The sequence below is a fragment of the Musa acuminata genome, chromosome BXJ3-7 (assembly GCF_036884655.1).
Source record: "Musa acuminata AAA Group cultivar baxijiao chromosome BXJ3-7, Cavendish_Baxijiao_AAA, whole genome shotgun sequence".
In the NCBI taxonomy this organism is placed as follows: domain Eukaryota; kingdom Viridiplantae; phylum Streptophyta; class Magnoliopsida; order Zingiberales; family Musaceae; genus Musa; species Musa acuminata.
The window spans coordinates 34,589,879-34,658,830 of record NC_088355.1 but is presented as its reverse complement, the minus strand read 5'-3'; the positions used below and the strand labels follow the sequence as shown (position 1 = coordinate 34,658,830).

General features: G+C 39.1%; 10 protein-coding genes across 19 annotated transcripts in view; 7 read left to right on the top strand and 3 right to left on the bottom strand.

Moving 5' to 3' along the window:
- LOC103992173 (uncharacterized) overlaps nt 1-2,240 on the top strand; it is a 12,716-nt gene extending 10,476 nt beyond the window's left edge. Inside the window, exons 8-9 of the mRNA XM_009411778.3 lie at nt 1,088-1,390; nt 1,900-2,240. Coding sequence (XP_009410053.2) covers nt 1,088-1,390; nt 1,900-2,090 — 494 coding nt within the window. The 3' untranslated portion in view covers nt 2,091-2,240. The remainder of the gene's footprint in view (nt 1-1,087; nt 1,391-1,899) is intronic.
- Nucleotides 2,241-22,711: 20,471 nt separating this feature from the next.
- LOC103992172 (enhanced ethylene response protein 5) lies at nt 22,712-29,457 on the top strand. Its single transcript, XM_009411777.3, has 13 exons — nt 22,712-22,999; nt 23,087-23,223; nt 23,312-23,405; nt 23,512-23,601; nt 25,416-25,481; nt 25,607-25,696; nt 25,803-25,859; nt 26,402-26,463; nt 26,727-26,814; nt 28,594-28,670; nt 28,746-28,820; nt 28,900-29,005; nt 29,095-29,457. The coding sequence occupies exons 1-13, from the start codon at nt 22,832-22,834 to the stop codon at nt 29,224-29,226; spliced, it is 1,242 nt and encodes a 413-aa protein (XP_009410052.2). The 5' UTR covers nt 22,712-22,831; the 3' UTR covers nt 29,227-29,457.
- A 1,277-nt stretch (nt 29,458-30,734) lies between these two features.
- Nucleotides 30,735-32,180, top strand: LOC135643396 (probable galacturonosyltransferase-like 6). Its single transcript, XM_065160278.1, has one exon. The coding sequence runs from the start codon at nt 30,762-30,764 to the stop codon at nt 31,872-31,874; it is 1,113 nt and encodes a 370-aa protein (XP_065016350.1). The 5' UTR covers nt 30,735-30,761; the 3' UTR covers nt 31,875-32,180.
- Nucleotides 32,181-33,468: 1,288 nt separating this feature from the next.
- Nucleotides 33,469-35,103, top strand: LOC135643397 (uncharacterized). The gene is made up of 3 exons (XM_065160279.1): nt 33,469-33,737; nt 33,832-33,898; nt 33,987-35,103. Exons 1-3 carry the CDS (start codon nt 33,663-33,665, stop codon nt 34,844-34,846), a joined length of 1,002 nt encoding a protein of 333 aa, XP_065016351.1. The 5' UTR covers nt 33,469-33,662; the 3' UTR covers nt 34,847-35,103.
- Nucleotides 35,104-38,783: 3,680 nt separating this feature from the next.
- On the top strand, nt 38,784-48,871 carry LOC135643695 (E3 ubiquitin-protein ligase SP1-like). Its single transcript, XM_065160995.1, has 11 exons — nt 38,784-39,100; nt 39,182-39,234; nt 41,160-41,284; nt 41,396-41,491; nt 42,354-42,491; nt 42,575-42,640; nt 42,835-42,947; nt 43,029-43,139; nt 45,330-45,373; nt 45,451-45,559; nt 48,425-48,871. The coding sequence occupies exons 1-11, from the start codon at nt 39,027-39,029 to the stop codon at nt 48,525-48,527; spliced, it is 1,032 nt and encodes a 343-aa protein (XP_065017067.1). The 5' UTR covers nt 38,784-39,026; the 3' UTR covers nt 48,528-48,871.
- A 554-nt stretch (nt 48,872-49,425) lies between these two features.
- LOC108953426 (uncharacterized) lies at nt 49,426-53,123 on the bottom strand. 9 transcript variants are annotated; one of them, XM_065161001.1, is made up of 3 exons: nt 50,602-53,123; nt 50,343-50,463; nt 49,426-50,278 (listed from the first exon to the last, which is right to left on the bottom strand). In XM_065161001.1, exon 1 carries the CDS (start codon nt 53,009-53,011, stop codon nt 52,553-52,555), a length of 459 nt encoding a protein of 152 aa, XP_065017073.1. In that variant the 5' UTR covers nt 53,012-53,123; the 3' UTR covers nt 49,426-50,278; nt 50,343-50,463; nt 50,602-52,552. The 9 variants fall into 9 exon arrangements, with proteins under 9 accessions (XP_065017073.1, XP_065017075.1, XP_065017071.1 ...); XM_065161003.1 differs by having other exon boundaries at nt 49,426-50,255; XM_065160999.1 differs by having other exon boundaries at nt 49,426-50,463; nt 50,602-50,653; nt 50,746-53,123.
- LOC103992251 (vegetative cell wall protein gp1-like) lies at nt 49,697-50,266 on the top strand. Its single transcript, XM_065159396.1, has one exon. It carries the CDS (start codon nt 49,697-49,699, stop codon nt 50,264-50,266), a length of 570 nt encoding a protein of 189 aa, XP_065015468.1.
- Nucleotides 53,124-53,267: 144 nt separating the features above from the next.
- On the bottom strand, nt 53,268-54,719 carry LOC135643696 (1-aminocyclopropane-1-carboxylate oxidase-like). Its single transcript, XM_065160996.1, has 4 exons — nt 54,549-54,719; nt 54,238-54,461; nt 53,812-54,148; nt 53,268-53,742 (listed from the first exon to the last, which is right to left on the bottom strand). The coding sequence occupies exons 1-4, from the start codon at nt 54,651-54,653 to the stop codon at nt 53,452-53,454; spliced, it is 957 nt and encodes a 318-aa protein (XP_065017068.1). The 5' UTR covers nt 54,654-54,719; the 3' UTR covers nt 53,268-53,451.
- Nucleotides 54,720-59,552: 4,833 nt separating this feature from the next.
- Nucleotides 59,553-61,598, bottom strand: LOC135642840 (transcription factor MYB106-like). Its single transcript, XM_065159309.1, has 3 exons — nt 61,346-61,598; nt 61,096-61,225; nt 59,553-60,552 (listed from the first exon to the last, which is right to left on the bottom strand). Exons 1-3 carry the CDS (start codon nt 61,572-61,574, stop codon nt 59,691-59,693), a joined length of 1,221 nt encoding a protein of 406 aa, XP_065015381.1. The 5' UTR covers nt 61,575-61,598; the 3' UTR covers nt 59,553-59,690.
- Nucleotides 61,599-63,574: 1,976 nt separating this feature from the next.
- On the top strand, nt 63,575-64,905 carry LOC135643579 (photosynthetic NDH subunit of subcomplex B 4, chloroplastic-like). Of its 2 annotated transcripts, none has more exons than XM_065160709.1 (6): nt 63,575-63,751; nt 63,853-63,897; nt 63,970-64,132; nt 64,214-64,269; nt 64,338-64,409; nt 64,513-64,673. In XM_065160709.1, the coding sequence occupies exons 1-6, from the start codon at nt 63,656-63,658 to the stop codon at nt 64,537-64,539; spliced, it is 459 nt and encodes a 152-aa protein (XP_065016781.1). In that variant the 5' UTR covers nt 63,575-63,655; the 3' UTR covers nt 64,540-64,673. The 2 variants fall into 2 exon arrangements, with proteins under 2 accessions (XP_065016781.1, XP_065016780.1); XM_065160708.1 differs by having other exon boundaries at nt 63,580-63,751; nt 64,603-64,905.
- Nucleotides 64,906-68,952: the final 4,047 nt, after the last annotated feature.

Below are 68,952 nucleotides of genomic sequence, written 5' to 3'. Positions count from 1 at the left end.
AGTTGTTTTTTCGTAGGATGAGCACAATTGCAGCAGAGAAGGTATTTATTTTTACCAATAAGTCACCTCAAAGGTGATGAAGTTTGTCCACCGTATGCCTAAATTTGCCTTGGCTAGACACCAACTTTGGAGCATCTGCATAGGTGTAAATATGCCTATGTCGATTTATATTGAGTCAAAGAGTGGCAATTTCTGTAGTGTTGCTTGCTTATGATGGTGGTATTTGTTTCTGGCTGGGGGGAAGTTGGTTTGCGTATAGGAGTTGGATGTCTTGAGTAACACATATAGGAAAATGTCGGAATGTTGTTTACTTGTGTTGGCTTTAATTTAGGAGATTAGTAGTGGCTATAGCAGGCCTACAGCTACTTATATCTGAATCTTGTTTAAGATGCAATAGAGCTTCACATCTCAAGGAGAAGAGGGAAGGGAGGCTGACAGGTAGGAGAATTTGGTCAGTTAGATGATAGGAATGAGTGGGTGAATGATGTGTGGGTCCAGGAGGAGGATCATCAAGGCAGACCCTGTAATTTTCTAAAATTTTTGTGACATATCAGGGAAGCTGGAAAGCAAAGGAAAACGAGGCAAGTCTTGAAAGAGGTGGGTATGGCTGGGTCTGACCTGTTGTAAGTTCATATTTACACATTTATGTGATGCACATTATTAAACTTTTACTGTTTGTGCATATTATTCATATACAAGAAATGTACATTTGGATATACTTTATATATGTCTACATGTTTGTATATAGTTTCCACATGTATTCACTTGTGTTTACACATATATGCATGTGTGTATTTGTCTGTGTTTGAAAATTTTTGAATTTTCTTGGTGCTGCTTCACTTTGTGGTGACATATGGGCGACAATTCCCAGACCTCCTAACAGATTAATGGATTGCTAACTAACTATATATTGAACAACTAGTTACTTCATTCTCCTTATGAATATATGTGCTGATTGCCCGGTTCTGAGTATTAAAAATGATTTGTTATGATATTAACTGATTGGTCTTATTGAATATCAGTATGTGGTGCAATGACAGTCAAGATGTTTTTAACCTACGCCGTTCTGTTTTCTCACTTCTTTTAGGTAATTATGATACTGTACCTCTCCTCGAGATGATAACTTTGCATCTGGATGCTACTGATGGGAGGTCTGGCGTATGGGAAGAGTTTGCTTCGTGCTTCCTCAAGATTCTTACTTCCTCGGTAGCCGATTATGAAGACCGTGTATCAGCAAATGGACAAGGAGGTTCAGCTGCTATCATATCTTCTAATAAAATTCCTAGAGTTTTTACCGAGGGTCAAGCAAGAGAATCATGGAAGGTTCGTTGTAGATGGTGGATAACACGCCACTTCAGCAAGAATGCTTATCTCCAAGATATGCAATACAGTAAGTTGTCCAATTAACTCCTAATCAATTTAGGTGTTTTTCTTCTCCTGTGAATGAACATACGAGTAAGAAACACAAAATTGGAGGGCTTATATACTTCTGGCGGTCCAGTTTTGTGGGAGTTGATTAATTTCGTAATCTGTAACCTGATTCGATTCCAGAATACAGAGAGAGATATCATGATTGTCAGAGGCAATCATGATAGCATGATTCGTAATCTGTAATCTTATTCCACCCTCCTGTTCCTTGATAGTTACTTCCACCTTCATGAAAAATAACAAAATGCCATTTACAGATGTATGGTGTGATGCATGTCCAGGATACACGTTTATATGTTTGTTGTTTTCCATTAGTGTTTTTTTTACTTTTGTAGCCATCTTTTCCAAGAGAGATGACCCTTTACCATCTAACAAAACACAACCTGGATCCTTCTAGGTTGCAGTCTAGTTGTAATTTTTGTATTATCCATGTTTCCTGTGCCATATCTAAGCATTCCATTGTTGCAACAGGTGACCGGAAACTCCTTGCCACTAAAGCAGCATGTGCATCTCATATTTATGGCCCAAATTTTGAGTACGTCAAAGCTGCTTTATGCAGCCTGACAAACGAGGTAAATATTGTTCAGGTCTCGTTCTTGCAAGCACACATGGAGAAATCTACGAGGTTACATGAAAATTTGACTGCACTTAGTACCTTGTAAGGAAGGATTTTATGCAGAATTTAATCCTTTGGGTGGGAAAAATCTCTATTGTGGTTTATTCTTTCTCAATGGAATTTGTAGCGTTTATAATTTGCTGCCGCAGCTATGTTCAATAGATGCCTGTGCTGACTATTCCTGTGGTTATTGTTACATTTGTCTTCCTGGATGACATGGATTGTGCATGTCAAAACATATGCTGTAGCATTAAGCTAAACGTTTATATACATGTCAACTGAATAATATTTCTAATAAAGTTTTCTATGATAATAAGATTGTTTCTCATCTTTTCTTTTACGTTATGACCAATTCTCGGGTCGGGATAAAAAGGTCAACTACAATTTAACTCAACTAAGGTTAAGCTTGTTTTAACATTTTCTGTTTTACAAAGATTTGCTTCTTCAAATTTTTGTTGCTTCCTTTCATTTAGTTCAGTATCAAATGCATCAACATAAGTGCTAGAGAGGCTTCACAATTAGGCATATGGGTTAGGATTATAGATGATAATATTTCATATGGGTTAGGATTATAGAAATTTTGACAATTATATAGTCATGACGATCAAGATGCCTTATAGTTAACCATTTGGTTCATGTGTCACCCACTATTCGAGACGCAACGGCACATACCTTTCCACATGTTAGACCAATACAAGATTGAACTTCCCCTTGTCATTGGTTTTTCATTTTAGAAATTTTTTGTGTTATTTTTTCAAAAATTTCACCTATTTTCTCTTTTTTTTTTAATTTCTACCAAAAGATAATACATCCGTGCAATGTTTTCTAACATCTGAGCGTATATAAATGTCCACAATATATGGAGAAAACTTGGTCTAGAAAAAAAAAATTCTAATATGCAATGCATTGTTTTTAAAGAAAAATAGAAAATAGTGCATCGCGGAGATGTACTATTCAAAATGATTTGAAAATTTTTAAAAAACTTTGAATAGATGGACATATGTCACTAGTTTCCTATTTTAGGGATTATTTTGATATTTTTCTAAATTTTTTAATATTTGAACAGTGATTTTTTTTTTCTCCTTTTTTAATTTATACTAAAATCCAATGGATCCATATAATATTTTTTGACATCTGAGCTTCTATATGGTCCACAATATATGGAGAAAATTTGGTTCAGAAAAATAATTTCCTAATATGCTTTTGGAATAAAAATAAAAATAATAATACATTGCATAGAAGCACTTGTTAAAATGATTTAAGATTTTTAGAAAAACTTTCAATACAACACAGATAGACAATATACCATTGGCTTTCTATTTTATTATTTTTTATTTTTTAGTATCACAAGGTTTTTTATTTTCTCCATATTTATTATATTTAGATAATGTTTGATTTAGTTATCAACACTAATTATTTTGGCTTTAAATAAGAATTAATCATGTCATCAAATGCTTATTAGCTTATTATGAAGAGTGTATATAGTGCATGAGGCTCTCCCCCCCGCATGTGCAAAAGGTCAATGTATATAGTTTTATCTTTAAATATTTAAAAAAATTGTTTTCATGACTCGATACCCTAGTTTCCCGGGTCATAAAGGAGCAATCTTACTATTCTGTAAGGCCCATCCTCTTATTAAATATTTATTATACATGTAGAAAATCTAAAGCCATAAGAATGTTGCTTTAAGCATAAATATATTTTTATTTATATTCTTTTAAAATTATCATTGATAATTTTTTAATTTCATTTTATAATTTCATATATTGGTAATCATGGAATAAGTAATTCTGATGACGAAGAGGGGTTGAAAAATAATTTCGATTGGATAATTTTAGAAAGAAGTCTTATGAATTATTTTCATCACTTCCTTATTGCACCTATTAAGCATAGTCAATGGTCTCGTTATCATCAAGGTAATGTTAGAAATGGGCCTGACACTAAGAGGGGGGGGGGGGTGAAATAGTACAACGGTAAAATAATATCTGTTTAAAAACTTCGTTGCAATAAAACATAGTGAAGGAGGAATTCATTTTGCAATAAAGTGGTTCGGTCGTCGTGACCTACATCCACTTCGTTGATTTCTCTTCCGTCGAGACCATCGGCATCCATTATCGATCTTCTTTTAATAGACGAAGATTAACCTCCTTCTTACAACTCGATTCTCCTTTTATCGGGTTTAGGAGATAAATCTTACACCCCCACTTACTCTTCTCTTAAACTATTCTAATACTTAGAACTTTGAGAGGAGTTCACATAAGATTGTAGCAGCGTTTCTTTCCTTTTTTACTCTCAATACTTGTGTTTGTTAACCAGGGATGAGAGGGGTATTTATAGGCCTCAAGTTGATTCAAACTTGGGGCCTAAAAATATCTCATCTCGGGTTTCTTAGGTATGGGCGGTACCATTGTCTGTGTCAGTCTGACACTAACACTGCGTTGGGCGGTACCACCGCCCAGACTAGCGATACCACCACCTAACACCCTGCCAGAGGTGGTACCACCGCCCAGACTGGCAGTACCACTACCTGACATAGTCTCGAAGACTGTGCCACGATGGTGCCATCTCTTGGGTCATTGTTTGGGATTTTCATTGGGCCCAACACAATCCTTACATGGGCCCAACTAGCCCATAATTGGGTTGGCTCAATTCTAATCATAATTACATGCTAACTATGATTCCTAAAACATATTCTAAGCTAAACAAGTCCGTAAGTCTAGTTTCTTCCGGCGAGCTTTTGGCGAACTTCCGACGATCTTTCGGCAATATTCCAATGCACTCCCGACAAGCTCCTAGACTTCACGACAATCTTCTTGGCGAGTTCCGACGAGCTTCTTTGGCAAGCTCCTGGACTTCTCGACTGGTTCCTGCAGAACTTCCGACGAACGTTTGGACTTTCGATGAACTCTCGGACTCCAAACGAAATCACATCCTTAACTCTGAGACTTCATTTTGCTTTATGCCTTGCTATCGTAGTTAATCCTGCATATGTAAAAACACACTTCGATCTAGACAATTAATACTAAACATTAATCATGTTGTCCGGCATGTCATTGGTCCCTCGATGCTTCGTTCTATTCTTCAACGCATCGTCCTCTCTTATGGCCTATTGCCCAATAAGCTAATTGACTCCGCAACTCTGATATCCTTGGCGCAATATCCACTCTTCTTGGCCCGATGCCCAAATCCATGGCCCGAAGCCTTCTGTTGATACATCGACCAATCCACTGGCTCGACGTCTAATCTTCTGACATGTTTTCTCCCGGCCTAACATGATTCTTCCTGCTTTAATTATCTTATCCTGATCGAAGCATCATGCGTCACTCAAAACACAGATTAAATCATAAACACTCATCAATTTGTTTCATCATCAAAATCTGAGATTCAACAATCTCCCCCTTTTTTATGATGCCAACCAATTGATGACTGAGTTAACTAAACTCCCCCTATCAATATTGCATATTTGAGTTGAACTCTTGGATTCAAAAATCCAAGCAATATGTTATCATAAACTTATGCATAACATCATATTTCTCCCCCTTTGTCATCAACAAAAAGGAGAAGTGTAATTTTTAATATGTTTAGACATAATTTCAACTCATTGCATAATAAACATAATCTTCAGTTTTATCATCATGCAATTTATAAGCTAGCAAATAATTTTGAGTTTTGCAAGTTTATAAATTTTGCTAAACTTACAAGTTAGCATATTTTGTTTCTTGCGATGGGCAAGATAACAATTCTTTGTAATGTTCAAGATAGCAAGTTCAACATCATGCAAGCTAGCAAATTAGAGATATTCAAAAATGCAACTCTTGCTTCTTGAAATAAACAAGTTGCAAGCTAACAATTTTTTGCTTCCTTTGTAATGTTTGAGCTAGCAATTTTACTTCCATTGCAAAGTGCATGTTAGCATGTTTTGCATCTTGAGCTAGCAATATTTCTCCCCCTTTATTATTGTCAAAAAGAAGGAAGAATACAATATTATAATTCTTTTTCCCTTTACAATAATTTTTAATTTATGACAAAGGTAAACAACAAAAATGAATGTCAAAAGATCATATATCATTTTTGACAAGTTTCTTCATTTTGTAAATAGAAAGCATGATAGGAAACAATCTTGATTCAAAAAGAAAACTCAAGTTATAAATCAAGAATTAAAGAAAATCATAATTCATTTGATAAAAAGATTGTTGATTCATACAATTAAACCAACATCACATCAACTCATCATGCATAATTTCAAAATATAAAATCATAAAAAATGATACAAACATTTGTGTTCAAAACCTTCATCATTACCCCCATGCATGATATTAAAGCATTCATGATACCAAACATTAAATCATTAAATCAACATTTTGATCATTTATTTTCTCTTTAGCAATTGGCAAAAAGAAACATAGGAGAAAAAATGATATAATATCTTGATTGATGCATAAGAAATCTCTAGTTATAAAGCTCGAAAAATCAAGATAAAACTCATTCAAATTCAATTTGTTAAATCAAAATTATTTTCAAGAGATTCATAAAAAGGACATAAATATATTCATTAATATCTCCTTTTTAGAAAAATGGTAGGAGTTCAAAATCAAGATGATGATTCATAAAAAATATCATAAGTTATAATTAAGAGAAAAATCATCATTTGTTCTCATTCATTCAACTTGTCAAATCAAAACATATATCATTATTTAATATGAAAGTGCAAGATTTATCATAAAAATCATCAAGATCAATAAATCATAAAAATCATCATATATAACTTTAAAATCTCATGCATAAAATCGTGAATCATGGTATCAAAACATTTAATATTTTTATTACATCATTATACATCATTAAATATACAATCGTCAACACTTACACTATTTCATATAAGTATGTCTTTTTCATTTATGCTAAATCAAAACATGCATCATTTTTGAAACAAAAAAGTCACTTTTATTACCATGAAAATCGATAATCCATAAATCACAAAAATCTTCATGCATCATTTCGAAAGGAAGACTCATTAAGCATGATCATTATACATTACTTCAAATCAAACATGATTTCATTTAATCAAAATCAAGAAATAATACGGAAATCAACATGATACACATTATTACTTCTTAAACACATATATCATGATTTCATAAGGCATTTTTAATCAAAATTATTTTGTTTGTTTATCATAAAACATGTAATTTTTATGATTATTTTTTAAATCACTAGAAAGGTAAGCATCATCCCATTTTATTTTTATTTTTTTATATTTTTATTACATTATTTAAACATATAATTTTCAAGAAAAATAATCAAAAATAATTATGAAAAGAATTATGTAATTTTGAAATAAACTAAAAGTATTTTGATTACCTTATCGTCGAAAGTCGTTAAGGTGTAGTTTGCCATCTCACCTTTGTTGATTTTCTCCTCGTCTTCGGATGAGCTTGATTCATCCAAGATTGCTTCATTCTTCTTACGTTCATAGTAAGTAGTTGTGTTTTTTTTGTTCTTTAATTTTTGTTTCATTAACTTTTTAAATTTTATGAGTAGTTCAAGTTCACCATCACTTGAGTTTATACTCGAGTAGTCTTCAATTGTTCTAAGTCTGAAATCCTTCATGTTCTTTGGAAGGTTATTCTCAAGTTCGTTTTGTGCCACATTGGTCATTTCGTAAGTCATTAAAGACCCAATTAGTTCTTCAAGTGGTAGGCTGTTTAGGTTTTTAGCCTCTTGTATTACCGTTATTTTTGGATCCCAACTCTTATTAAGAGAACGTAAAATTTTGTTTATAAGTTCAAAATCCGAGAAACTTCTACAAAGTGCTTTTAAACCATTGATGACATCCGTAAAATGAGTGTACATGTCAACAACGGTTTCACTTGGTTTCATTCGAAAAAGTTTAAAATTATGCATTAAAAAGTTGATTTTCGAATCTTTAACTTTGCTAGTGCCTTCGTGTATGATTTTAAGAGTTTGCCAAATATCAAAAGTCATTTCGCACATAGAAATTCGATTAAACTCAGTTTTATCTAAGGCGCAAAATAGAGCATTCATAGCTCTAGCATTTAAAGAAAAAATCTTCTTCTCCAAATCATTCCAATCTTTCATTGGAAGAGAAGACCTTTTAAAACCGGATTCAACAATGTTCCATAAGTTCAAATCCAGAGAGAGCAAGAAAACTCTCATTCGAGTTTTCCAATATTTATAATCCATCCCATTGAAAAAGGGAGGATGAATGAGAGAATGACCCTCTTGAAAGTCGAAAAAAGTCATTTATCTTTGGGTGTTAAACCAAATGAGAAAACGATACTCTGATACCAACTATTAGGAACGGGTTCGACAATAAAAGGGGGAGGGGGAGGGGGGGGGGGGGGGGTGAATTAGTGCAGCGATAAAATAACGTCGGTTTAAAAACTTCATTACGAAAAAACCAGTTTCGTAAAGATGTTAACTTGAAATTGTATGGAAATGTAGTGAAGGAGGAATTCAGTTTGTAATAAAGATAAATAGCAAGAAGTAAATGCAAACCAGATTTTAGAGTGATTTGGTCGTCATGACCTACATCCACTTCACTGATTCCTCTTCCATCAAGGCTACCGGCATCCATTATTGATCTTCCTTTAATAGGCGAAGATCAACCTCCTTCTTATAACTCGATTCTCCGGTTTAAGAGATACACCACCGCTTACTCCTCTCTCAAATTATTCTAACACTTAGAACTTCGAGAGGAGTGCACACAAGATTGTAGCAGCGTTTCCTTCCTTTTTTACTCTCAATACTTGTGTTTGTTAATCAGGGATGAGAGGGGTATTTATAGAGCTCAAGTTGATTGAAACTTAGAGCCTAAAACATCTCATCTTAGGTTTGTTAGGATCGAGAGCACTAAGAGGGGGGGGGGGGGGGGGGGGGGGTGAATTAGTGCAGCGGAAATCTTACAGCGATTAAAAACCAAAAGCTGCGTTCGTTCAAAAACTATTATGATGCAAAAGCAAATTCTCAGTTTGTATCTAAGTGCAGTTTGCGTCTAAGCGCAGATTGCGTCTAAGCGCAGTTTTGCGTCTAAGCGCAGTTTACGTCTAAACTCAGATTTACGTCTAAACGCAGTTTTACGTCTAAACGCAGATTTACGTCTAAACGCAGATTTACGTCTAAACGCAGTTTTACGTCTAAACGCAGATTTACGTCTAAACTCAGATTTACGTCTTAAACTCAGATTTACGTCTAAACGCAGATTTACGTCTAAACGCAGTTTTACGTCTAGACGCAGATTTACGTCTAAACTTTGAAACTCGTTTGTATACTCGCAGAAGGCAGTATGCAGTTGAAATCAAGACGTAAACGTGAACTGAGATCTGATGATTGAGCGAGGAAAGCCGATTTACGTCTGAATGCAGTTTTACGTCTAAATGTTGAAACTCGTTCGTAAAATTGTAGAGGACAGTTTGCAGTTATCAATAGGATCAAAATGTAAGTGTAAACTGCAAAGAAGCTCATTCGTAAAAGCACGGAAGACAGTTCTGCAGAATCAAACGTAAACGTAAACTGTAATGTATGAAAATACGAATTTACGTCTGAATGCAGATTCAGAAGAACAGCACTTAGAACTTGTTCGTGAAAGCGCAGAGAGCAGTAGTAATGAAGGAGGTTTGCAGTAATGATAAAGTGCTCGAAAATAAACGCAAACCAGAGATTTAGAGTGGTTCGGTCAGCCTTGACCTACTCCACTTTTGGCTTCCTCCACCGACGAGGTTGCCGACGTCAACTAGGGGCCTTCCTTCAATAGGCGAAGGCCAAACTGCCCTTTTACAATTTCTCTCCTTTTGACAGGCTCAGGAGACAACCTTTACAGACCTTTCTCTCCTCACTTTACAACTGAAAACTTGAAGAACAGAAGGAGACTTAAAGGCTTTACAACACTTTTGAGCTCTTAGAATCACAGAAAAGATCAAGATTTCGGTGTAGGTCTGTATCTTTTCAGTGCTGAATGGGTGGGGTACTTATAGGCCCCAACCCAGTTCAAATTTGGAGCTCAAAACGATCAAATCGATCAAATCCCAGAATTCTGGGATCAGGCGGTTGCACCTCTTGACTGGAGAGGTGGCACCGCCTGGCAGAGCTCGAAGACTGAGCTCAGGCGATTGCTCCTCTCTGCCAGAGCTCGAAGACTGAGCTCGATGGTTGCATCACCTGGCAGAGCTCGAAGACTGAGCTCGGTGGTTGCACCGCCTGGCAGAGCTCGAAGTCTGAGCTCGGTGGTTTCATCACCTGCCAGAGCTCGAAACTGAGCTCAGGCTGATGCACCTCTCTGCCAGAGCTCGAAGAGTGAGCTCGGTGGTTGCATCACCTGGCAGAGCTCGAGACTGAGCTCAGGCTGATGCACCTCTCTGCCAGAGCTCGAAGACTGAGCTCGGTGGTTGCATCGCCTGGCAGAGCTCGAAACTTGAGCTCTGGCGGTGCTACCTCTTGACATAGGAGGTTGCACCGCCCAGTCTAGCTCGAAGACTGAGCTCTGGGCGGTTGCACCTCTTGGCTGGGGCGGTTGCACCTCCCAGCCTCGCAGCCCTGGCGGTTGCACCTCCTGGCTGGGGCGGTTGCACCTCCCAACCTCACAGCCCTGGCGGTTGCACCTCCTGGCTGGGGCGGTTGCACCTCCTGGTGCAATCAGGGTCCGAATGGTTCGCTCCATTCGGCCCAATTTGAATCTTTTCAGGGGCCCAATTGCCCCAAGATTAAGCTAATGGGATCACCTCCCATTTTCAAGCTTAATCATCATCTAACTACGATTAACTCTAAGACAACTTCTGCAGCTTTGCTCCGATGCGTCAATCGCTTCTTCCGGCGAGTTTCCGGCCAACTTCCGTCGATCATCCGATAAACCCTCGGTGATCCTTCTGCGGACATCCGGCATACTCCTGGACTTTACGACGATCCACTTGGCGAGTTCCGACGAGCTTCGCTTGGCAAGCTTCTGGACTTCTCGGATCTGTTCTCGCTGAACCTCCGACGACCGTCCGAACTTCCGTCGAACTCTCGAACTCCCAACGTGATCATGATCTTGACTCCGGCGCAACACCTGCTGCTTGTCTTACTCTCATCGTAGTTAATCCTGCACACTTATCTCAACACATAGATTAGATAACAAATGACAATTGACTTCATCATCAAAATCCGAGATTCAACAATCTCCCCCTTTTTGATGATGACAATCAATTGATAAAGGAGTTGTCCTTAACTCCCCATATCTATATGCCATAGTTGAGATAAGTCAACCTTGAATTCAAGACCTAAGAATTCAAGTGACGTATTGATAAGTTAGATTAGTTAAACTTATCAATGCTCCCATCATGATGCCCATCATGATGTATCTCTTCAAGAATGATGTCAAGGCATGACATACATCATCAAGTTTGTATGATAGTGTTTGTAACTATTCATCATGTAATCATATAAAGCTACGTAGGACTTTTTACATGATGCACACATTTGAGATTTTCTAGCAAGTTTGCATTTTCTTCACAATATAGAATATCAAATCAAGACATGATGCAAACTATAGCGCATGTTCACATATCTCTTGGTGATGCAAGGATGGCATAACTATAACATTGTTTATAGCATCACCCAAGTATTTGCAACTATGACATAGACATGATTATGGCAGTTCAGCTATGACATAGTGTTTATCAATTCATATGTTTCTCCCCCTTTGTCATCAACAAAAAGCATGATAGCATTATCAAGCACATAAAGGAAGTCATGACATATATATCTCTTTATTGTTTTTGCTTGACGGAGGAAAGTCATTTTTCAAAGAGTTTTCATAAGAGTGTACAGGAACATCCCATTTTTAGCATACAAACCGAAAAATGAACTTCTTACATGCATTTGGTTAAAAATATTTGTCACATAATTTGCAACATGTTATTTGATCAAGCGTTGTCAAGGCATGTAATAGTAATAACATTCGAAAAATAATTTTAACTAGTTTAAGTATTTGGACAAATCAACATTCCTAATTCTTTTCTTATGTAATCAAATTGTTCTTCACATAGGGGTTTTGTGAAGATATCAGTTCGTACGATGCAAATTTTTGTTTGATATCTTGATACATGGCATGATAGCAATCATATTAGTAATAGCAACCATATCAATGTCATACTGCTGACTTATCAACTACATTGGTATGTTGCTTCATATTTTTCAAGGCATAGGCTTTTAAACCTTTTTAGTTTCAGTGCAAAAACCGAGATAAACAACAAGAGATGTTTGCAAATATGCTTACACAAACAAAGATAACCATATCAGGGTAACATATGTACAGCATATCAGGTAACCATAAAGACAAAGTCCTTCATGAATAACATAAGGAGTTTACAACATGTCATATCAAAAACAGGAGATGTTCATACAAGCTTATTCATGAGGTGGAAGATTAAAGTGCCTAAGTAAAGAGTCAAATTGTCGATGGATTTGCTGCAGCTCGGTTAGGATTTGATCTTGTCGAAGTTCAAGCCGTTCTTGTCTTTGTTCAAATCGGTCTATCCGAATCCCGATATCTTCGATGGATGATGTGTGAGTTTGCTCAACCGGATGTGTTTCCTCAAAGGGACAGATCGGAGGAGATTGGGTACTCCTAAAGACTAGGGTTTCCGGCTCTGGTTCAGGTTCAGGTTCAGGCTGAGGGGGATCAGTTCTTCTAGGCATTCTAACCCAGTTACCGTTTCTATAGTGACATCTTAGTCGGTGAAGTAGATTTTTGTTTATTATGCTGAATTTATCTGCTTTCATTACTTCTTCTTCTAGTGGTATTTGAATGTCGTAAGCTTTCATTATTCTAGTAATTATTCCACCATATGGGAGCATCATATCTTTCATAGATAATTCTAACATGTTTTGTTGGATCAGATAGCCAAGACAAATGTCACGTCCTTTCATGATTAGGTACATAATTCCTAATTCCAATTGACTCACTTCATCATGATGGTATTGTTTAGGAAGAATTATACTAGTCATGATATGATGAAGTATCTTAGTGTTAAAGGGCAATAGATGTTCACAACTTTTAGGAACAGATTCTATGTTAGGATTGGCAAGGATTGTTCCTAAGGCTTCAACGTAGGATGTTTCAATGGTTTTTTCATCCCATGATCCTTTAAAGTAAAGTCCTATGCTTTTCATGGGAATACCTATCATATCACAAATGAATCTATCAGTGATTGAGATGTGTTGTCCTAAGAGATAGGTTGACATCCTTTCTTCATCATCTATTTGCATGTTGTTGTAAAACAATCTAATGGGTTCGTTGATCTGCAAAATTGGAAGTAGATTTAGGTTTGCAAACCATTGGATAGTCTCTACATCTCTTAGTTCATTCAGATCTACGTATTTTCCCTTATTGATGCTTCTTAGTTCGAAGGAGAGAAATTTTTCAGCATGGTTTTTGGAATCAAAAAGAGTGAGATCAAACTCTTCTACTACTCTCCTCTTTCCCTTGTCCCTTGAGGATCTTCTAGATCCCATAACTACTGTTGTTTAGAGGGATGATGATGAGCTAAAGTAAATGAAGAACAAAACAGAATTTAAGAGCTTCTTAGAGAGTACCTTTGTGAAATCTTCAAGAGAAGGAAGGATTCTTGATGTTTTGCTCCGAAATGGGAGGTATTTGGAAGGCTTAGAGGAGTGAAATGGGAATTGAGGAGACTTGGAAGAGTAGAGGAGGAAATGGGGGTGAGTTGGGGTCGGTTCCATAGCCGGCCCTAGTGTGGGTTTAAAGGGCAGAGCTGCTGGCGGTTGCACCTCTGGCTTGAGCGGTGCAACCTCTGGCAACCCGTGATAGCTGGAGGTGCCACCGCCAGCTGGAGAGGTGCCACCGCCTGCAGCCAGTGAGCACCTAAGATGATTTGATTAGGGAGCCTTTGCCTTGAGGAGAGTTTCAGAGCAATTAATGTTTGTTACATGATTTCGTATGAGTTTTTATTTAAGGAAGAAGCTCTTTGTACGATCAAGATAGATCTTTTAACGTGCATACGTATGTTTGTTTGGTATCCCTTTTAAGATCATGACATATTTAGTTTCTACAAGAATTAATTCGTAGATGAACGGGTTTTGAAGATCAGGGGGGTATGTGAATTTGGATATCATATGTTTCTAATAAGGTTGTATCGTATTTGTGATTTCACAACTTCCACTTGTTACTTAAGCGTTGCGAGTTCCTTTTTGATTCTTGGTTTATGACCATTGAGAGTCAAGGAGCAGAATATTATTTCTTGCTCCGGCCTAGACTTTTAATGTTTTTATAGGAAGGGATGATCTTTAGGAACCCATTTGCTTTTGGGTGCCTCATAAATAGATCTACATTTTCTATCATGTTGCATAGAGTTTATCATGGTTCCTTTAGGAACCCAACTTAATTTGTTTGGACTTATTTTCTTGAAGGGACAACAATGTGTCTTGTGTCCAAACTTGCAACAAAAGTTGCACTTGGTTTGGTGTTGAACATGTAAGATGGAGCCTTTTATGAAGGTAGTTGGATTTTGGTGAGGACTCCTCACAAATCCAATCTCACTTCTTTTGGGAGCATGACCCTTGTTTGTAAGGATCATGTTTAATGACTTGCTACCAACCTCGAATTTCTTCAAGGTGTCCTTAAGTAGCAAGTTTTCTTTTTGTATAGTTTCTAAATCATGACATTTGATACATGAATTTAAACTATCATGATGTTCGACTTTTAACTTATCAAACTCACAAGTAAGATTATCATGTACCTTTTTTAGCAACTTGTATTTTCTATTTATAACTTTGCATTCATCAAATAAATCATGGAAGGCATTTAATAATTCATCGAAAGATAAATCAGCATCTAATAAATCCGTTACCTCCTCTTCGATGGCCATAAAGGCGTAATGAGCAACTTGCTCGGTGTTGGACTCTTCTTCTTCAGATGCGCTTGCGTCATCCCATGTTGCTTGAAGAGCCTTCTTCTTTGATGTTCTTCTTTTGACTTGGGGACAATCATTCTTGTAGTGTCCCGGCTTTTTACATTCGTAGCAGATCACTTGGTCCTTCTTGGGTTCAAGTTTATTTTTCACATCGTTTTTAAACTTGTTTCTTTTGAAGAATTTCTTAAACTTTCTTGTCAAAAGTGCCAAGTCATCATCACAGTCCTCATCACTTGAGTTTTCTCTCAAGTGGCATTCAGAAGTTTTAAGTGCCATATCCTTCCTGTTTTTTGGAAGGATGTCTTCTTGCTCTTCATGAGCTTTGCAAGTCATTTCGTAGGTCATTAATGACCCGATTAGTTCTTCAAGAGGGAAATTTCGCAAATCCTTTGCCTCTTGAATGACAGTGACTTTAGGATCCCAACTTTTAGGAAGGGATCTTAGTATTTTATTTACGAGTTCAAAATCCGAAAAACTTTTTCCGAGTCCTTTTAGACTGTTGACGACATCCGTGAAACGGGTAAACATGTCGCAAATGGTTTCACTCGGTTTCATTCGGAAAAGTTCAAAAGAATGCAGCAACAGATTGATTTTTGACTCTTTCACTCTACTTGTGCCCTCGTGGGTCACTTCAAGTGTGTGCCAAATATCAAAAGCAGTTTCGCAAGTTGAAACACGATTAAACTCGTTTTTATCAAGTGCGCAAAATAAGGCATTCATAGCCTTTGCATTAAGAGCGAAAGCCTTCTTTTCCAACTCATTCCAATCGATCATTGGAAGAGAAGACTTTGAAAATCCGTTTTCAACAAGGTTCCACAGTTCAAAATCCATAGAAATAAGAAAGATCCTCATTCGGGTCTTCCAGTAAGTGTAGTCCGTTCCACTGAACATGGGTGGACGTGTAATCGAATGCCCCTCTTGGTTTCCGGCGTATGCCATCTCTCTTGGGTTTTAATCCTTTAGAGAGTTAACCTTGCTCTGATACCAATTGTTAGGATCGAGAGCACTAAGAGGGGGGGGGGGGGGGGGGGGGGGGGGGGTGAATTAGTGCAGCGGAAATCTTACAGCGATTAAAAACCAAAAGCTGCGTTCGTTCAAAAACTATTATGATGCAAAAGCAAATTCTCAGTTTGTATCTAAGTGCAGTTTGCGTCTAAGCGCAGATTGCGTCTAAGCGCAGTTTTGCGTCTAAGCGCAGTTTACGTCTAAACTCAGATTTACGTCTAAACGCAGTTTTACGTCTAAACGCAGATTTACGTCTAAACGCAGATTTACGTCTAAACGCAGTTTTACGTCTAAACGCAGATTTACGTCTAAACTCAGATTTACGTCTTAAACTCAGATTTACGTCTAAACGCAGATTTACGTCTAAACGCAGTTTTACGTCTAGACGCAGATTTACGTCTAAACTTTGAAACTCGTTTGTATACTCGCAGAAGGCAGTATGCAGTTGAAATCAAGACGTAAACGTGAACTGAGATCTGATGATTGAGCGAGGAAAGCCGATTTACGTCTGAATGCAGTTTTACGTCTAAATGTTGAAACTCGTTCGTAAAATTGTAGAGGACAGTTTGCAGTTATCAATAGGATCAAAATGTAAGTGTAAACTGCAAAGAAGCTCGTTCGTAAAAGCACGGAAGACAGTTCTGCAGAATCAAACGTAAACGTAAACTGTAATGTATGAAAATACGAATTTACGTCTGAATGCAGATTCGGAAGAACAGCACTTAGAACTTGTTCGTGAAAGCGTAGAGAGCAATAGTAATGAAGGAGGTTTGCAGTAACGATAAAGTGCTCGAAAAGAAACGCAAACCAGAGATTTAGAGTGGTTCGGTCAGCCTTGACCTACTCCACTTTTGGCTTCCTCCACCGACGAGGTTGCCGACGTCAACTAGGGGCCTTCCTTCAATAGGCGAAGGCCAAACTGCCCTTTTACAATTTCTCTCCTTTTGACAGGCTCAGGAGACAACCTTTACAGACCTTTCTCTCCTCACTTTACAACTGAAAACTTGAAGAACAGAAGGAGGAGACTTAAAGGCTTTACAACACTTTTGAGCTCTTAGAATCACAGAAAAGATCAAGATTTCGGTGTAGGTCTGTATCTTTTCATTGCTGAATGGGTGGGGTACTTATAGGCCCCAACCCAGTTCAAATTTGGAGCTCAAAACGATCAAATCGATCAAATCCCAGAATTCTGGGATCAGGCGGTTGCACCTCTTGACTGGAGAGGTGGCACCGCCTGGCAGAGCTCGAAGACTGAGCTCAGGCGATTGCTCCTCTCTGCCAGAGCTCGAAGACTGAGCTCGATGGTTGCATCACCTGGCAGAGCTCGAAGACTGAGCTCGGTGGTTGCACCGCCTGGCAGAGCTCGAAGTCTGAGCTCGGTGGTTGCATCACCTGCCAGAGCTCGAAACTGAGCTCAGGCTGATGCACCTCTCCGCCAGAGCTCGAAGACTGAGCTCGGTGGTTGCATCACTTGGCAGAGCTCGAGACTGAGCTCAGGCTGATGCACCTCTCTGCCAGAGCTCGAAGACTGAGCTCGGTGGTTGCATCGCCTGGCAGAGCTCGAAACTTGAGCTCTGGCGGTGCTACCTCTTGACAGAGGAGGTTGCACCGCCCAGTCTAGCTCGAAGACTGAGCTCTGGGCGGTTGCACCTCTTGGCTGGGGCGGTTGCACCTCCCAGCCTCGCAGCCCTGGCGGTTGCACCTCCCAACCTCACAGCCCTGGCGGTTGCACCTCCTGGTGCAATCAGGGTCCGAATGGTTCGCTCCATTCGGCCCAATTTGAATCTTTTCAGGGGCCCAATTGCCCCAAGATTAAGCTAATGGGATCACCTCCCATTTTCAAGCTTAATCATCATGCTAACTACGATTAACTCTAAGACAACTTCTGCAGCTTTGCTCCGATGCGTCAATCGCTTCTTCCGGCGAGTTTCCGGCCAACTTCCGTCGATCATCCGATAAACCCTCGGTGATCCTTCTGCGGACATCCGGCATACTCCTGGACTTTGCGACGATCCACTTGGCGAGTTCCGACGAGCTTCGCTTGGCAAGCTTCTGGACTTCTCGGATCTGTTCTCGCTGAACCTCCGACGACCGTCCGAACTTCCGTCGAACTCTCGAACTCCCAACGTGATCATGATCTTGACTCCGGCGCAACACCTGCTGCTTGTCTTACTCTCATCGTAGTTAATCCTGCACACTTATCTCAACACATAGATTAGATAACAAATGACAATTGACTTCATCATCAAAATCCGAGATTCAACAAGGTTTCCTCTGTACGGGCGGTATCACCGCCTGTGTCGGTCTGACACTGACACTACGTTGGGCGGTACCACCACCCATATTGGTGGTACCATCGCTTGACACCCTGCCAGGGGCAGTATCACCGCCCAGACTAGCGATACCGCTGCCTGACATAGTCTCAAAGATTATGTCACGATGGTGTCATCTCTTGGGTCACTATTTGGGCCTTTCATTAGGCCCAATACGGTCCTTACATGGGCCCAACTGGCCCATAATTGAGTTGGCTAAATTCCAATCCTAATTATATGCTAACTATGATTCCTAAGACATATTCTAAGTTAAACAAGTTCATAAGTCTAGTTTCTTCCAGCGAGCTTCCAACGAACTTTCGACGATCTCTCGATAATGTTCCAGTGGACTCCCGACAAGCTCCTAAACTTCATGATGATCTTCTTGATGAGTTCCGATGTGCTTCTTTGGCAAGCTCCTAGACTTCTCGGCTGGTTCCTGCATAACTTCCGACGAACTCTCGAACTCTCAACGAAATCGCGTCCTTGACTCCAGGACTTCATTTTGCTTTATGCCTTGCTATCGTAGTTAATCCTACACATGTAAAAATATACTTCGATCTAGACAATTAATAATAACAATTAATCATGTTATCCGGCATGTCATTGGTCCCTCGACGCTTCATCCAATTCTTCGGCGCATTGTCCTCTCTTGCGGCCTATTGCCCAATCGGCCAGTTGACTCCGCAACTCCAATATCCATGGCACAATATCCACTCTTCTTAGCCCGATACCCAAATCCATGGCCCAAAGCCTTCTGTCGATACGTCGACCGATCCACTAGCTTAACTTTCAATCTTCTGACATGTTTTCCCCCGGCCCAACATGATTCTTCCTGCTTTAATTGTCTCATCCTGATCGAAGTATCCTACGTCACTCAAAACATAGATTAAATCATAAACACTTATCAATTGGTTTCATCATCAAAATCCGAGATTCAACAATTATCACCGAGGCAATGTTATTTAGATATTATAAGAAATATTTTATTTGATTATTTCCTAGATATCTAGATATTGTTTGATAATAATAAATTTCTAGTAAATGGAGTTGAAATTGTTAGGATCGAAATCAACAAGGGAGGTGAATTAATGAAAAGCAAAAAGAAAATTACACACCGAGTTTATAGTGGTTCGATCGTCGTGACCTACATTCACTCCCAATTCCTCTTCACTCGTGGCCATCGGTTTCTACCATTGATTTTCTTTCAACGGATGAAGATCAACTACCTTTACAATTTTTTTTTCCTTTTTATAGGCTTAAGAGAGAACCTTTACACCTCTCTTTGAGATCTCATTTCTCTCTTAGAAACCTTTTAACTTTAGGAGGAAGAGACTCACTAATCTAGAGAAATTATAATTTTTTCTCAAGTATTCTTTCCCCGTTTTTTGCTCAAATCCATGCCCTTACATGCAAGAATAGTTGGGGTACTTATAGACCTCAAATGATTTCAAAAATAGGGTAAAAAAAGATCTATCCTAGGTTTCTCAAGTCTCGACGATACCATTGCTTGTAGTTGTTGAAAAATCTTAGGGGCGACATCATATGTGTAGTGGAAGAACATAAAAATAAAATCCTCAATTTTCTAAAGATGCATTCCTCGTCGTGTAAAGATTGGTGTGTAAAATTCATAAAATAAAAAACTACATATATTAAAGATTGTATTACCTAGGGAGATCGTATATCCCTGAATCCCTGTAAATCTCTAGGAGAGGGTGAAGGAGGTCAAGCGTCCTCCTCTCTAGCGATGATCCACACAGCATAGCTACGACGATACTTCTCAAAACTCAAAGCCTGCTATTTGAGGAGGAGAAGGGGAGGAGAATATGAGAGATAACCCAAAAAGACTCTAGCCTATAAACTATTAGTTCCCTTCTTATAGAGGTCCCTTATCAACTTCACCCTAATGGATCCTGCCCTATTGGGTATTAGATCTCCATCCAATTACCCAAGCCTCTTAGATTAATGGATCTCCATCTAATAATCTATCATTGACTCTTATTGGATCTCATCCATAGGATCTAATAATTTAGGGGCTTGTTAGATATCTAATAAGATAGAGGCTTCGGTGGATATCTCATATCCGAACCTCTACTCATCGTAATATCTATCATATGTGTGTAACCCTCTAGGCCTAATATTGAGCTGGTCGTGAATCATACTTATTAGAACTCCTTCTAGCTTAGTGAATTATTATCTCTATAATAATTCACTCTACTTATCGATTGCGAATGTACTAGGCCACTATACCATAGTCCCTAGACGATACAGGAGAATTCAATCCGTTGGACCCGTATGTCCTAAGTTATCGTGTACCTATAGTCTCTCATCTATCTAATATCCTAGAGACCGTATACCGGGCGTAGTGCTGTCAGACCCATATGGTTTCTACTCGAGTCTTGCTATAATCGGATTCTCCCGTAGAACTCTTTCTCTCTCAATCCGAATGACCTTGGCCAAAAATTTATCTGAGTAAGAACACATGAGATATTCCTTTTATGACACCGAGAGTAGATGATTCTCTATTGATACTCAATAGTCATTGTAAATTTGGCTGCCACTCCGACCCAACATCCCAATGTCTGATTCCTTCTACTTTAATCGATTTACCTTTTGTGATTGAAGTTAGTCTTACGTCACTCAAAACGTAAATTAGACCATAAACTCATTAATTGATTTCATTATCAAAATATAAGATTCAATAAAAATATCTTAGTTGATGTGAAATAAATGAGTATCTTATATGAAAGTATTTTTTAAAAACACTAATCAATAAGGATTTAAAAAGGTTTATAATAACATTGTATGTATATATATATATATATATATATATATATATATATATATATATATATATATATATTTTTTTTTTTTTTTTAAAGGACTAATCACGTGGAATCGGTGATCAAATTTTGTTGGATGTATATGCTATATATATTTGTATGTATATTTTATTTTGTCAAAGCAACCGGTAATGGTCATTAGTATCAATCATTGACAATATAAATTTTTTGGATAAGTATAATTGGGCAGTAGCATTCATTTATTTATATATGAGAGAGTTATAATAGTGGGAGAGAGAATACATAGATTCAAGCAAAAGAAGTATCCAAATATCTACTATTTAAAAGGCTACCTACCCATATTACAGCTAAGTTACTTAGAGGTATCTAGTTTGCAATTACTGTATCCTATTTTTGGTATAATATGATTTGATTATGTATTTGATCTTTGATAGGGTTGATTTTATGAGCACGTCTCATGATTATAGAGATGCTCTATTCCTACATTACATCAAAAAAAATTTAATAAAATTATGTCAATAATATCACATGATAAAGTAAAATTATCTTAACGATCATTTTTTATTATTTGTAGATTATTAAAGAGTTAAATTATTTATCGAAGTATAATTAAATTTATATAATTCACCACTTGATGAGGTATCAGATATTAAGGTATTAGATGTACCAATTGTTGAGGTATCAATTGCTAATATATGACCTGAGGGATCACTCACTTAGGTTTATTTTTTTATTGAGCCACTCTAATTATATATTTTTTAGATAATTAAATATTAAGTTTGTTTCTCATTCTGCAATAAGAAACTTATGAAATATTTGATATATGGATGATGTTCCATAAGAGCAATCAAGCTATATGAATCTCAATAGTCTCAATGCAAAAACTATGATATATATATTGACATACTTAAAAAGTTCATGAAATTTGTCTTGGAGCATCATTTGGATAATATAATTATTAAACTAGTATCCAAAAAACTTAAAAAATATGTTAATCGACGATGTAAATATATGATCTATAAATCTTTCCCATTGAACCCTACGATTTCAAAACTCATTAAAAGAAGAAAAAACAAAGGAACTACTATGAAAAATGAGACAACCAAGAATACAACTAAGGATAGCAATTCTAAACCTTTGAAAAATAAGAATTTAAAATTATATATATATAAAATCAGAAAAAAAAGGATAAGGAGATGGATAATTTTTAAACTCACAAGGGGCATTATATAAAAAATTATATAAAAAACTTGATTTCTCTTCTTTACGACGAAGGCCCAAATGAAGATCAAAATCACAAGGGATTATTTGGGCAATTTTCAAAGTTGGGAAAAATAACTCAAAATTTGAAATTATTTTCAATGAATTCATTAACATCGTAGATAAAAACTCTAATTTTAAAAAAACATAAATATCTTTGGATATATATATATATACATAAAATAATTTAAAATATGAATATTTTCTAGGAAATCGTTCTTTTATTTTATATACTTTTTACATCAAACAATTATTTAGTGTAAGTCGGAATTCAAATAAGCGACCGATATATATTCCATATCGGTTTCCGATTTCCTGTTTCCATTATAACAGTTGTCACAGCTGTATTAAGCCTCTCTCTCTCTCTCTCTCTCTACGGCTGCACCCCCAATCAAAACAACAGTCTCACCGGCACCACCGCAGTCGCCACCGCTCTCTCGGTGATAATAAGGGGCGCAAGCACAAGTAATTGAGGTCATGGCGTACCTGAGCATGGGTGAGGCCCACCGACGCATCACCGACTACCTCTCCCGCTTCTCTGATGCCGTCTCCTCCCAGGACGCCGCCGTCCTCTCCCCTCTTCTCGCCGTCTCATCCAACTCGGCTTCCCTCCAATCCCTCGCCGATGCCCTCAACGTCTTCCAGGTCCTCCACCACACCCTCCACAGTTGTCGCCCTCCTCGCTTCCTCTCTTCCTCTCACTCGGTTCATCGATTTGTGATTCTTGCGCAGGATTCCAATCGGTTGGTGGGCCAGTTGGAGAGATCCTCCCAGCTCGCGGAAATCCTCTCCCCCCTTCTCCGATGCATCCAGAGCTACCGACTCGGCAGATTCGCGGATGCTTATGTCGTTCTTGAGAAGGCCGCAAAGTACTACTTCGTCTTTTTCTTCTGTCTCTTCGTCTCAAAGATCCCGACTTTGAGAGTTCATGACTGTTTGACATTGGGGATTTTTCAGTGCGTTCTTGCAGGAGTTTCGGAATTGGGAGACTCCGTGGGCAATGGAAGCCTTGTACACTCTGGCGCTAGAGATTCGATTGCTTGCAGAGAAGGTATGTCCAGATATGGAAGGGCATGGTCTTGACGATTTCTTTACTGGGTATTTTCTGGAATTTGGACCTTGTTCACCTTTTTCTTTTTATTCTTGTATTCTTGTAGGCTGATAGAGAGCTGGCTTCGAGTGGGAAGAATCCTGAGAAGCTGCAGGGAGCTGGCTCGTTCCTGATGAGAGTCTTCGGCGCCCTGGCTGTACGTTTCCTCTTTACTTCTAAGATCTGGTAGCACTATATTTTCACAACACGGTGTCTGCTTATCAACGATAGTCATCATTCTTTTTTCTTGAACTATCCTCTTGAAGATATTCTGGGACAAGTTTCCACTTCTTAACCTTTGTAGGTTATTTGTCTATAGAGAAGAGTGTGATTTGCATGTATGACTAGCTTAATTTCCTTCAGTAAGATATTGATATCATTCTTGTATGGTTATTATGCCTTATAACCCTACTTTTGCAAATCAAACATTACTTGATTGCAAGAATACCAGAAGTCTCTTGAAATCAAATAAGACCTAAGAGAACCTTCATAGCTTTTTCTTTACATTAACTCACCAGATTGCCTTTTTAATCTGTAAGGCTATTATATCATAGTAATTAATTTCTTGCTTATTGTTTTATGAACTTAGCCCACATGTATGCTTTAGGTTGTACATATGGACATAGTCTCCATTGCATCTAGAAGAGAATTTTCATTAACTCCATAGCCTATACCTTATGCTTGAATGCTAGAATATCATTGTCATTAAAATGTCATACCCTTGTTAAAGAGTGCCAAGGGAGCCTAGTGTATGCATATGTTTTGATTGTAGTGGTAGAGAATCAACAAAGACGTTTGGCTGTGCAGAAAAAAGGCTTTTAAAACCGAAAAAGGTCTTGGAGATCCTTAATACATTTTCTCCAAGCTAAAAAATCTAACAAATTATATTGTGTGAATGTTAGCTATCGGTTCTTCCGATGGTTCATGTTCTTCAAATGGATATAAAGCAGAATTTATTCATCAACTAGCATGATTGCAATAAGGTCCAGGTATGTCCAACTGTAGATGGGTAGAAAGCGTAGTAGGATAACCCTCATTTCAATCCACACTAGCTAACCAAATCCGCGCACTCTTCAGCCACCTTCTGGATTTTATCAAGGAAACAAGAGGAAGTCCTTCAGATTGTTCTCTAGCTTTTCAAGGAACATTTTATTCCTGATATTCTGAACTAAATTTGAAGAATCAGCTTTAATGATAATGTTCTGGTTTGTGGTTGTTGAGGCTCATCTAATCCCTCTCAAAGTGCCCAAGTTTCATGCCTTTCAAAACTTACCCAATAAGGAAATTTGCTATAAGGAGATTTGCCACTCAGGACCATTAGTTACAGTTTGCCACTCACCGGCTTTAATCGCTGGTTCTCCTTTCATCAAGTGAACTTTCTTGACCTTCCAGCATGGGGCGAGTGTCAACCTTAATATATTGCTTGCTACTTAGATGCTTTCAGCAGTTATTGCTTGTAGGAGGCTACCGTGGGCACAATACTGGTACACCAGATGATGCTTCCTTAGTTGTCCTCTTGTACCAGGGAAAGAGCCTGCACCAAATATGGATTGAACTATCTTATGATGTATGCACCCGGCTCATCTACCACTTACCATCGAGTCTAATTGAATTACCCTGTAAAAACAAGATGTCCATTTGTCAGACTTAATAAAAGTTCTACACCTTGGCCAACAGTTCATTTCATTATTGCTTAAATAATTTGAAAATTGATTGGAAATGAATATTTGCATATCTTCACTACAATAATTGGAATTTAGTACATTGCAAGATCTGCTTGCTTAAAAATAAAAAAGATTTGCTTGCTTAAGTTTTTGCTAGTGTTGAGGCTGATTGTTTTTGCCAGATTTAAATATATGGAACAGATGGCAGAAGTTTATCTTTTAGTACTAATGGGCTGCATGTCATTTATCTATTTTTGTTTTTAAGTTTCAACATAAAATTTAATGTTCTGGGAATAACATTTTGTAGGGGAAAGGTCCCAAACGTGCTGGAGCCTTGTACGTGGCCTGCCAACTGTTCAAAGTATATTTCAAGGTTGTTGCATTGCTGAATTTGGATGATCCCTAGTCCAGATGCTAGCCTTTCTTTCTTCTGGTATTAGTGCCATTTCCCAAGTATAATGTTTTATGATCCTGTTAAATGAGCGTTACTTTTTGCAGCTTGGTACAGTGCATCTTTGCCGTAGTGTCATTAGAAGTATTGAAACTGCTCGAATATTTGATTTTGAGGAATTTCCAGTCAAAGACAAGGTTGACATGCTTGACTTCTGTAGAGAAATTCTCTCTATTTTTGCATTTGCTTCAGTTTATTGTTCACTTCCTAACTCAGTCCACATGTAATGTCAACCTTGCACAGGTCACTTACATGTATTATACAGGCCGTTTGGAAGTATACAATGAAAACTTTCTTGTTGTAAGTACTTCTTGGAAATTAAATTTTTTTATACATTTCGATGTGAGTTTTTAATATCTTTATTGCTTTTTATGTTGTGTCTTTAAAATAGACATTTAAAATTGAGATGTCACTTGTTTTAACCCTTGCTTGATATGCCATGATTATAATAACATTGTTCACCTACAATACATCATTCAGCAATAATATTTTCCTAATTTTTTTTGTCCTGACAATGGAAACCTAACTCCTAATGTGTCTGTCACTACATGCCATGAAAGAAAATGCAAAAGCATATGCCAGAATGGAAGATTGATATTATCAGTCTGTCATGATCATTCTAGCATAGCCAAATTGATCACTTGCAAGTGCAGAGGCATGGTAGGGTTTGCTTGCGAATGCATCATGGTCCTGGTGATTTAATTGTATTACATATGCAGCCAAGTTGTTATATGCAAATGAGAATGTTATAGGAAAATGCTATCTCTTCAAATCTATATGTTCATATGCTTTTCCGTGAATGTCGCTTGACACAATTCTTTCTAACTTTTGTGATGGAGCAGGCTGATCAAAAACTGACATATGCCTTGATGCATTCCAGTCCTAGGAAAGAGGCTAACAAAAGGTATGATTAAGCATATTATATTATATATTCCTCTCATACCTTCTACTTGCCGCATGAAAATGTTAACGCATGAGCAATTTCGATAATACATAAATAAATTTCTAAGGTCAGGTCTATATTCTTATAACAGGATTTTTTGACAAATTTTATTCTTTCTGGCACTGTCATGAATAGGATGCTAAGTCATGAGTATTTCACAAAATATTTGAGGAACCAAACTGTATGTCATTGTATACTAATTTGTGGAATTTACTCTTAAATAGGATGATTCTGAAATATCTCATTCCTGTGAAGCTTTCAATTGGTATCTTGCCTAAACAGTGGCTTATAGAGAAGTACAATCTGATTGAGGTACAATTCTTTAACATCTCATACTGTTTCTTCATTGTCAAATTGCTTATGCCTAAAGAAGACTTTAAAAGTTTGAAAGTTTGATGTGTTCTTTCTCCCTTAGTTGGCTCTACTCTTTATTTTAGATATGACCATGGTAACTGAGCATTAGGACACAACGGTTCTAGCAATCTAAAGCATTTTCATGCCCATGAACTACAATTATACTACATGACCTTCATAATCGTGAAAATTGCCAACAGCCATTATGGTAAAAAAACCATTCATTTGTCTGAAAATTTATTGTCCTTTGAATCTTCAATGAAATAAGAACCAATTGTAAAAGAAACTATCAAGAATTTAATTGAAATTCTACATCAAACTATTTCTTGAACATGCACCATAAGCAGTTAACTTGTCAGATATACACATCAATCATTACATAGTAAAACACTAACTCACATTTCAATATAAACATACAAGAAATAAGATTAAACACCTACATAAATCTTACAAAGTAACTTCTAGCACAAGAAATAAAAATGTGCATCATTCTATTATTCCAAAAGAATCAATAATAACAAGCTAAGGACACATATTTTAATAATATATAAGCAATTCATAAAATACATAAATTTTGATATTGACATAACACTAAATTTTTTTTGTTAAATTACAGAAAGATATTTTTAAAGTTTCCTATTCAAGACAACAGATCACTTATTCCAAGTTCCAAGTAATAACTGAAACACATCATCAAGGTTTAAGATCTTGGTTCGATGTCAATTTCTATCGGTGGTCAGACCAGTACTGTACTATTAGCGACATGGGACTGATACTAAGTATGGGTTGATGCTGCTCGGACCAAATAGAAAGAAGAACTGAAAGAGGAAGATGACGGTGATGAGGATGAGGAGATGACGACACATATCGGACGAGACAGCGATGGTGACACGAGGAGACAATAGCAGGGAGGGTGAGGGGAGGATACGAATACCAAGGTAGTGACAGAGGAGGCAGAGGCTGTGGTCAAGGTGACAAAAAAGCAAGAGAAGAGGGAAACTACTATCGGCAGTTGTGTAGGTGTCTGCTGCTGTTTTCAGCACCCATATTTTAAAATTTAAAAGTTCTCTACTTCGAGTTAGGCTAATTCACATGGTCCATGTGCAGGTCAACAGCTGTTGAAAGATGCCCATATATTTAAAAAAATAAAAATTAAAATGTTCCTCCGTTTTGTATTGAACCAAGTGAAATTGCTCAGGCCATGTGTTGGTCCCTGTCAGACCAATAAATACTTAGAGAGAGAGAGAGAGATTAGTTTGTGATTTGATTGCTTATCAATCAATCGAATTAAGATTTAGGTCTAGTTAAGTTCAATCAAACTGATCAGGTATCACAAAGGAACTACATGTAATTATGCTATTTGCTCATATAGAGAGCTATGGTTGTTCTACATGTTATAGTTTGTTTTGGAAAGCAGTGCATTTAGAAGAGTGCATTCACTTGTAGTTGATTTATTTGATATATTATTAGTATGAATGGTTCACGCACAGTTACTCACAGGAGTACAGATCGAACTGGCTATATGGTGAAAAATTCATTTATATTATTAACAGGAATTGTGATTCTACAGAGACTAAATCTTCTCACATAGTCAGCTGTGGGATCATGAGAATTCTTAGAATGACACAATGGTTTTGGTGTTGAAATGCTCTTTTAGTTCCTTATAAATCAATGGTTTTGTATGTGTTGGAATTTCAGAAGTATCACTTTCCTTGATTGATCTTTGTACTTTTGCAGTATGGTGAAGTTGTTAATGCAATTAAAAAGGGAGATCTAAGACTACTCAGGCAAGCTCTTCGGGAGCACGAGGACAGGTGTGTTTCATACTTATTCTTTCGGAAAAACTCTTGGTAATGGAATTCCCACTTTTAATTTTTCTGGACCATCAGATTCTTAAGATCAGGTGTTTACCTTGTTTTGGAGAAGCTGGAGCTCCTGGTGTATCAAAGACTGATAAAGAAAATGTAAGTTCGCCCTGATACTCCATATAAACTTATGGTTTCATGACTGTATCAAGTCTCAATAGCAATTGCTCTTCCACAGTTATGTACTTCAAAAACAGAAGGATCCTAGTAAAGCACATCAAGTAAAGTTGGAAATCATAGTGAAAGCCTTGAAATGGCTTGAATTGGACATGGACATCGATGAGGTACTCTCAATCGTCCTTTGCATGTTCCATTTGATATTTATCCTAACGCCTTTCCGAGCTGATCAAGTGCCCTACTTTGTAATTTGTAGGTGGAGTGTATAGTGGCCATTCTTATCTATAAGAATCTTATCAAGGGTTACATTGCCCACAAAAGCAAAGTTGTTGTCCTCAGCAAACAAGATCCATTCCCCAAATTGAATGGCAAGCCTATCGGTTCATAGTCGATCATGAGTTGCTGAACTAACTTATTTTTTACATAGTAATTCAGTGCCTACAATTTTAGTATAGAAGATTTAATAATCAGGTCAGCCCTTCTACTGGTGCTTTTACATGTATTTTATTTTCAGAATTGGATTCGTCTTGACCCCCTTATATGTTGGATGAAATTGACGAGTCTACTGAGCAAGAAGAAGGAATTACTGACAAGATATATCGCTATTTAATTTCCAATATCTCCGATTAGTTGTCTTTAATGCCAATCTTATTTCAGTAGATGTAAAATTACAAGTTAGAGTTGAAAATCTAATATGTATTATTTTTAAAAAGATTGCTTATATTCTAAAAATATTAGGAAGGTTTTTGATATTTTATATTTTTAATTGTTTTTCATAAGTATTTAGTTTACAGGCTTATATGATAAAATAAAATATAGAGGAGCGATATGAGAATTATTAATTTTAGGGGTAAATTCGTATGTAATTTGGTCTATAAAAATTGCATGGTGTTCACTTTTGTCATTAAGGTGATTCTGTATTTGTTGGTTATTTTCCAGTAATTAATATAAGCCATTTTAGTGATCATACGAGACATCATAGCTCATATTAAAGTCATCGAGATTGTCGACGAAGAAAAGTATCTTTTTGATTTGTTGGACAAGTGTAAGGACAGGGACCAAATTGGTTCCTTGAGACAAAAGCCTTCTCTCCTTTACGCTTATGGAAGATGTTGGAAAGTTGAACGTAGCGATGCTGCCGTTTGCAAGTCGACGTTCTTCTTGAGATGCTCTTTATTATTTAATTAGATAAAATATATTATAAATATAATTATCAGATAATAAAAATAATAATTATGATAAAATTCCTTAATATACAAAACATACAATAAGATCCGACATCGACGCACCACGTGCGTCACCCACCCCCAACAAGTAAGCCGGCCACGATCTGAACTCGGCGTCGCCAAAGTTGGCGCACACGTCGAACTACTTTTCGCTTTCAGACGTAATGATTGGACTCTTCTAAGGCTTATGACACGGTGTTGTTGACGGGGGCCCACTTTACGTTTGGATTTTGAATCGGTATTTCAATTTTACATCGCGCAAAATAGCGTAACAAATTTACACACGAAGCTTTGATACGCTGTGCATGGTTGCGATCATCGACGTCCATCTTTCGCGGTCCGAATCGTAACGACTACGTGGCGGAGCAGCTGGCCCCCGCAGTTTCCTCACGATTCGAACCCGAGCTGTTACATCTTGCACGCGTGGACCCCACGACCTTTCCTTCCTCGAAGCCGCTCCCCCCCACAGCTACAACGACCGCGTGACTACGTTAATTTTATTGCACGAGCGAAAGGTCGTAGTAGAAACGGAACACGCTTTGGCGTCGTCAAACCCGGACAAAAGCAACGCGACGATGGGGAACGTAAATGACACCGCGTCACCCCCCTCTTTCTCTAGTCCTTCTTTTGTTTTACAGCCAGTTTGGCCTATAAAGAACGATGACGACGACGATGACTCCAGTCCAACGAGGAAACCATGCCCTCCTCTCTCCCCCTCTCGCCCTTCCTTCTCTTCTTCTTCTTTCTCGCATCCCCCACCGACGCCTTCTTTTCCTCCCTCCTCGCGGCCACCGGCGATGCCCCTCGGTTCGCTGAGGCCCCGCACTTCCGCAACGGCGTCCGATGCCCGTCGATTTCCGCTGGCGCCGGCCGCGCCGCCGCCTGCGACCCCTCGCATGTCCACATCGCCATGACCCTCGATGCCCAGTACCTTCGCGGCTCCGTCGCCGCCGTCCACTCCATCCTCAAGCACAGCTCCTGCCCCGACACCCTCTTTTTCCATTTCTTCGCTCCCGCCGGCGGCCGCGTCGGCGGCGATGACCTTTCCCGCCTTCTTGGCTCCACCGTTCGCTCCGTCTTCCCGGCCCTCCGATTCGAGGTGTACCCCTTCCGGGCGGAGCTGGTCAGTGGCCTCATCTCCTCCTCCGTCCGCGTGGCCCTCCAGAACCCGCTCAACTATGTCCGCGCCTACCTCGCGGACCTGATCGACTCCTGCGTCCAGCGCGTCGTCTACCTTGACTCTGACGTCATCGTCGTCGATGACGTCCGCCGTCTCTGGGACGACGCCGCCGCTCGCCTCGACTCCGCCGCCGCCGTCGTCGCCGCTCCGGAGTACTGCCACGCCAACTTCACCCGCTACTTCGCGCCCACCTTTTGGGCGGAAGGCGGAGCGCAGGCCTTCGCCGGGCGGCGTCACCGGCCCTGCTACTTCAACACCGGGGTGATGGTGATGGACCTCCGCCGGTGGCGGGCCGGAGGGTACCGCCGCCGGATCGAGCGGTGGATGGAGTTGCAGCGGGAGCGTCGGATCTACGAGCTGGGCTCGCTGCCGCCCTTCCTGCTGGTTTTCGCCGGGGAGGTGGAGGGTTTGGAGCACCGGTGGAACCAGCACGGTCTCGGCGGCGACAACCTCACCGGAGAGTGCCGGAGGCTCCACCCCGGCCCAGTCAGCCTGATGCACTGGAGCGGAAAGGGGAAGCCATGGGATCGCCTAGACGCCGGTAACCCCTGCCCGGTCGACCAACTCTGGAAGCCATACGACCTCTACGTCCGGCCATCCTCCGGTACCTCCTCCATCGCCACCACATGAACCTCCTCCTACCTTTCTTCGTCTGGTAGCGTCTTATCACATTCGGATTCTTTGTTCCCTTAAATTCCATTAAGAGCGGCGGCGAATGCAGCTCGCCACCGCCGGCGGTGACGATGTACAGATGAGAACGGACACATAGAAACGATGCATCGGCTCATTAGGTCGGTTCACGGGGTTCAAAGATTGATTTGAATCTCTCATCACATTCCTTCCTTCCTTCGATTCAATTTTTGTTATTTGCTCATTAAATTCCTGTATAAAAAAGAAGATTCAATTGATATATCGATCCACCATTCATTCGTTCTAGCTTAGTATATGTCTGTGTTGTCGTTCTTCTCCTTTCTCTCTCTGTGCATGATGGAAAATGAGGCAGGAATGACTACATGGTTGGTGAGGGGAATAATCCAATAGATGATGCTTTCCCTTTCCAGCACATACTGTTGGGACAGCCTGGAGATGTCTGGACTCAACTCATAGTATCTGAAGGTGAGACAAGCCAGCTTGGAAGAGAACAAATAATAGAAGTTTGTTTTCTAAGAAAAGAAAATAAAAGAAAAATAGGACATGAGCTTGCATCAATATATTCTCAAAATTAGGCATAGGATAAATAATATTAACCTCAAATCGCCTAGAGACAGATGCTAATTTAATTGTTTCCAGATAGATTAATTACCTCAACTAAATAAAACTTAGTTGTTTTCTTTCCGAATGCTATAGTAAAACTAAAATTTATTAATTCAAAAAAAAATAAGTTTGTGTCAATCAAATATAAACATGTTTTTAATAAATATTAAATAAGTTAAAATATTATATAAAATCTATAAGTAATTTGTTAAAACAATTATATTGAATTAATATTGGATGGTGGTGGCGATGACAGCAACAAGCAGTTGCTGACCACGTCGAAGTCAACGAAACAAAGATGCGACGTGTGCTTCGTTGGATCTGCTTTAAGATCTGCATTGGCCAATTCCGTAGGATCCAGTCCAATCGTGCGCTTTATGTAGCCTTATCCAGTCAATTTGTACCACGTGGTCTCCCTTCACCCAAGTCTAGATTCTTCTGGAATTTACGGTGATGGCCTCCGACAGCAAACAGTCTCGTACAAGACAAGTTATGCATCATATTTGACGGCGACACTAATGAACGAATTAGTCGAATGAATTCCCTCATATTTTTAAGAGATGAATTCACCAATAATCTTCTCCCATTTGGATCCCTCATTAGAGCTTTGATATCGTTTAAATAAAATATTTATTAATTCAGGAAGCATTTTTCCCAATTTTATAATATTTTAAATATTTTACAGAAACTAATTTAATCGACTATTAAGTAAAAAAAAAAAGATTATTTGGTAAAACGAATATGAAACATTTATTCTTCAAATAAGGTAAGATATTTATTTTTGCTTATATAAATAATCAAAAGATTATTTGATGGAGGGAGTCTTTCTTATCATATTAATATTATTATTTTCTTGTTATCCTCACATCACATCACTTTAAGCGTCGAAATTTTCCATAATTAAGTTGGAAAATGATATGACTTTTCGCCAAGGCACCTTTCGAGGTGACTAAAGTTGGACTTCCTTCCCATTATGATGTCTGATTGGGTAATTAGATTACATCGCGAGGGTCTTTTTCGTAATCTGACGCTATGGATGTGTGCTTCGGCCCTCGCAGAAATCGGGGGAGGGGGAGAACTCTGTGGGGGCAAAAATCTTTCCTTTTCGCCATATTAGGGTTTTCTTTATAAAAGGGAAGAAGAGGGAAACGGGCGGCTAATACCATGGGCTACGGCGCGATGGCTAACGGTGCTTCCGTTCCTGCCTTGATCTCGCGCGACGCCGCCAAGAAAAAGAGGGTGAGAATAGATTCAGATCACTTCTTCCGAATAAAATACAGGGAATAGTTTGTTGAAATTGTTCTGATCGCCCGCTTAATGGTTTGCGTTTCAGACGAATCGCTCGGCGAAGTTGAAGCAGTGCAAGCTTGATGTGCGCCGCGAGCAGTGGCTTTCTCAAGGTTTGGTTCCCGCATACATTTTTCCCTTTTGTTTAGATCACTCCTTTGATTCTTCTTCTTCTTCTTCTTCTTCTGGTGTTGGGATCAGTCAGGAGCAAGGATGATTGCAAGATTTTGAGCACGGCCGCCTCTTCTCCTGTCGACCATTCGCCGCGGCCTCGGGCTGATGAGAACGACGCGAAGACGAGGATCAGAGAAGAAGATGCGACCACCACGCATGGGAGCGGTGATTCGGACTTCCCAAATCCCCACGTTTCCCGGGGTAACAGAACGAGTATAAGCAGCGGAAGTAGCATGGAGTCCAGCTCACCAAGTGTCAGCGATGACGACGAGGAGGCAGCGGGTCAGGCAAGGGGCGAAAGCGGGGTCCTTGATGATTGGGAGGCGGTTGCCGATGCCTTGTCCGAAGCCAATGATTGCGACAACCACGACCCGGATCCTGTAGTGCCGGCGGCTGTTCAGCCTGCTGCTTCTGCTGGCATGCCAAATGAGCCTCCTCGAGATGGGGGCACCACGAAGCCGGAGCCCATCCGGAGCACCTCCAGAGCTTGGAGGCCGGACGATGCGTCTCGGCCCCGGAGCCTTCCTAGTATCTCGAAGCAGTGGAGCTTCCCATCTAACACACAACGGCACGGCTGGGCTTCCCAACAGAAGGGCATCCTTTCATTTCCGTGTCCGCGCCCGTGCCCGTGCCCGTGCCCTATCTGTTATGAGGACTTGGATTCCACGGACTCGAGCTTCTTCCCCTGTTCGTGCGGTTTCCGTCTCTGCCTCTTCTGCCACAAGAGGATCCTCGAGGCCGATGGGCGTTGCCCTGGCTGCAGGAAACAATACGACAACACGTCAGGTGGAGCGCTGGCCATGAATACTGTTGGCACACCGCCAATTCCACCGTGGTTGTCCCGTTCTTTTAGCATGAGTTCAAGATCTTGGAACAGGGAACATTAGATATGCAAGTTGCTACTAGTGTCTAACTATTTGAGAAAATCTTGATCTTTCAAATAGAATGATTTGTGAATATGAATCAGAATCTGTACAATGGTATCAAAAAGGAACTCGAGTCTTTGAGTTGCTATTTATAAAGATCCATAGTCATATGTGTCAGTGTCAAGAACCTCTGTTGATACTGTGGAGGACATGAATAACAGTTATATTAAACTGCCAGAATTTGATAACCAATGTTATTGTTTAAGCTCGTTCAGTCATTTGTTCTCTGTTAATATTAATGTTAATGTTATCAAACCCTGTGTTCTCTGTTCAGTCCTGTGTATGATGTCATTTATGCATAATTGATCTTTATATTTTCCCCTCTAATAGTAGAAATTTGCTACCTTGCAGCAGATTCAGTTTTCGCATTAATTTTATTTGGTAAAATGGTTCCTGAGATTCATTTTCCTAGTTAGAAAAAGGTGTCTTTTGCTTTGTTTGGTCTTTTTTACTTATATCTGTAGCCATACACTATCGTATTTTGGATAATCTGTCTCAAGTGAGTCATTCATGAAAGCTTACCTGGTAAAATTTTGCATGTCAGCGATCTCATCTTCTGGATTTTGAAGGATGTCATGAAGCTCCATGTTGCTTCTTGAGGTATACCACTTTTGATATTGTCTTTACCATGTCATCGAATTGAACTGACTTAGATTTCTTCTTTCATGTATTTGTAATGGTAGCGATTTCCATTCATGCAATGTTGTTGACATTTTGGCAGGAATATTGTGCTGTTTGAGTTTCCTGGCCTAGTAATTTGGTTTTTAACTTTAGTTCTTGATCTGACTGCTTGTTTCTGTTTATTGTAACCAGATATTGATCATCCAGGAACTGTCTGCTTGTAGTGTATTGTTTTATTGAAAAGAATGGCATATTTGATTTAGACTTATTCAGCTTACAAATCTGAAAGTTAGTTGTTGCTAAATGTGAACCATATAGAATAGAGAACGAAACAAGTTTGACTGAGAAATTATGAAGATATTATAACGATATGTATGTATACGTGGGGCACACAAGGTGTTGAAGGCCTTGATTAAACTGTATGTTTCATACTGAGGATTTATCTTAGCAATTTTAATACTGAAAAGCAAGTAAAATGTGTATATATATTTTTTATTTGACAAAAAGGCTTAAGCGCTAGGGTTGTTCATTATTGGATGACCAAAGCAAATAAAGAAAAAAAAGGAAAGAAAGCTAATTTATTTAATAAATAAAGGTGTTGCTAGGGTGTAAGAGTGATTATGAGGCCAGAAAACGTTGTTGATCATGGTGGGAGTGGTAAAAAGATGTGGAACCATTATAATTTTTTTCTTAATTGAATAATGTTTTATTAGTTTGTTTTTTCAATTTTTATAAATTGTCAAATGCCATTATCTTTTATAATTCTTCATCAGTTATCAAAATTGCTCAAGTAAAAGAAAAGAAAAGAAAAGAAGCCAAATAAAAGGAATGAGACAAATATTAGGCTTCATTGGAGAATTTAAGGTTTTAGGAAGGCAATACATCTTGGTCTTGATTGAAGATTTCAGGGGTTCATTGAATTATTTCATTTCTATGAGGAAGTTTTATAATAATTGAAGAATGACAAACCAAAAGAAGAAAAGATGAAATGATTGATATGTTTTGATTTATGATATGTTATTTTATTTATTGTATTCTTCTTTATTTTTTTAGTTCTTTTTTCTTATATTCAATGAGCTATAAAAAGAGGAAAATGGATTGTAATTGGAACATGAATAAATGATGAATGAATGGATGAATACTAGTTTCTTCACATCACAATATGAGTGAGTGGTGTGAGAACATATTCTTTTCTTGATGGTCTGATTTCATCATTCATGTGTGGAATATGTGAAGGTGTGAGATTTTCATTTCTGGATGTTACTCCCAGAGCTAGAGTGGGCATAGTAGTTCTTATATTTTTCTTTCATCTCAAGTACTATCTTGTTTACTCTATTTTATACCTATCCTAGAAAAAGGTTTTAGTTTATTCTAGGATTTCACAATCAATAGATTGTTTAGTGACTAGACCTTCCTATTAGGGTATTCTCTAATTCAAGGATGACCGACATGGATAAATCATAATTAGCAAGATCATTATTGGGATTGGATCAGCTTACTAGGGCATAACTGAGATTGACAGATTCAGAAAATTCGATCTATGGGATTGGGATACTTCAAGAAAATATTTAATGAAATATCAAAAAATGATATAAAATTTGTGAAAATGAGATATTTCATATTAAAAGATTTCTTAACCTGCATATTTCATTAATATTATTTTTAAATACGTGATCCTAGAATTAACACCGAAGATCAATCAATTAAAAGTAACTGGCACAGATGGCCTAGATCTGCCTTTTGATGTATGATCAGGTTACATAACCAATCTTCAGTAGTGCTCTTCTATCTTGCCATCTATGCTCTCCATTCTTAACAGAAAAGAGATCTGGATTAATGGTACTCATTTGGAAGATATATGCTTATCAGTAATCCTCATAAGGTTATCTCATTCCACTTGGCAATAATTTCACAATTAAAGCGATCCATTCTTTCCCGAAGGTAATCTCATTTGCTTTCTATCTTTTGCTATTCTTGGATTTTCTGGATCTCATGCATGAAGACTCAAGAATCCTGGTTGGCTTCACTGTTTTTTCTTTTCTGGTCTTTACAAATAGTCTGTCATCTGTAGGTAGCTTTTGACGTGCTTGGTAACGGTGATTGATATCTTCATAAATTAAATTGGTGAAATTGCCTTTAGGATCTATTTATCTCTTCCTGTTGCATTCTTAATGATGAAGTTACTTTTCAGCTGATCTTTATTCAGTATATATTAATTTCTTGTCTGAACATAGCATCTGATCTTGTTTTCTTTTCTTTCTTATAGATTTCGCTTTGTCTCTTGTCATCAATCCCTTGGGCTTCAATCTTTTAGCAAAATCTCCCACTTGGGGTGTGCATTCTGCTGGTTGTCAGAGAGGTGACCAAATCTGATGCTGAGATGATGCTTGTATGGCAAATTGTTTAGCAGCATATAAAAGTAACTTCTACACAATTTGAATTCTCTATGAGTTTTGGAAATTGCTGTCTGGATGCATCAACTTAATTTGCATTAATGGGTCAGATCTGCTTACCTTAATGCCTTCTGAGCTTTTAGTTCTGCCATCAAAACTCTATTGCTCCCTTTACCCTTCCCTTGAGCCCTTAAACCTGTATTTGTGCTTAATGGACAAGCCCATATCAATCAGGGAGTGTTGCCTGATAAACGGTGTTGATGATTGTGATTCATGTAAGAACACGATTTACCTGTTTATTTATATTCCATGAAAAATGTGGATATGTCCAATGATCTTCACTTTTGTCTCCTGGGATTCTGTGGCCACAACAAAACAGGATGGTTTTAGACATCCAGAATTTGCATACCTATTTACAAGTGATTTAAGGTTAATTTCATTAAATAAATTTTAATGTATAAAATATCAATTTGATGATGATATTGTATTATAATTATTTTGGTAATACCCATCTAACAAATTTTAATGTTAAATGCATATTCCTTCAAATATTTATAATTAACTCATATTGATCACAATGGTTTACAAAACCTTACAAAATCTAAGTAAAAATTAATATTATTATAGGGGACTAATTACATATTATCTCATATAATTAGTTATAGTTTGACTTTACTTTACTTCGATTTATCAGTCAATATTTTCGTCAGTCTCTTATCATTTGCTTACTAACTAAAATTAAATATTTTAATAAACATTTGAGACTTTTCTATATATGTTATACTCTGATACCTTTTTAACTTAAACTCTGTAATGTAAATATATATATATATATATATATATATATATATATATATATATATATATATAATGATTTCTTATTTTGGTCTCTTTTCGGACTGTCGGTCGGGGTTGGGACTTGGATTACCTTCTCGCGACGGACTCGCATCGAAAAAGGGCGCTTTCTTTTCTCTTTCCTCGCTCTATCGGAGATTCGCCGCCTCAGATTTGATTTATTTCGTTCCCCCTCTCCCTATTTCTTACCATCATTTGAACACCAAATAGTCGTTTCACCGATCTCTATTATCTACCTCCCTTTTTCTTGGGTTCTTCAACCTGTATCAAGGATGATTCCATGGGGTGGATTGGGCTGCTGCGCAAGTGCAGCTGCGCTGTATCTCTTGGGGCGGAACAGCGGAAGGTGTGCGCCGTCTCCGGTTAGTTGTCCGTTTGGTCGATTTTAGTGCGGCATGGCGTTGATTCGGATGTGTTTCTTGTGCAGGGATGCGAATGTTCTCAGATCGGTCACCAGAGTTAACCAACTGAAGGATTTGGGTGAGTCCGTGCCCTCCTCTCAAATTCATCTTGTGATCTTCGCTGTAGACATAGGGTCTGTCAACTGGGTCATGCTATTGGGATTTTGTTTGCTGTCTGATTGAAGTATATGAAATTTACTTCACGAAAAGCATCTGTCCCGGCTACTCTGTTTTGATTCGATTAATTTCCTTGCTAGATGGATAAAATTTGGCCATTGTGGTCCCTACCATTTTCTTGCAACGCTTGACGTATTCTATCGCAAAGAGATAGAGGATAATATTTTGTTTGGGTTATCTATGACATCAAGTGGATGTTCTTGCCCGAGCTACTTGGTTATTAGGGTGGATATTGGTCTCGAACATTATGAGATTTGGTATTTTTTAATCCCTAAAAACCAAACAATTTATTTTGGCAAGAATCATCATGTGCTTGTATTTTAAATTTATAGCTGTAAGTTAATTGAGTTTCTGTACTTGCATGCCTAACATATGATTCCAGTTGACACCCATGCTTAATGTTGGGCTTCGTTGTTATGGTTGGCACAAGCAATCCATTCTTGAGCCACCTGTAATGCTTGAAATGATAATTAATACATCATTTTCAAGAAACATTACTAGCTTTTAAAGAAGAGAGTCTCTCTAGGAAAAGTAGGCAATTAGAATGCAAATCCATGTGCGGAAGGCCATGCTGTCCCCACATGTGCATGCTAAACCATAACCAAGTACTTGCACTCTATGGTTACATGGATAAGTTTAGGATCATTGTTTTGAACGCTGGTCTATATGTAACATGGACTTGGTGTTCCACCCTAACTCGACTAATTGGGATCATGGCCTTGAACACATGTCAATATGTATTCTAGACTTGTTGTTCCATCTTAACTCCACTTGCTATGATCGTGGATTTGAATACTGGTATCGGACCAATTTCAAATTGTCAAACTGGTTTAGTACCTGTATATCATTTAAAAAATCGTAAAAAATTAAAATATCAACAATCACCACTCCATATGATTCGCTACTGGTCTGTCGGACCAATAAATATGAACATTATACTTTAAAGTGGCTCAGTGCATGAGGCTCAAGCTGACATAGAGTATAGTGAGAGTCGATGTAAATTACCCATGCAAGCAGAGAGGCTTTTCCATGACTTTGATCCTAGTCACCCAGACCATCAAGACCAACTTTACCATGGCATCAAGACTCACCTTCCCTGGTTTGAGTGTAATTATGTTCATTAAATTTTATAACTTATTGAAAATAGTTAGCATCTGGTGCAAAAATTGTGGTGCACTTTCTGAATAGATCATACAATATCTAGCAGTGGGAAGTCTGAGCTTTGAACTTTCTATATCACTGCTGTGCAGAGCAATGATTCAAGTTCAGACCAATAGAGTAGTTATTGTCATGATTCACCTTACCTGTCCGTACCGATATACCAGTCGGCTATCGGTATTGTGCATACTGAACTGTACCGATGTATCCACACATGGTATGGTGGGACATACCAACAAATCGGTATGTATCGTCCATACCGGTCTCCCATCAGATTGGCATGTACCACTGTCTATATTGGGCGGTACACCATGGTACGACAAACCTTGGTTATTGTAGCAGTAATCTGGTACTTTATAAAAATCATATATGGTTTCAGTTTTCTGGTACTTTATAAAGCTCATATATGGTTTAATACTAACTTTTGTGCTTTCAAGGTTCAGGTATTTCACTATATAATGATTTGTACCTATTCGTATCTTACTGAACACACCATGTCTTGTCAACCAATTTCTCTTGATCTGTGCAATCCTTAAGTATAAGAATTACTTCTTTGGTAGTTGCACATCCATCAGTGGTTTTGGGTTAGTCCCCTCCAATCTTGTCTTTTGTTGCTATTCCAATGAATTTCTCTATGAACTATTAATTACTATGTCCTGTTTTGTTTAGCTGTTCTCCTAGATACTGCTTGCAAGGTCCTTCCTCTTGTTGTTACTGTGACTGGACGAGTTGGTTCAGAAACACCTATCGACTGTGAGCAAAGTGGTCTAAGAGGTGTTATAGTTGAGGAAACGGTACATATTCTGTCGTCACAAAACTTTGAACACTCATTAGATTCAATATTTCGAAGTTGGCTATTTTGTTAGTTCCATCAGATGTAATGTATTCATCTGATACTTTTTCAGGCAGAACAACACTTCTTAAAACATAATGATGCTGGATCCTGGATACAAGATTCTGCTCTGATGCTTTCCATGAGCAAAGAGGTCCCTTGGTACTTGGTCAGTAGTGATTGTGCTGCTTTCTATGCAGGCTCTGGTGTTGTTTTATTTGTATTGCTATATATGAATTAATTGATGAAATTAACATTTTGATGACTAGAATTCTTTTATGATTTTCTTTTTTATGGCTTTTCAGCAATTCTAGGTTTTATTAAAACAAAAGTAGTTGTCCCACAAGATTTGGTGGCAACATGTTTGTTTGTGGAAAATGTACCACGTTATACTGGTAGCATGCTTGGTTTATGCAGGCATGACATTATTCAAACACACATGTCTAAAGCTAGTTACATCCAATATTAATGTATTGCATGCTGAAAGTTGCTGATTTGCTATACTTGGTAACTTTATTCATATAACAAGGTCATAGCAGTAACTGTCTTCACATTTTTGTGTGATGATCTAGGACATCTAATGAGTTACCTTTCTGTTTTAAGTGAAAAATTATGTGATCTTCTTAGAGGCTCAAGGTTGAGTTTAGATTTTTATAGCTTGTTCAAGAAGCTTTACGTGCCCCAGTTATTACTATTAAGGTCCTTATGTTCAGTGAATTCTGTCAATTTTTGGATTCATTTTTTTGGCCTTATCTATTAGTTCTTCCCTATTAACTTATGGCGCAATATGTTTTGTCTCTGAAACTAGATATGTATGTCATAACCAGAAAGACATGCTTGCTTAATACTTAATGTGTATGCGTCAAAGCTACAAATAGTATGCTATTATGTCATACATACTGACCCAACCTGTTATTATTGCCAATATATGGCAACTAGACACTTTTATGCTAATTGGGTTTAGATATCAGGTTCTTTTACGATGATGTTTGAGAGAAAATACTGAACTAAGTTAATTTTGCCATTACAAGGATGATGGGTCTGGACGTGTCTATGTTGTTGGTGCTCGAGGTGCTACAGGCTTGGTGTTAACTGTTGCAAGTGAAGTTTTTGAGGATTCAGGGCGATCTTTGGTCCGTGGGACGCTGGACTACCTACAGGGTCTTAAGGTTTGTAATACCAAATTTCTGAGAGAAAGAAGTTATTGTTACTTGGTCCTTTTTTTGTTGATGACATTTGTGTTTTGTTGTAGATGCTTGGAGTTAAGCGAACTGAGAGAATCCTTCCTACTGGTACTGCATTGACTATTGTTGGTGAGGTAGATAATTGCTGCAGTATTTGTCATCATTCTGAACTTTATTATCGAGTATTCTGATAGCTCAGTTGAAGTAAATAACAACACATTCTGATAGCTCAGTTGAAGTGAAATCATTATGCTATGTTGTAGACCATGGTATTATTGTCAATATCTTCAAGCATGTCTAACTTTCTGTGGTTCTTGTCTCTGAACAGGCAGTTAAAGACGATGTTGGAAAAATCAGGATTCAGCGACCCCACAAAGGGCCATTTTATGTGTCCCCAAAGAACATTGATCAGTTAATTGTAAATCTTGGAAAATGGGCTAGGTGGTTTCCTAGTGATTGTTTGTTTTTGTAAATATTTAATTGCTATACACGATTTACTGATAATGTGAAGATACTCAACAGATGGTACCAATTTGCTTCCATGGGGTTTACAGTCTTTGGGGTCTTTCTGCTTGCAAAGCATGCACTGCAGTATATTTTGGAGAGGAGGAGACGCCGGGAGTTGCAGAAAAGGTAAGCTTTGTATTTTAGTAGCTGTTCAGTAACTAAGAACTGGGCAACTCAATGAATGGCAATGAAATGCTTATCTGTGGCATGATTAGGTGAAAGCTTTGTTATTAATGTTGACATTCAAATATAATCCAGATTGCCTTTAAGGTTAGGATTAGCAAATTGCACACTGGTTCTCATTAGAAGTTTTCCGTGTGTGAATTTGACTTTTTAACATCAAAGAACCCATTGCATCCTTTAGATGTTTATGATGTAAGTATGTCTGGGTTTATGAGACCTCAAAGTATCATCTGGTTGTCACCGAACAGACCTGGAAGAGTCATCATGTTCATTTGACTGACTTAACCAATGTAACATTGAATTCCAATCTATATGGTCTGAATTTAGTCTAGTCTAAGTGATGAATTTAAGGTCCAATTTGATATGACAGTTCTGAATTTTCAAGTATTGATTTGGGTTTGGGGTTTGTAGGCCCCGTTTTGCTTGATCCTTTTAACTTCTTGAATTGGGTTGGAAGAGTTAATTTTGGGTAGGATCTCTATCAAAGCAAATTTCATTTGCACTACTTATATCTAGTATTTGCAATGTGTTATGCCCATCGTATGTTGGAAATGATGTGGATTTTGGAAAATGACACAAAGAAACAACTATGGATTGAAAGAGGAAAAAAAAATCACAGTGAAGTGTTTCCCTTGCAGCGATGAATTCCTACATATAATGTGTGGATTTTCCTTGTTTAGCTATGATCTGGGTTGCAAGCCCCAGGTTCTGACAATTTAATAATAAATATGTATGTTAATTATCTATTGCACATACATGCTTTATTATGAGATAGTATTATAAGTAAATAAGAAGGAATAAAACTTCATTGCTCCACCCCACTAACAGAAGATAAAATAACAGAAAAAAGAATGTGGGAAGGGTGCCCCCACTGTTTGTCTTTCATCATAGGCTTACCATTGTTAGCTGATGCCATGAAGCCAGTATGCTCCTCTGTTGTTGATTACCTTCCCGTTTTGGCATTTTGCCATGGATGACTTATCTTGGCTACTAATGCTGCAGCCACAAACTGAACAGGCCCAGGCAACGTGAATTCTCCATTTGGGAGTTCTTCTGTCATATGTATTGTTTGCCTCTCATCGTGTCGGTCCATCAGTGTGATCGACAAGCTGTGTGCCACAGACATTGTATCACACAACATTATGGATGGCCATATGAGTTACGATTGAGGAGACAAACAAGAGGAAAGAGGAAAAATAAATGCTGGGAAAGGATTATCCATATACTCCTAAAAAATTAAGCCTGGTTCATATGGACCATTATGGAACTACAATCAAATGGTGTGCAAATTTGACTGGTACATATAAATGCGAGATAAGTACTTTTTGAGATGATTCTTATCAATGGAGAAACGGATGATATGGAGTATAACATTATTATTTATCTACTTGCCAAGCAGTTTTTGAGATAGTCAAGTATAGAGCATAATACATGTTCAATTCGACTCTGGTTGATGTTACTAATGCCATTCGACTTTACATTTTGAGATCAATATTTTAAAAAGCGTTAGGCGTCAACGTCCCAAAATGTCCGAGGCAAACTTAGTAACATTATGTAGTTTGGCTAGTTCAATCGAACCAACTAAGCTATTGTTCAATCGAACCAAACTTACTACTAGTTTGGTTCGGTTGCTTCGCTTCAGTCGAGCACTCGCCCAAGGCTCCCGGCACTTGGGTTTAGGCTAGTGCCCATGTGACACTTCATTGAAGCGCATCGCCTGGCCGAGGCTTAAGGCGCTCAGGCCTCGCTTGATCCGAGTGCCTAGGCAAGTGCCCGTGTACCTATTTAAACCCCCCGATTGAGATGATTCTTATCAATGGAGAAAAGGATGACATGGAGGTAAGTTAGAATATATAGTCAAGTAAAGAGCATAATACATGTTCAGTACTTCAATTTGACTCTGGTGGATTAGAAAACAAAAAGGGCTCTGGTGGATGTTACTGATGCCTCAAGGTCCTAAGGGAAATCAAATAGTTACGGAATTACTCTCTCTCTCTCTATCTCTCGTGTTTGTCATTTTAACTGGTCATGTAATACTGAGACTATTTTTTTTAATAAACCCATGCACATATAGTGTTTCCTTCTTTTAGTTGTTCCTGGTTTGATATTATTTGATGCTGTTCATCTTTGCAGGGTTCTCAGTGCAGCAGCAGCGCGCCAAGCACGGGATGCTGAAGGTAGATCTTTTAAGGTTTACTTGTGAAACAGTCGTAAGATAGTACCAACACTCTTCCCTGACTATAACTTTGTTCAGGATCAAACCAAGAGTCTGAAAAACTGTCAGATAACATGAAGAAGGATCATCTGATGTTAGACATATGTGTGATCTGCCTTGAGCAAGAATATAATGCTGTTTTTGTCCCGTAAGCTTGTCAAAACTTTTTTGTTCCTTTTTCAATTCAAATGCAACATAAATTTTTCCCTTTAGTTCATAATTTATTTATGTCCTAGCTTTTTTCGTATGAGCTTATGCCATGCCCCCACTTTTGCAATCGATTTGAAATGACAATTTCAAATAGAAGATTCTTGTATTTGTGGAAGATCAATATGTTGATTTTGTTTGGCAATTTTAGCCTCTTGAGCACAAGAGACATACTATTCTGCTATGCACATGATTTTCTTGTATCATTCTGTTGGTCAATGAGATTTTTGTTACTGATGATGATGTAATGTGATACTTATACCTAGTCTGTTTACTCTTAGCTTCTTTTGATATGACACTAGATACCTGTTGCGTTAATACTTCATATAACATCAAATTCTTTTTTCATAGTTGTTTGATTTTAAATCACTGCAATACATTGTAATTCTGCAAGTTTATATTGCTTCAATAAATATCTCTTATTTGAAAAGATAGATATAGTAAAAGATACGAAGATAATTTGGAATCTTTTAGCATACAATATTTTATTTCTCAAGTTCTATTCAATGTTTTTTAGTGTTTTTTATTTTTATATGGTTTTAAGATTTAGATAGACATGCATTTCGTTTTAGATTATTTTCTCGGCATATTCCTCAGGATGATCCTGATCGACCAATATCATCTATCCTGATTATATTGTTTTCTAGATGAGTTCAATCCTGGTACTAGCACTATGCTTGCAAGTGAGAAGTCAATCATGCATAAAAAGATGTAGAAGAGCAAAGAAACTACAGAGGTGATCTCATTATTCAAGGCAACCCCAAAATAGAATCTCAATAGAAGGAACAAGTGGATTGTTATAGAGATTCCAGTTTTCATTCAGAATTAACACATTTTATGTTTGGCTGTGTTGCATTTTGGAAATCTCTAAATGTAAGATCATCCTTCCTATTTGTTGCAAAACTTCATTTGCATATTATACAAACATTAGGCTAACATAGAATGCTTGACAGATATGTGTCCCAATGACTTATAGTGGCTATTCTTGTGCAACATCTGAGCAAAAATAGGAATTTCACCATTTGAATAGTAATGGAGTCCAACAAAACATTATTACCATTGTGGTGAATGTTGTAGGCTTGAAATTTTTTTCTTTTCTACAGGTTGGTTTTTTGCATGACAATTATCCAACCCAATCTATTTATGATTAGATGAAGGCAAACAATCTGCAGAATAGTTTTAGCAATTATATTTAATACAAAATTACACTAAAAACACAAATAGAAACCATGGGTGACATGAACGATGAATTCTTTGAAAATTAAATCTTTAGGCTTTGGAGGCAAAAGCAATCCATTCAAATCTTTAGTCCAAAGCAAATGCAATTCATCCAGACCTTCAGTCCGCACCTTCAATTCCACTTGCACTTTCTGCCTTCTTTGTGCCATGGATGACATGAGGGACTGAGTAACTGCTAGCTTTTGTATATTAGACCGGTAACAACAAAAACATTTTGCTTATCTTTGCACACCGGACCAATATGTCCAAGAAGATTTAGGTGTCTACAGGGAGGAATGGGGCAAGGTAAGGGGCATTGTAGTATTGGGTAGGCTCCTGCATGGCAACCTGGACCTTGAGCTTACCTTGGGGCCTGCTGAAGGGCAATGGAGCTTGATGTTTTTGGTTACCTATTCGATATAGAGGTCGATGCCATCGATGAGCTTATGGAGGGGGAGGCATGTGGCCCGATTGGTGAGATCCATATCGGTAATAGAAAGACCTGCTACAAAAGCATTCTGATGGAACAGAAGTAGACCAAAGAGGATGTTGGTGTATGTGGATGACGTGGAGGGACAGCACAGAGGCATTGATGGGCTGGTGTTTGCATTCAATCGAGATCTTGGTTGAGAAAGGGGGTCAGGAAGAGGGAAGAAGTGGAGTTAGAGAGGAGGGTGGTGTGGCTATTGGTGATGGCGAATTGGGAGGATGCATATGATTTGAGGCCAGTCTTAACCAAAGAAAAAATTAGAAAAATTATAGATGGTATGCTTGTTCGTATTTCTTTAACAGGTGAATTGTCATGGGCTGGTTGTCTGATTTGCATTTGCTTTGGTCTAGGTTTCCAGGTGGAGCCCAAGCTGAAAAAAAGCTGAGCCACTAGATATCTGGTTTATGAACAGTGCCAGCCTCCTGCTTCATTATTTGCATACATTCATCATTTTTGTTTGTGTTGCATGACTTGACATGTATTCACAGGCTATATGCATGGGACATGCTTATATTATGTATACATGATAAGATGCCCGTTTTAGGTTTTACAATTTTTGGAAAACTTTTGCTACCAGTTCTCACAATCGGCACAATCTGATTTTGTATAATTACCTAATGTTTGAAGGTAATTATTGGTATTCATTCTTCTGGATCTGCAAAATCGGATAGTATTTTGCATAGGAATTATATGCAAATATTGTTCATAGGTCTAAGCCATCATTTGTTATTTTTCGAGGGGAAGACCATGGAATTCTCCTTACTGTAATACTCTTGTTGTTGTTGAGATGTGATGGAATCCATACTTTATTTATCTTTTAAATTTAGTGAGTTATCGTTTTATTAAAGTTAGGTACCCATATATTTCATTGTATTGTATTATTGAGGCTGTATTAGCACAACAATATTTCATACATTTCCTCTGGAAAGTGCTTGAAACGTTCAGATATATTTTTAATGTGCCTCATAGATGAGAATACCATCAAAACTACCCCTTTTCCTTTGTTTTTAGTGCTGTTTGTGCTAATGGTTTTCTTTCATATAAAGCTCACCATAAAATTGGTTATTGTACTAAGAATGGTGTTTTGTACCTTTCCAGGTGTGGTCATATGTGCTGCTGCACCACATGCTCTTCACACTTAACTAGCTGCCCACTCTGTCGTAAAAGAATCGATCAAGTTGTCAAGACCTTCCGTCACTGATATTTTAGAGAAAGCTTAACAATATTCTCATTTGATGCTGTGGCTCTTTTGAAAGATTATGAATGCCAGCTCTAGACTTATCTGTAGCCATTGTCATCTACTGACAGCTGATATAAGCTTGCCAAAGGTAGCCTTAAGGAAGGAATCACATCCTATCTCCGATATTGTCAGACATGTGATTGTTAGATGTGATTGATTTTACAAGTAAGTCGGTGGTTTGCTTCTCTTTGTAAATTGTGAGATTCCTCTTTGGGGAATGTCATAGCCTGATTATGTTCTTCATGGTACAGATTCTCAAATTTACAGTTGTTAGAATTTATGCATTCAAAAAGTGTTCGATTGTATTATAATGATATACATGTGAAAGCGCATTAAGATTTTCGGAACAGAATGAGGAAGAAGGCGAATGTACCCGAGTTATCTATGAAGAACATGGAGAAGTCGCTTGAGCATGGCTACACTCATACAGTATTAAGAATTTTATATGTTGCGACTTTACGACTGTAGTTGTGATATTCAGAATTTGTTATCATATTGTGGCACTTGTTTAAGTAACACTCCGAAATTTGATAAGCTTCTTCTTAATCGTTGTAAAATTACAATTGTTGTAAAATTTGCTGATATGTACAAAGATTCTTCCTAATCACAGGCATATAAAAAACATAGAACAAGAAGACAATCTTTCTAGGAGTGAACTCAAATCGAGTATAATCTTTGTTCTTGACTTGGTGGTGTGCTTGCTTGTGTTTGCTCAGTTGAGTTTCCATTATTGTTTGTCAAATACCAGCAGGGCCTCATGTTGTGGTCCACTTTTGGTTACTATAATTTATCTTCTCTCTTTCATTGGCTTTTTTTGCTTTCATCTAAATAATGTGAACTCTCCCCCTAAAAAAGTCGATGAGGCAACAGAACACGATTCCATCGCAGGAAACAGAGCAAAAATTTCTTGGCATCTCACAAAAGAAAGCAAAGCGATACGCTTTCGTTCCCACTTCGTTTCTACGCCATCCCTCTCTCTCTCTCTCTCTTCCAGCATATACCTCACCGGCACACCATGCATTACTATATTCTCTCTCTCTCTCTCTCTCTCTCTCAAAAGGGTCATCAAGGGCTTATTAAAACTCGCTCGCTCACCCAAAACCTCCAGTCTTCGGCATACCAACTCTCCAATGGCAAAGGATGCAGCAGACTCCAAGCCGTTGGGCGTGTGCGAAAGGCTCTTCAATGCCCTCTGCTTCAACGCAGCATTTCGGCCCATCCGTCGCCTAACTTTCCACAAGCAACCCGCCACCGCTGACCACTCCGACTTCGGCATGAACGGCCACAAGACCGATCACAGTCCTGCTACTGCAACGAAGCCAAAACCAGCTAAACTACCAGAACCCGATGCCATCACCCTGCCTCCGTCAGCAAAGCCTGTGCGAGCAGCAACGGCGAAAGAACAGCTTCAGAAGGTTGACCCACCACCTCCAACGACAGATAAGCCTATACCTCTTCCAGTTCCACCTCCTCCCCTTGCCACTACCTACAAACCTGGGAGTACAACAGTGCCAAGAGCTCCAGAGAAAGCAGTGCCCATGCCAGCACCACCGGCAGCAGTGGCTGAACCGCAGCCAGCGCCACCGACTGCAGCGGTGACGAGGACGAAGACCATCAACAACAAGGCCGCAGAGTTTATCCAGAGCTCAAGGAGAAAGATCAGGTCTGGGTCCTTTGCAACGACGCCCACTGTGAAGTGAAGTGTTGATACACTGAGGAAACTCCAAACCATTAGTACAAGATGAAGAAGCTTAAGTTTGATGTAGTGTTCCTTACTTTCTCGATTCAATGTACTTGAATAAGAGCTAAAACGGATGCTTGAGCTGCTGCCCCTTTTGTTTGCTTCAAGAACATAAAAGGAAAAGGCAATACTTCTTGAAGCCATGCCTTCTCGTAGCTAGCCCGGATCACGGTTCAATTCGAATCAAAATTAAACTTGGTTAGAATTGAAACCGAACTGACTTGACTGTTTATCATGTAAACTTGGCAAATTATTATTTGGAGTGATCACCAAAAAGATATGAGGCATGCTTACATTCATTTGCATCGGAAACATGGAAGCTTAGCAAGTTTGAGCTTCTATTTGGCTAAAAAAAATATAGGACACTAACAAAGTTAATAAAATATGAACCATGACAATTGCGTTTGATGGAGATGAGAAAAATAAGAATACATGTACCGAGTAAGACTTTTGCCATCAGCCTCGCATTCACTAGCTGGTTGCCTACAGAACATGTTCTCCCAAAGTTTCTACCTGTTTAGACGAGTGAATTGCATATTTGACATTGAACATCAGGTATAAAAGCAAATAAAAATCTGCCAATAACACTCATCAACATTACTAATCGGAACATCATGATCTGATCAGATATTCTGTTAAAGATAACTATAGTGTGAGTTTTATTCAGACATCATCGCATATGGCAAAGGTGAGACTTGGGGGTCTCGAATCCAATTTGTTGGTTGTCACATATGTGATCCCAACAAAATCCTTAGTGTTCATGTTTTTAGCACATGCACATAAAGAAGAATGCAACTTCAAATGAATCGCTAGGAATGGTAACCTAAATATTGTGAGTTAGGCATACTCTGTTTTAGTAATACATAAGGGAATACAGTATCGTGTGATTCAACAATTATCCACAAGTTGAGAGACTCTTAAAGATTAAACATTTATTCGTATTTGGCTCTTCTACACTCTTATCAACCTAATATCCTTCCTGATCGAGACGAGGTAGAAATAGGTAACATGAACAAGCATTTTTTATCAATTCCTGTATTAAAGCAGGCAAGACAATGTGATCGGTTCAATTAGAACATGAAAAGAATGACACCAACACACAGTAGAAGTGTCGCATCAGAGAGGCAGAGGTTCATGGTGGATTAGCTAAGATTAGATTCCACAAAGGAATCATTACTCCTAAAGTTTGATACAACACGCACACTGTTGAATTCTATTTTATAAATTTTCTCGAGAATCTCCAGCACCAATTAGAAAAACGATGAACTATATAGAAAATTATCCCAGAATTGTGGATATCATTCATCTAATGTGCTAAAAGTTAACAGAAATTCCATTTTGAAACTTCTTAATGAGATAAGAAATGGCCATCAGTAAATTAGAAGAAATTGAACAGATGAAATAGCCATCAATAACATACGAGTTCAACAGATTCTATGTAAAACTTAGAAAAATCACTTAGAAACTGACTAGATCATATTGCTGATCATATAGCAGGAATAGTTTCAAAAAGAACATTAATGAACTACAAGGAAAACAAGTTTGATACAGCGATAATTTTCATGGTTGCAGAGTATAAGATGCAGTTTACTTCAAATAATGCTGGCATCTAATCTCACCATCAACAAATCTCATTTAATTCTGACAAATTAGTGGCACAAAACACTAAATATAAAAGTCATTAGAAACTTTCAACCCTGACAATCTCTCTCGACGCCCAAAGGCAGAGATAGCTCTTATAAGACATAAATTTTGGGTTCTAAGCATTTGCTTCCTTTCAATCATTTTTGTGATATTATGCTGTGTATAAGAGAAAATGTTTGTGAACTCACTACAATTCCAACAAATTGTTCGATTTACCATACCATGGTAATATTTCAGATAAAGATTCACAATCTATAATATAATTGCAGATATCATGTCCTAAGGGTTTGCATCATGTAATCAATTAATCACTAAAAGGGTAGATCATAGCTATGCGAACCGGAAGACATAACTCAAACAAGAACCAAAATTTGTGCATGATTTCAAAATTTTCTAGTTCTACAAAGGAAGAATGTATCGCTTTAGGTTCCCCAAACATGGCGCCTACCAAAGTGGATTAATTTCACGATTCGATAACTAAAAGAAGAGCTATGTTAAAAGGAACTCATCGATCCATCCATCCACGAATCCAATGTCAAACCAGAAGACGTGGGGAAACCCAAGACATCAGGTAAAAAAGAATAAGAAGAGGCATAGGGATTCACGAATGCTTCCCTTTCTTCTTCTCATCCTCCGAGTCACGATCACTGGCGGCCGCGGCAGCAGCAGCGTCGGCCAGAGCTTGCTCGGCTCGGAGGATGGGCTCATAATAGTCGGGGTGGGTGTCCATGCACCTCTTGAGGAGGGCCGCGGCCTCGGAGCATTTGTCGACGATGTCCTCGTCGCGCTTCTCGGCCGCCTGCATACACTTCTCCCACGCGACAAAGGCGTCCTTGCACCCGCCGCGCTTCATGAAGAGGCAGAAACCGCACTCCCCCTCCTCCTCCTCCTCCTCCTCCTCTACTTCGCTTCCTCCATTCGCTTCTCCCTTCTTCTCCTCTCCTCCGTCGTCCGCCGCCACCGTTGTTCCCCCGTCCGCGATCGTCTGGTCCGGAGCTGCGGAGGCGGTCGGTAGCGAATCTTGATCGGATCTGGCATGCGAGGGAGGAGAAGAATCCATGATTCTGGAAGGAAGAGGAGTAGTAGTCAAGGTTTAGGGTTTTGTAGTTCTTCGACTCCTCCGGCAGGCTGTGTTTAGATAGGTAAAGATGGGCGGTTTAGTACTAATCCCCTTAAGGTTGGCCTCTAATCCAGAAATCTGGAAATTTTCTTGATTAAAACAGTATATATGATCCCTAATTAATTAGCATACTCTTTTTTCTTAATCTTTGGATTCCTATCAAATATTGGGATAAAAAGATTAACAAAAGAGAAAATTCAAGAAAATTTTGAAGAGTAATTATTTATATATATATATATATATATATATATATTATATGACTTGCTTCATTAGAAAAGGCTCAAACACGTACATACCACGCTTCCATCGGGTTACATAGACATAGACGACAGCTTCCTAACGCGAAGTACAGCGACATGCACTAACTTGGGGGCTGTCACTTAAGAGGTAGCGATTGGGTGGGTGGCAACTGCTTCCATGGCTTTCATGGCTTCGAATCTTGGCTCCTTGGCCTGGAACTTATGCCCGACGTAGAGCTTCATGTAATCCTCGAACACGAACCTCGGATAGACCTCCTTCTTCTCCTCCGCTTCCTTCTCCACAAGAGCGGGGGCCGGGAAGATCACAGCGTCGCTCCCGGGGTTGTAGAAGGAGGCAATCGACATCCTGTTGCCATCAGTCTGAGCCACCACGCGGTGCACCACGCTCTTGTACTTGCCATTGGTGATTACCTGCAGACCTCGTTGCATTCAACATCACAGACGACGGGCAGCGGAAACGAGAGCAAAGAGGACCCAAACCTCGAGCTGGTCGCCGAGGTTGACGACGATGGCATGGCGCATGGGGGGCACGTCCAGCCACTCGCCGTCCTTGAGGAACTGCAGGCCGCTGACCTGGTCGTCCTGGAAGAGCAAGATGATGCCTCCGGCGTCGGTGTGCGCCCTCAGGCCCTTCACCAGGTCCGGGCGTGGGCATGGTGGGTAGCTGCTGACCTTGGTCCCAAAGGTTGGCCCCTTGGATCCATTAGAGAAGGCTTTCTTCAGGTACCCCTTCTCCAGCTCCAGGTTCTCACCCAGCAAGTCGAGCAGCCGCTCTGCCAGCTTCTCTATCGCTGCAGCAAATTCCTTCATCGCCTTCCTGCACGCAGTCATCGTCCCAAGAAACGAAACGATGAGCAAGGTGAAAAGACAAGGCTAGAAGATGACATCATGATCAGATCGTGCAACCTATACTGGTCATCAAGATCGGGGATCTCAGAAATGTTGGAGACGGGGAGATGACGCAGGAAAAAGGTGCTTTCCCAGTCGAGGTGGTCGATTTCTGAGTCGGCGTTTTCCAGTGCTTTGTTGGCGAACTCGTTGAACTTTTGCTCCCTGCATTTGTTGTACTGTTCTTTGTTCACCTTCTCCACTTCATCCATGAGGTCATGTGAGATGCCATGGTTTAAAATCTACACACAGATTGCATGCGCAAATAGTACATTTTTAGCAATATATATAGTTCAAAGAAGCAAAACCAGTTATGTATGCTTCAGCACCTCAAAGAAGCCCCATTTCTCGCAAGCATCTCGGAGGATCTCCATGGCTGCTCCTCTCTCCCTTCCCAAAAGCTTCTCCATGTCGATAACCGGAAAGGAATCCATGACACGCTCTTTCTTCCCTGATTGCACTTGTGCTTTCTATCTGGAGTGTGCTAGGTGCTGCTGATTACCAGGCAATTTATAGGCGTTCTTGACGTCGAGGGACGAAATGAATGAAGAAGCAAAGTTGGAGAAGGATCTATCGACGAGAGCAACAGCAGTGGAAGACGTAACGGAGCCGATTCCATAAGGTGACCCAGTTGGCCATCTCTCAGCCCCACCACCTTTGGCCTGGTTCTCCACCCTCCTTGCTTCCACCTCTCGCGTCCCATCACGATCGGGGACCAAGTTTGGCTGCTTCCATCGGTCTCTCCCCTTTGAGGAGACCCGGGAAGGCATCATGTTGTTGAGTTCTTCCATGGCGACGCCTCGCGTGCATGGCTTCCGCTTGGATTGTAGTGACAAATTGCCAACCTCAGAAAGTAACGTCACAGCATCGGCGATGCGTGTGTACTCGTCTTCTCTTGACCTGTTGGCTATACTTCATATCAAAAGAACAGGGATCGATAGGTAGAAATTGTTTCGATTCACAGCTCATTAGAGCGCCCTTTCCACTCGTATCCCTCTCATATGTGAGAAATGGGCCATTCCTGCCTTACATTCAACGCTCGATGGCTGTTCGGCATGTCGGCCATTGCCGTGAACATGAAGTATCCGGTGTGCAAACAGTGTCACTCGGCCGAGGTTCCATCTGGTGACGCATGGATCTCCGTTATCTGGGTATTTTCTCATTCTTCGATCATAGATCGCTATAACTATAACCAATTCACCATCTCTACGTGAGATGAACAGGTCATGGGAAAATCCTCGCTCGGCTAGTTATATAGACTCCCTTTCTCCGGTTGGTGGCCACAAGAAAGCAATGGGTTCAGAATGTGGTGTTCTCGTGAAGCAAGCAAACAATTCAATTGATCACATGAAAGCGGCAAGCATATTCTGCTTCAAGTTTTATGAGGTTAAATCAATCAACATTAGGATATTTCTCTTAGATTCGGTGCTGCCTCATCATGAACAGAACAGTTTGACAGAGGAAAACAGGAAGAAGATGCACATGGGAATATTCCTGGGTTGCACAAGTTTGCCCAGTAAAGCAGGTAATCTATAACAACTTAAGCTACGCTATGAATCTACGTGAAAGAAGAGCACAAGAAACAGAGCTATAAACAATGCAAGAAGAGAGAAAAGAGAACCAACATCAAAGATTGCATTGCCGGAAAAAACACCTCCATGCAATCTGCTGTTGTGCAACAGCAGATGTGCAAGTAAGATGAGGACACATTGTGCACCCAAACATGACTTGTCGGCAAGCTTTGGTGCATGTAGGCTCACGCATGTTTATCGTATCTTCTTCAATTGTTGGTTCGGTGCCTGTCACATGTTTGCAGCTATGCATGACTTGCCGGCAAGCTTTGGTGCATGTAGGCTCACGCATGTTTATCTTCTTCGATAAAACGCTGGCTGAGCGCAGCACTACAGCTCAAATCAGGGACAGGTAAAGGATGATGATGCCAATTCACCCTGTTGTCAACAGAGTCATGTTTATGTCTGTGAGACACACACGTACTGTAAGAAAACCCACTTGAGACACGATCACACTGTCGACGGTAGCATTTAACATCGACTTCACTCACTGGTTCACCACCACAGTGAGAAGATTCCTGTACCAGGGCACAAACTCCCAAACTAGAAGTCAAGCTCTACATCTTCCTAATGCCAAAGAACCTTTTGTCAACAGAGACACTACAGTAGCGTGAAAGAAGCTTTACGACTCAGGGAAGAAGAACAGTTTGCTCTGCATCCTCTGCTTTTCCTGGGACTGAAGTTGTATCACACACCAGCCGGGGAAAGAACTCCATTGCTGCATCTTATTCTTCCTCTCTGGCCTGCTTTGATGCGTGACCATTCACATGCAGTGCAGTAAGAGTGGTTAGGTTCCTTTCATCATCCATTAGACTGCGTGCTTTAGCCGTGTAAAGTGATATGGAAAGAATGGCTTTGCTTCATAGGTCTATCAAATAAATCTACTTCAACTGGACATTAGCATTAGGAGCCTGTGGGAAAGGAACAATATTTGCTATGGTGTTAGGATACTGCCCAATTCTACATAGATCCAATTCCACATCCCAAATTGGGTCTCCTACTGTCACAAGTGAGTCATTAGTAGTGATATTTCTGCACTCCCAACTTACAGAGAAGGACATTCTCTCTAGTTGCAAACCTCAGCAGGAAGAATGTATGGGTGAAAGTGTTAGAAGGCTGAGCGTCGTCATCGTCGGTGGGGGTGATACTCTTGTGACATAGGATCCATCCTTTGGATTAACTAGTTCAAATTCGAATGTACGACAAATCTTTGTGTGCAGTTAAAGATAGTTACAAAACTTCCTTGGAGCTCTTTACAATAAGGTATAAAAGAAGAATTTTCTCGAATTATTGATATTTATATTTTCATATCTCATATTATTAATTTGATCGTTAGAGGAATTCGATGTTATCACGTTAGAGATCCTCGGACTTCCTTACGTATTTGAACTTGAATCAAGTTGATTAAAACATCAATAATATTTTTTCCTTACAGAGATAAAATATTCTTTGAATATTTTTTTAATATTAGTAATTTTAGCAAAGGACCTAGATTGTAAATAGATAAATGACATGGACTAAAATATAAAAAAAGGGCGCAGACACCGCTTTCCCACCGCCCCCTCAGAACCACCTCTCCAAGTGAGGAGGGCTTGGGATAAGAACAGAGAAGAAGAGAAGAGGGAGAGGAGAAGGAAAAAAACAAAGAAAGGAAGAGGGAAGAACGAAGAAGAAGAGAAGGGAAGGAAGGGGGAGGGAAAGGAAAGACAAGAACAAAAGAAAGGGGGAAGAAATAAAGGATCGTGACCAAAAGAAAGAGAAGAGGTAAAAAAAAGGAAGAAGAGATGAAGAGAAAAAGAAAAGATATGTAAAAAATGAGAAGAAAATTATGAATGATTCAGTTTAACATCAGATAGATTCAGATCAGTCGAAAAAAATTATATCATATATGGTTTTAAATTTTCTTGTATTCTAATTAATTAGAATTATATTTTGAGTTATAAATGGATGAATCCTGATGTTCTTAGTGAACTGGATATTTATATTAGAAATGAAATAAAAGAAAAAATAATTATATATATATAAAAAAATCAGAATATATTATATCAAGGATATGCAATGAGATGAGGGTAAGATTATATGAGATATGATTTAAATTCTCTTGTATTCTTATTAATTACATTTATTTTTTAAATATAAATAGATGAATTATGATGTTATTAGTGGATTGAATATTTATGTTAAAAAATAAAAAGAAAAAAATAATTACATTTATTTTTTAATGCATAATTTCATTTCTAGTATTGTTATTATTATACATTTCTTAACTAAGCTTTGTACATCTCTGTTTCTTCTTCGAATTCTTCTTTCCTCTATCATATCATTCTCCACTGTAAAATTCTTTTGCCTATGAGGTGGAGTTTCCTGAGGCTTAGTCATTATGCCTCATGTTACATAGAGATCATAGATAAACATAATCTTGCATTAACATTGTCACTGTTTCTCCAAGGTTTCAACTAGCTTCGAGCACATCTCTTAGGCATGCACTTCTAAGCTTGGGAACATATTTTGTTCTTTTTGTTATCTACATGTCTGTGCATCTTCCACTCATCTACCTCATGTGGTATTAATTGCGTTACACCAGGATGACACTTCACCTTCATCCCTTTTCTTGGGATGTTTATGCTTAAGCTTCGCTTTGGTAGGGTAAGAGGGCTTAATTCAGCATCTCGGTTTTGGTAAGGTCACTTGTGATTACTTCTTATTCCACAGGAAGACTCCCGACTGTGGCTTAGTCGTCTTCCAGTAGGTGTGAGAAGAAGCCTTGGGCGAGGGGAAGCAACAGTAACACAGTCTTAAATGAGGCGATGGGGACATATACCAATCTCCATGGAGCTGATCACATGCTCCTTTCCTATCAGCGCTGTAGGTTGTGGGATGTGCTTTCACTTCGCATCTTTATCTTAGTCGGTTGGTCTGGTTTGACTCCAATATGAGGACGAGAAAGAAGATGACTACTTGCGTGTACATGAACTGTAGGGCCTTCGATGGACCACCTCTTTATGACTATAACTTGCATGATTTAAAGGCAGGAGAGCAGTCGATGTGCGTGCTTTCAGGACGGCTTTATATATATTGTGGTAACACTCATTTACCTGAGAACATACCACTATGGAGAAGCTCAGATCTGCATGAGTAGATGTAGATGTAGATGTAAACCATGAATGTTCTTTTATCCAAAGAAAGAAGAAAGTTCTAGCAAGCCTCATGTATGTTACCATGTTCGTTGTGTTGATGTTAGATGAATGTGATCTTCTTTGGATTTTTCCTTCTGACCATTGTGTAGTTGACGTAAAACTGGAGAAGTTTACTGCAGACATTTCTTTCGCTTCTTACTCTTCTGGGAGAACATGGAGTTACGAGCATGTGGGTTTTGTCTGTTCATGCGACTAAGGCGTTGGACTCTTGACTCCATAAGGGTGAAGTACTCTGTTTCACTGCCACAATTCAATCCACATATGACTTGTTTTTGGGCGTGAAGACTGGATGGAAGAACATGGGTTGCTGGTCACAGGTGTCGTACCTCCGCCATTTGTGGAGGACAGGAGTTCGTGAGACTCCAAAGACAGCTTAGACATCTGCTTTGATCCTGAAAACCTCCTCAATGATGGAAAACGAACGCTATATAAACTATAAGACTAGCTCTCGATGAACATCCACAACAAATATTAGCTGCAAGCACTGTTGCATCTCTCTCTCTCTCTCTCTCTCTCTCTCTCGTTCAAGCATTACAATTCGCGATCACAACCAGGAACTACAAACTACAAGCACATCACCTACTTTCGTTCTTTATTTCTTGGATGCGGAGTAGTGCCATTAACATTGCGGTGGATGAATACTATCATTCGATGTCAGAGAGAGGTCTTGTACGTTAAAGAATTCCCGGCAAGTACTTAGATTTCAGTGGTAGAATACCGGGGGAGAGTTGGAGGAGGCCGAAGAGTTGACCGAGTTGAGAATGGTGTTCCAGTAGGTCGTGTTCCCCTCTCGCTCCACTAGTCCGGTCGCCTCCTCCTCTTCCTCTTGGACGCAGGAGTCGGAAGTATTCTGGCCCCCGGAGTCACCCAGCAGCATTGCAGTGAAACCTGCTCCTAATTGGCCCCATGAATACCCTGCTTGCAAAGTGTATGGTTCCGAAAGCCATGGCGCCTCGCTGCCGAAGGCCTCCATGGAGAAACCTGTGAAGCAGTCCACCCTATCCTTCGCTACGCATTTCCACCCCGCGTCTTCTGGCTCCAGATTCTCACCTTCTTGATGGGTCGCCGCTGCCTCGGCCGGTGCATTGCCGTCCACCAGCTCAGTGCCTGACGCCATGATCGGCAGCCAGTTCTCCGCCAAGCTCAACGTGGAGGTGGGCGACTCCAGGTCGATCCTTTCGCCCTGAGTAGCCGGCTTCGCGGACCAGGCTTCCAGCCATGGGTTGACAGGAGCTGGCGGCAGAGGGGTCGTGGAGGACGAGGAAGAAGAGGTTCCCATCTGCTGCTGCTGCGGTAGGATTGTGGAATTGGATGCTGCACGGAGCTTCGACTCCCTCGCGAGGCGGGCCTCGGCTTCGAGGCGTGCGCTCTCCCACTGAGCCATGTGGCTGAGGTTGGCAACCTTCTTGGGGTGGCCGTTGGCGGAGCTCAGCGTGTCGATCTTGGCCTTGTGGGTGCAGGGATCAATTCCCATCTTGGCCAGTCGCTTCTTCAGATGGGTGTTCCAGTAGTTCTTGATCTCATTGTCTGTTCTCTTGGGTAGATGGGTGGCAATTGCGGACCACCTGAAAGAGAGGAAATAGGACTCTCGTCAACCAGCATCATCACAACAGCTGTTGAACTAATAGACTTAGATCAACGCAAAAATCTCATCTAGAACATGCTCTGTTTTTTGTCGTTCGTTCCTTCTCATCGAGTTCCACAGTAATTATTAAGCAATACGCTTAACTTTTTGTTGGTGAATTTTGAAGGATTTGAAGCAGAGAATAGCCGAATTACGAGAAGGTAATGGATGATTAGAAAAGCTTGCTTATATGGATTTTTCAGTGACAAAGGCCTACCTCCAGAATTGCATTGCAGAAAGAACAAGTGATCATTACAACAGAGACCTTCACTGGCTTCTGGCATGCAGTGCAAAGAATCATTTCAAACTTAGCAAACAATGCAGCTTTTGGATTATTATGTTGGAAATAATTGAGTACCAAAAACATGGAAGCTGAATTTTGAAATTGATTCTAAAGACAGACTTGATATCGATCTGTAAAAAATTATAAATTACCGATTAAAAATATATGCCTGGCAAGATGTGAGCAACATTTTGCAGTCACCTGTTACCAAGGAGAGCATGGAGTTGGATGATGGTCTGCTCCTCCTGGAGGCTGAATTCCCCCCTCTTGATGTCCGGCCGAAGGTAATTGGTCCACCTCAACCTGCAACTCTTCCCACACCTCTGCAGTCCTGCAATTACCGGGGAGAAGAAGGATCACGATTCTCTCCTACCATCTTCTTCTACGCATTCGCGACGACGATAGATAGATCGATAGATAGATAGATAGATAGATAGCTCAGGTGGCTCACCGGCTTTGGCGGGCAGCGCTCTCCAGCTCCCGTGCCCGTGCTTCTCAATGTAGGCGAGCAGCTTCTGGTCTTCCTCGGGAGTCCAAGGTCCTTTCTTCAGCCCAATCTTCTCACAGCAAGGTGATCGACCCATCTCACTCAGATCTTCACCTGCAGCAAGGCCAAGAAGTGGAGTCTTTATGGTGGAACTCGAATGCCAGTGACAGAGGGAGTGGGAATGGTGAAGCATAAATGGGCGCACCAAAGCAAGGTCTTCATACATAAATTGCAGACAAAACTACTGTGTAAAGGTGTGTGTCTGTGGACACATCATGATATTTATCGCACCTATTGCATTAATGTAATGCATACGACAAAAAATAGTGTAAGAAAACCATTGATAGATAGCGTCTCCGTTCGAAGATTCATCGGGATGAACAGTAAATCTTACATCCATACTTCATGTACGACTATTCCAATTTATTACACATAGTCTCTCCTTATCTGATCAAGTCGAGAGGGTGAGCGTCTTCCGAATCCATCCAAGCGGATTGAGGTCGGACGAATCGAAAACTGGCACCTGCTGGAGTCACAGAGGATTTATGCTTGGGATGAGGATCTACTTGTCTAAGATCTGCCATTCCTCATCCAGAAGCTGCTGCTATCATCAATCTGATGAGGAGACGAGGTTTCCTTGGAGGTTTTCACCATGACAATATGGTCTACAGCTTCTTAGTTAATGCTCCTCCATGTTTACCGGTCCGATCCGAGCACAGACGTGGGATCTGTAGTCAGACGGTCGTGTGATGGTGAACAAGAGGAATCGATGGTCCCCTTTGAGATGCGTTGGTAGTGGAACAGGAACATGGTGGTGTCCAACCTTGGCAACGTGACTGACTCCTTCACCTAATACATTTATGGATTCGAGTTATTAGCTTCTTCTCTACCAGGGCGACCTGCTTGTGTACCGCATCCACACCCACAACTCGGATCAGTACTCGAAAGTCTCTCCATCGTCGATCAAAATCTCCTCCTCGAGAGCTCTTTCACCATCAAACTTATCTCACAGCCTTCATCAATGCAGCAGTCATTGTAGAGAGAATAAATGTAGCACTAAACAAGAGGGAGGTTTGTTCCTGACATCAGTTTTTCCTTTCTATTGCTAAGCAATATGATGTCATTTAACACTCCATAAACAGTGATGTCGAGGGCCTGCTTTTAATGGATTCTTTGAACTAGAAAAGGCCGCCAGGGAGTGAAAGAGCTCTAGAAAAAGCAGTACTCCACTTGCCACTGAGGTGAAAGAATGCTTTCTGACTGCAATGTATCTCCACAATGAAGGTAGCAGATGGTGCTTGACCTGTTGACTTTTGGATTCAAGTTCAATATAATGGAAAGATGGTTTTAATTCTGATGGTAAAAGCAGGATAAAGATTGCCCAAAAGGATCAAAGGAAGAGTCAAAGAGTAGTACATTGCTCATAGTGTCCTTAGTCACCTTCGAAAGGGACTGTAAGGGCCAAAGATTCATGACTCTTTCCAAGAAATTAGATTCTTGGATAATGTACTACTCTCGTTGGCCCTTTGTGGATCATTAGGCATTCACACAACACCAGCAGATGGTAAAGAAAGAAAAGAGAAAGGAGACAATGGTGAAAATGAACTCATGGCTTGTCACTGATCAAGGCTCTTGATAATCCAATTAGCATAATCCGGTCTTCTCTGTCACAGATTTATAAGATTGGGAACATTCATCCAAAACAAGCTTTTGAATGGTGTGAAGTGAATGAATGGTCAAATTAATGATAGAAACAAACATTCATCGTAAAACAAAAACAAGTTACAGAGTCTAAATATCAAACATTTACTTTTACGACGATTCAATACAAATTATTTATATATAGTGATAATATCAAGATAACATATCTATACGTTAATCCTATATTTTACTCTTGAAAAAAAAATATGATTATCGATTTTTACTTTGTTATCATGATTTAAGACTCATCATCGATCAACTTATAGATGCTATTACTAAGCTTTTACAATAATTATAAATTATAAAAATTTAATAATATATTATTATGATTCTACCAATAATAAAGATCATGATCTCATACACGTGATCTTGAGCGTACAATGAACTCCTCGTAAAACATAATCCCTCGAGAATGACTGCCGTTTATATTTTATTTGGACTTACTCAACCCACTATATTTTATGTGGAAAGGAATTCGAAGCAAAAGGTCCCTTATCTTATCTACTCTCAGCACCATATACAAGACTTCCAGGCCAAATCCGCCTTGCCTGAAGCCTGCATCCAAGAGCAGTGATGGAGGCAGCCATGGGTTTCTCGGCACCGAAGCCACATGTCCGCAGGCCTGCTCTTCATTCAACCACCGGGAACCTGTGCTTGCTCCCAAAAGCAGTAGATAAACATCTGATCATTCACCAAATTTGCTTTCTCGCCTTCTTTGGAATCTGTGCTTTGAAGCAGTGCATTACTTCTCGGTTGCTCTGTTGTTGCAGTTGAGAAGTTTTCCGGCCTCCAGGTGGACCACTGGCTTGTCGCAGGTAGGCTTCACCTTTCCATGCTCAGTAGTAGCGTTTCTGAGGATTCTCGAGAGATGAAGACGGGTTTTGCAGTGTAATGAGGGGAAGAAGCAGGGAAGGAGCTCTTCGTGGAAGTCGAATGCTCTCCCAGATTGGCCTCTGATGGCCGTGATGATAGAGCATGTGGCGAATCAGAGGGACTTTGTGGTGCACAAGTCAATTTGGCATCTCAGCGATGAAGCTATGAAGAACGTTTGTAAGTGGAAACAGATTAAGAATCATCTCCTTCCCTCTCAGGCTCATGTGTTCTTCTCCATGTTGTGAGTTGTTTGTGCAGACACTATGTACATCATGTTCACCTGCTGGGGATGCTGTTTCTTTGGATCCACGAAAGTAAGACTGCAGATTGCCTCTTCGTTTCCTGCAGCTATTATTATTGACGATCAAGCACATGGTTGTAGGATCCTTTCTACGACGGAGAGGAGTATCGCAAAGATGGAGGAGATGGAACTGTGCACTGGGTCTATGAAAAGGTAATTTACCTTCTCGAATCCATCAGATCCACAATCACACTGAAATGCCTGCGAGCTTAGATCAGACAAAGAATCCTCACGTGTCTGTCCACAAAGCACCCAGGCCAGTGTTGAGTGCGGGAGTCTTTGAGCTCCTCCAGCATTCTACACGATTTCATGATATATTGATAGATTTCAAAATGCGATCGAGCAGCAAGAAGACATCGAAGAAGCTGCAAGAGCAGAGCTATGGAGGGAGGAGTTGATCGAAGAAATTGAGCAAAAGGTTGGAGGGCTGCGGGAGCTGGAAGAAGCTGGAAAACAAGAGGAGCTTGTCAAGTGAAGAAGGCTACTTTAATTAGATCACATAAGAACATGTCTGATATGCTAAATGAACAGCCGAGTTCATATAAGAGACATCGGATTGGACGCCATTACATAACTCTGTTCGATCATCAGCTCATGTACTACAATTCAGCTACTTAAATCAAGAATAAGTGTCCTGCTTTTATCATCATACTAATCTTAACATAGTCTTCTTTCCTGATTGGAGAACACCTAATTTCCTGTATTAATGATCATAACATCGTTTTTGTAAACCAGTGTCAGCCTTCTCTGTCTTGACCAATCTCAGAGATCTTAAACTTCATACAGTAATCTCAGCATGCTAAAATAACCATTTGGGCAATGGCAGCCAACTTATCAAGCTCATGCTTTCCATCCCTCGTAGCCCAAGACAACTTGTGCTCCTCCCTTTTGGTTCCTGTTCTTCGACAATTACAAAAATGATATTAAGGTATAATTAATATTGATAGGATATAAAGAGAATTTTTTGTATACAAACAAATATTACCGGATCATAACACATAGCGGAATAAAATTAAATCATAATTAAATAGAACATCAAGATTTACGTAAAAAATCCCTCCAACATAAAATGTAAAAACCCAAGGCAAACCAGAGAAAATCCATTATAAGAATAATGAATATACAAATCTCAGAGTCTCTTGCCCAAAACCGAAACAATAATCACAAGAGAATAACTAGGATACGTGAATTACTGTGCACAATATCCAAAATCTCCTAATTAATCACAACAAGAATCTAGATTTGATCTAACCTGAGATGAAAACACTGCTTGAATGATTAAGAACAGTTTTCTTCCCTTTCCTTCTCTTGTTTTTCTGTCATTTTCTCATCCCTTTTAGAATCACGTAGCTGCAGTATTCTAGCCCTATTCGCATCTCTTTTTTTTTTTTTTTTCTAGCCGCCTCACTCTTTTGTTAAAATGGTTAGGGTTTTTAGGTTAAAGAGAGGTAGGCCATGAGCTATTAAAACCCACTATGGGTTAAACTCATGGGTTGTTAGCCCAACAGCCTCCCCCTTCAGCCTATAAGGGAGGCTGTCTCATGACTCCTCAATGTGAAACTGTGTAGACTAATTGTCGGCACATCTCCTGCCTTTCTTTTGGTAAGGTCTTTCTCAATATGGTTGCTCCATTACCATCTGTATGAATTTTCTGAAGTTGCTGTTGAATCTCGGATTTTGATGATGAAACTAATTGATTGTATTTAGATGTTTAATTGCATTTTGAGTGATGTAGATCTACTCGATCAGGATTAGACAGTTGACGCATGAGGAATTGACGTTGCGCTAGAGGAGATCACATTAGGATATTGGACGGCAGAACGCTTCGGACATCGGGCATTGGGCTAAGGAGAGCGGAATTGCTCCAAGGATATCAGGGTTGCGGAGGTTAACTGCCGATTGGGCAACAAGCTACAAGAGAGGACGATGCGCTGAAAAATCGGACGAAGCGCCAACCAATGATGTGTCGGGCAACAGAATGTCAATTCGCATTATAATAATTGTTTAGATCGGAGTAGAGTTTTGGTTTGTATGTGTAGAAGTTCGCCGGAAGAAGTCTTGACTTGCGGACTTTATAATAGCTTAGAAAATGTCTTTAAATTCATAGTTAGCACATAAATTATGGTTAGGATTAGGTGTTAATCTTATAACTAAAGTAGGGGCCAATTGGGCCCGAGTTCGGACTGGTTTGAGCCAAGTTTGGAGCCCAACCAATGAGCTGAAATAGTGTAGGCGGTGGCACCGCTAGAACTTTGTCAATGTTGAAATTGATAGGCGATGGCACCGCCAGCCTCGGAAACCCAAGAGAATTTAAGATTTGGAGCCCAAATTTGAATCCTTTTGGGGCCTATAAATACCCCTCAATTCTCAATTGAGAAAACAACCTTTGAGAAGCAAGAGATTGAGATAAAAGTCTTAGCAAAGCCTTTAGCAAGTTTTTGTTTTCAATAGCTTGAGTGTTCACCTCCCTCTTTCTTTTTGAAAATTTGTAAGAGTATGAACCACTTGTAAAAGGTTATAAGAGGGGTATTTGCCCTTCCCCTTCAAAGTGATTTGCTAGTGGAAGTTAGGAGCCTCTTCGAAGAAGGCTTCGCAAGTGGATGTTGGTCATTTTGACCGAACCACTTTAAATTGGTGTGTTCCTTGAATGTGTGAGTTCTTACTTTCCTGAAATTGTTATTTACACTATTGCTAGTTTTCGATTTTCATCTACTCAAGTTATTATCGAAACGAAATCTCCTCGTATTTACGAATTCAGTTTCAAACTTATAAGTTTTAATCCGCTACACTAATTCACCCCCCCCCCCCCCCCTCTTAGTGCCGCTCCAATCCTAACAATTGGTATCAGAGCCCGATATTTCTCATTTCGTATTTACACCTAAGAGAAATGGCTCTTCATGGCTTTCAAGAGGGCTTTTCGGTTGTTCATCCATCGTTGTTTAACGGATTGGACTACACTTATTGGAAAACTCGAATGAGAGTTTTCTTGATTTCTATAAATTTGGATTTATGGAATATTATTGAAAACTGTTTTCAACTTCCCTCTAAACTGATGAACGAATTGTCGGATTTGGTGAAGAAGTATTTTTTCTTTAAACGCAAAGGCTATAAATGCCTTATTTTGCGCTTTGGACAAAAATGAGTTCAATCGGATTTCTACGTGCGAAACGACTTTTGATATTTGACGAACACTTGAAATCACACACGAGGGAACTAGTAGAGTCAAAGACTCGAAAGTTAACATTTTATTGCATGATTTTGAGCTTTTTCGAATGCAACCAAGCGAGACTATAGGCGACATGTACACCCGTTTCACGGATGTCGTCAATAATCTAAGAGTTCTTGGTAAATCTTTTTCAAATTTTAATCTCGTAAGCAAGATCTTAAGATCCCTTCCAAAAAGGTGGGATCCTAAAATAACCGCAATACAAGAGATAAAAAATTTAAATGATTTTCCATTAGAAGAATTAATCGGGTCATTAATGACCTATGAAATGATACTTTTGGAACATTTTGAACCAGATTAGCACTTGCACCACCTTCCAAAGAATATGAAGGATTTGGAACTCCGGACAAATGAATACCACTTGAGCGATGACTCAAGTGATGAGGACAATGATGAACTTGAACTTCGAACACTAAATCTTAATAAGTTCATTAAACAAAAATCTAAAATAAATAATGAACTTGAACGGAGGAAGAAGCCAAAGAAGAGGAAGGCAACCAAGAATGAATCAAGAACTTCCAAAGGTGAAACGGTGAATTGGGCTTTGATGGGCTTCGACTATAAGGTAAGTAACTCAACTCTTTTAAATTATTTTGAAATTACTTGAAGTTTTTCATGAGTGCTTAATTTAGATAGTAGGAATAAGAAATAAAAATTTATTTTTCAAAAATTAATCATGTTTTTCTTTTTAGCATCTTTGAAAAATTAAAAAATTTGATCATGAAAAGTATATTACTAAGGTTTCATGCATGTTATGTTTTGAAATGTTGAATGATGTATGCAACATTAGGGATGATAATTATATGATATGTGATAATGCTTAGGATTAATCCATGCCTGTGTATCTTGATGATTTTATGTCATGCATGAGTTTTTGAAGTAAATGTTGATTTGAAACTCTCATTTTAGATTAACATGTTTTTTGTCTAATCGTTTTTATGACGAATTAAGATGACATTCTCATGACATATTAAGATGACATATTGCATGTACATCTATGTATGAATTTCTTGATAGTCTTTTGATGATAGATGTGATATCATAATGTGTTTGGTCTTGACGGCTTCATCACGAAACTTATGTTTCGATTTTAAATAATGATACATGTTTTCACAAAAGACTTGAATACCCTCACATGAAATCAATTGTATGAAATGGAAATGAATTTTTTATCCTATTGAAATTAATGAATTTATTTTACCAATCTTGTGAATCTCATGAAAATAAACATGATGAATATTTTGAAAATAAATGAGTGTATCATGCATTTGGTCTTAATGATTTCTCTTGAACATACTTTTTAAAATCATACTTGATGATGAATATCAAGATATTAAAATGATGTTATCATGGAATCATGCTTGATGATTTGTTTTACGAAATTTACCTTTCCGTCTTAAATGTTGACACTTATTTTATTAAAGATAAAGGCACGCTTATAAGAAACAAATCACATGAATAGAAATTTAT

Excerpts from the sequence above, each read along its gene's own strand:
- LOC135643579 (XM_065160708.1), top strand. The coding sequence starts at position 63,656 with ATGGAGGCAGCCATGGGTTTCTCGGCACCGAAGCCACATGTCCGCAGG. Across the intron at positions 64,133-64,213 it reads TGAAGCTATGAAGAACGTTT|ACACTATGTACATCATGTTC; the intron begins GTAAGTGGAAAC and ends TTGTTTGTGCAG. Across the intron at positions 64,410-64,602 it reads TGCACTGGGTCTATGAAAAG|CAAGAAGACATCGAAGAAGC; the intron begins GTAATTTACCTT and ends GCGATCGAGCAG.
- LOC135643695 (XM_065160995.1), top strand. The coding sequence starts at position 39,027 with ATGATTCCATGGGGTGGATTGGGCTGCTGCGCAAGTGCAGCTGCGCTG. Across the intron at positions 39,101-39,181 it reads TTGGGGCGGAACAGCGGAAG|GGATGCGAATGTTCTCAGAT; the intron begins GTGTGCGCCGTC and ends TTTCTTGTGCAG. Across the intron at positions 42,492-42,574 it reads ACTACCTACAGGGTCTTAAG|ATGCTTGGAGTTAAGCGAAC; the intron begins GTTTGTAATACC and ends GTTTTGTTGTAG.
- LOC135642840 (XM_065159309.1), bottom strand. The coding sequence starts at position 61,574 with ATGCTTCACCATTCCCACTCCCTCTGTCACTGGCATTCGAGTTCCACC. Across the intron at positions 61,226-61,345 it reads AGCGCTGCCCGCCAAAGCCG|GACTGCAGAGGTGTGGGAAG; the intron begins GTGAGCCACCTG and ends CGGTAATTGCAG. Across the intron at positions 60,553-61,095 it reads CATGCTCTCCTTGGTAACAG|GTGGTCCGCAATTGCCACCC; the intron begins GTGACTGCAAAA and ends CCTCTCTTTCAG.
- LOC103992172 (XM_009411777.3), top strand. The coding sequence starts at position 22,832 with ATGGCGTACCTGAGCATGGGTGAGGCCCACCGACGCATCACCGACTAC. Across the intron at positions 23,000-23,086 it reads ATGCCCTCAACGTCTTCCAG|GATTCCAATCGGTTGGTGGG; the intron begins GTCCTCCACCAC and ends ATTCTTGCGCAG. Across the intron at positions 23,224-23,311 it reads GTTCTTGAGAAGGCCGCAAA|TGCGTTCTTGCAGGAGTTTC; the intron begins GTACTACTTCGT and ends GGGATTTTTCAG.
- LOC135643396 (XM_065160278.1), top strand. The coding sequence starts at position 30,762 with ATGCCCTCCTCTCTCCCCCTCTCGCCCTTCCTTCTCTTCTTCTTCTTT.
- LOC108953426 (XM_065160998.1), bottom strand. The coding sequence starts at position 53,011 with ATGGATTCTTCTCCTCCCTCGCATGCCAGATCCGATCAAGATTCGCTA.
- LOC103992251 (XM_065159396.1), top strand. The coding sequence starts at position 49,697 with ATGGCAAAGGATGCAGCAGACTCCAAGCCGTTGGGCGTGTGCGAAAGG.
- LOC135643397 (XM_065160279.1), top strand. The coding sequence starts at position 33,663 with ATGGGCTACGGCGCGATGGCTAACGGTGCTTCCGTTCCTGCCTTGATC. Across the intron at positions 33,738-33,831 it reads ACGCCGCCAAGAAAAAGAGG|ACGAATCGCTCGGCGAAGTT; the intron begins GTGAGAATAGAT and ends TTTGCGTTTCAG. Across the intron at positions 33,899-33,986 it reads CGAGCAGTGGCTTTCTCAAG|TCAGGAGCAAGGATGATTGC; the intron begins GTTTGGTTCCCG and ends TGTTGGGATCAG.
- LOC135643696 (XM_065160996.1), bottom strand. The coding sequence starts at position 54,653 with ATGGATTCCTTTCCGGTTATCGACATGGAGAAGCTTTTGGGAAGGGAG. Across the intron at positions 54,462-54,548 it reads AGAAATGGGGCTTCTTTGAG|ATTTTAAACCATGGCATCTC; the intron begins GTGCTGAAGCAT and ends ATCTGTGTGTAG. Across the intron at positions 53,743-53,811 it reads ACCTCGGCGACCAGCTCGAG|GTAATCACCAATGGCAAGTA; the intron begins GTTTGGGTCCTC and ends CGAGGTCTGCAG.